General features: G+C 37.5%; 1 long non-coding RNA gene across 2 annotated transcripts; it reads right to left on the bottom strand.

Moving 5' to 3' along the window:
* Positions 1 to 15,235: 15,235 nt before the first annotated feature.
* LOC115606525 lies at positions 15,236 to 70,372 on the bottom strand. 2 transcript variants are annotated; one of them, XR_004389899.1, is made up of 6 exons: positions 70,090 to 70,372; positions 69,265 to 69,413; positions 68,719 to 68,751; positions 40,631 to 40,776; positions 19,314 to 19,418; positions 15,236 to 15,421 (listed from the first exon to the last, which is right to left on the bottom strand). It is a non-coding gene; the product is annotated as an uncharacterized LOC115606525 (long non-coding RNA). The 2 variants fall into 2 exon arrangements; XR_004389898.1 differs by lacking the exon at positions 15,236 to 15,421 and adding an exon at positions 17,274 to 17,662.
* Positions 70,373 to 72,089: the final 1,717 nt, after the last annotated feature.

Genomic DNA, 72,089 nt, shown 5'->3' with positions numbered 1-72,089 from the left:
GAGTGGAAATCCTTTAGAAACCTCTAGAGGTTTCCATAAACACTGTTAATGTAGTACATTGATGAGATAGAAGTGTTTCCTAATGTCTCACGATAGCCACAGATACCCTGATCAGCGATAGCAGACTGTTCAAACTTCAGGGGTCTCTACCAATTCATTACAAACACACAATATATTTGCATTTAAAAATTAAAACATAATTTACATTACTAAATAATAATAAAAAGAACCAATTGCCTGAATTATTACCATAAAGCTTAATGCCAGTCAAAAATATTATATAGTATTGCCTAGACAGAGGATGCATTTTTCTTTCTGGTTTGTTGGTGGTTTTTTTTCCACTCTTCAACTACATATATGTAAGCTTTATTGTCACATTGACTAACCACACAGGTACTATTATTTGTTCTGTGACTTTATGAGTCCATTCATGTGAGTCCATTCATGTGAGTCCACAGTACAATTGTGTATAATTTAGCATATTGACTTTCTACCAAAAACAACAAAAAAACCCCACACCTTTTTTTCTTACATGTATTAAAATTTGTGGCTTTTCATACTGCTAGAACTTCTAGATTTCAACCAAAGCGTTTTAGAGATCTATGTCTGGTGCTTTATGACACTGCTGCTCTGCTGTTTGCCCTGTTTCTCTGTGTTCCAGAGTTTTCAGCACCCCAGACTTCAATCAACTGTATTGTATTATGTGCTTTCATCAGCATTTGCCGAGTCTGTAAAATATGGCTACTGAAAAGAAGAGCTGTTCCACATTTTGTCATTGGAGTTAAAGAGGCAGAAATTTCCACACAGGATCAGGGTGAACATGAACATGGAAGAGTCACATCCTAAACTGCCTCTATTAAGCCTATCACATCTTGCTTCCCAGTTACACTGGTATGCAACATGAACATAGAAGGGAAAGAAGAATTACAGTCAAAGCATAATTGTGTTTGTTGTTTGTGGTGTGTTTGTGTGTTGGCATTTTTTTTAATAATGTCAGTATTCCAATGGTTTCCACTATTTGCTTTGTCTAATTTGAGCAAATGGACACTGATTCCTCTGTGGTTTCAGCTTCTTAGGGCAACTGCAAAAACCTAGGCACAGCAGGCTCACTGAAGAATGACATTTTAGCTTAAATGCCCAATTTTCTGCATTCCAGTGATTTTAAACAAATCCTTTTTATATGGCTCTTAAAGACTGTTATTCTGGACTCTATCAACATGAATATTGACTTTAATAGTTGAATAAAAATATTCCTATGGACTGCTAAAACATTACTTTTAGATGTTATTTTAATGTTTTCTTTCTATATGTGTTGGGTTAGGCACTAAGTAATGAATATATATGGCATTAAGTAATGAATATAAATAGCAATGCTTGGTGAAGAATACAGAATTGTTTAGCGAGCAGTCTGAAAATTTTCATACATTATCATCTTAAAAATATATTGCAGGAAAAAGGAATAAGCAAAAGGATAATGTACATGTAGTTTGTAAATGCATAAAACATTATTAAATGACAATTGCTGATTTATGACTTGTCATTGGCTATATGGTTCATAACGCATATCTGAATTCTCTTTAAAAATGTATGTCATGGTGAATATGCATGTAGAAGTTCAAAGGACTTTTCAACTATTTTAAATTGCATAATACTGTATTTATTTAGCCTCACTTATTCAGTAATATATTTACAGAATTTAAATGTATAGATCTCTAATCTCCAAAATCTCACAAGGCTCCAGGTAGGAATATGCCCCTGAAAATGCTTATAAATATCCTCATTGTTTCAATTAAATGTACCCAAGAAATATGATTTTAAGGGAGTCCTGAACATCTTTATTTTTTTCATTTTTTTACAAATAAATAAAAGTAATGCGTGTGAAAGGGGTGGATAAGTAATTCTTGAGATTGGTGCTCTCTTGAGTTACACAGCAAGTAAAGCATAGAAAAGGACATGTAATATCACAGGTAAAATGTACACAAAAGCTAAAATTAGTGAACCATCAAAAAGCCCTCAAACGTGTCTTCCTCTATATTGCAGGTGTGATGGTTGCAATTCATTTTAGTTCACATCGTACATTTGAAATCTGTTGTCTAGAGCTGAGAACCGCTATAAATGCCTTTTGTAGCTAATTAAGAGAAATATGTGGGGTTCTTTTAGGAAATCAGTCATAACTTTTTTACAAGACACATTGAGATGGCATAAGCCTTTTCTACTCATATTTTATTTCTCCATCTTCACCACGAAGGCTGCCTGTGGGAATTAACAAGAAGAAACAGTTTTCACAAAAGCCTGGTCAAGAATCTTGCTCTTTTTACCCATTTTTGATCTTCTTTGAATATATTAGAAATCACAGAACAAAAAAGTGTTACAAAACTGAGACCTCAAAATACATGTTGCATTTAGGAGGTGGAATTCTCCAACAGATCATAGCAGTATAGGTCCAGATCAAATTTAGAAGCAACTACAGAGGAAAATTTGCCCCAGAAGTTCTGTTGTTATTTATCTCATGTTAGTGAACTAGGCTGCAAACTCATTCGTAGCATTTGGCCATAATGTTCAAAAGTTTGTCTACTATAAATAGTACAAGAATAGATATTCTGGAACATGATGAGTACAGAAAAAGGGAATATGTATCATAATTAGAAAAGAATTTTCAGAGCCATGTCCAAACACTGGGAGTAAATACTCCCTTGAAAATGCAGAACAGCCTAGGTGTCACTTTTCAAGCTATTATCAAAATATTATCAAGTTTCAGCAGAACTTTTTGACCTACCAGAAGACTGGAATACAATCTTTCACAAGACATGGCCAAGAGATATCATTCTTGTAGGAGAAGCAGTTCCCATCTGATTAGAATGAGCTGTTAACAACAAAATACACAGGAAAACCATTTTGGAGTCCACATATAGGTAATCAGAGTAGCCAGAACACCAGTAATAGCAGCCAATTTATATTACTAGAATTGAGCATTCAGAAAGTTTCATGTTCGCAAATAGCCCAGACTATCAGGAAACAAACGATGCAACTAGACACTGATGTTATTCTCTGCATTCTATAGAGCACAAAATTCACTTCTCATTACAGTATCCTTGAACACTAAAAACAGGAAAGGAAAGCAAAACATACATATAGTAACTTCAATAAAAAATTCAAAGGACAAAGTGAGACAAGTGGTCAAATAGGTACCTCGAGTAAAATGTATACCCGTTCATATTTTAGACATACTTTATATAATCTCTGATACAAATGTTCTCTGATATTTTTGTCCATCCAAACACACTCATTTCAACAGAAGTATAGAACTTATTAAATTTGCTTTATAATTCTAAGAATGCATTTCCACTCTTTGTAACATGAATGTAGATGTGGATTGATTCTCTGTGAAGCCATAGCATACCTCTGGAGTGAACTTATGTATGAGATTTGCATCAGACTTAAAGAACTATACCATACAAATATAATTTTGTTTGTTACGTACACCTTTACATGTAGATATTTCTCCATACAACTTGGAATTGCTTATTTTATATTTAAAAAAAGCTTCTTTTGTATTTAAAAAATGATTTTGAGTTCCGAGTAGTCCTAAACAGGTATCAGCTTCAATTGAATCTCTTTTTTCTACTAATTTTGATTTTCAAAATTGCCAATTTTGATGTTAACAAAGGAAGTATTTTTATTAGTTTGTTTTATTTAATCTTATTTAGACTGAGAAATATATTACTCTATTAGTAGATTGCTCTGCAAATATACATGTGCATTCATAGAAAGTGACAGCTGTTTCTGATAATTTACCAATTTGAAGAATATTCCTTTACTCACTAAATTGTATCTCACAGCTGAACGAAATATTGCAAAATACTTTTCCAGACTTGACCTCCAGGGATGAAGGTATGACTTGTATGACTTTTTAACAGTTATATATTATAAGAGAGAAAAAATAAAAATACATTTTTTTAATATTTCTTTTCTTTCTTTTTCTTATGAAATGTCACTTAAAAAAAAGTTGGCCTTAGGGACCCAGGACCTAAGGTAAACATTTTTCTTAAAGCACCACAAGCAAGACAAAGATTCTCAGATGATGCAAATGCAGCACACAGTTGCAAAATATTTATTTTAAAAGAAGTTTCAAAAATGCTGAGAATTGAACTAAGCTGAGACAATAGGCAGGCAAGAATAATACAACCTATTGCCTTGGTACAATACAAATTTGGTGTTAACCACAACAGTATTATAATATTTATATTTTAGCTGATAAGAATTTTTGCAACAGAGTCTTGTCATATGAAGATAAAAGGCTTATCTCCCACTAATTTCAGTGAGACAAGTTCTCCCAACTTGCCACATCTGACAAGTTCATTATAACAACACATAACATTCATAGGCTAAAGAGTTAAATTAAATGAGTGAAAATTTTGAATTAATTGAAGATATTGCTTTGCTGAAAGTAATTATTGTCTCAGAATGGCAAACGTGAGAGGTGGACATAGAAATAGCATTTGATTCCTCATTGTCTTCCTCTTTCAAGGTGGTGTGCTTCTTTAACATCGTACATATTGGCAGTCCTCGGCCGGTGAGATTACATAATGTTTTCTAAAAAAATTAATGCTAGAAAGAAACCTTTCAGTGGAGAAAAATTCCCACCAAAATGAGGACACAAAAGTCAAGCATTTTTCTATTTAAATAAAATGACAAAATGTGTCATTATTAAGAATAATACCTAGTAATAATATTCTACATTTGTATGCAGAGAGATTGTATTTCAGGATCTGTGGTGTTACGGAATGATGATTATTTATTCTAGTTTATATTTAGGAATGTTACAAACAGAAACAATGTCCATATTTTTTCTACCATATTGGCTGTGAAAGGCATGGGGAAGGAAAAAAAGGTAGGACAAATGAGAAAGATGTAATTTTCTGATCTGGCTACTCTACATCATCATAATAGTTCAGAACATACCGTTTGTACACTAATGCTATTTAAAGCACAGTCTCGGAACTTATTTCATCAATAATCATGTAGACCTTCAGCTAGCTTTGAAATATGGAATGTGCAGAGGTAATCTGTTTTTTATCTCCATTCTTGCAGTTGGTAGAAGAATACAATAAAGCAAAGTAATGGCTTCTATGTTTCATTAACAGAGCTTGTGTCCATCATAATGTTTCACTGTTCGATTATCTTTGTGAATGTCTTATTTTACTACTGATGCTGTTTTATTTTCTGTATGTATGTGCCAAGTCACTACACTTTAGAGCATTGTCTCCCAGTTCATTAATAAGTCTGAAGTCTTATAAAATAATAAAAGAAATGTACAGAATCAAACCTTTATAATATATTTGCTTTCATTTTTGCTAGAGGGTGTTCTCATTCTAGAGAGCCTTTTTGATTTAAAAGAAAGTAATAGTAGTGAATTGCTATGGAAACCTTTTCGTACTTGTATTTTTTTCCTACTGGAAATATTTCATCACCAATTATGTGGCATTTTCTGTGGCTTAGGTCTTCACAGGCATGTATTGCTTTTACCTTTACTTCTTGTTTTGACAATTATACTGTTGTAATATCTTTCTCCTAAAATAATAACTTTCTTGCTGCACAAAATTCGTTATTTTTGCACCTAAATAAATTCAAAGCAGAAAAAAAATAATATTTCATCTTTTTAATCTGTGTAAGTTCTTTTCAAATATTATATAACTTATTTTCAATATAAGAAGAATAATGATTAAATATAATTATTGTTCCACTGGCAAAAAAATAAAATAAAGTAATATTTTCCATTTCACTTACATTTTTTAAGGACTGAAAGCTCTTACCAGCAAGCCCCCTTTCGAGCTTTGTTCTTCTCCCTGGCTTGAAATGACTATAAATAACTATCATAAATTGTGCCAACAAACTGCTGAAGGAATTCAAACTGCAAAAGTAAGGATACTTTGCTGTGCCGCTGTGCCCATTACTTCACATATAGCACAAGCTCTCATATTCTTATAGCGTGCATGGGTGCACGTATGCATGTCTGTAACATTCTCGGCTGCACTGTAAAACATCTTTGGTTACTGTACATGATGGGGCACGTACAAGATTCTGACTTCTTGAAATAAATGTATATTAAAGTGAATTAAGGTTCAGAAGGAGACAATAGAAAAAGATGAAATATATAGGGAGTTGATGAACCAAGTCATAATAAAAGTAAACTTCAGATATTCTGAGACTAAATACAAATTTATGAGGGATTTTTTCCTATAATAGCATAAACTATTTTTAAAAGACGCATATGTGTATTTAGATGAATATATGTTAATTATGCAGAAATTGATGTATACATAGTTATGCTCAAAATATTCTTATATATCAAGGCATATCTATATATAAATGCAAATAGAATATGAATCATCAGATAAATATTTATTACACATATAAAACCTATTCTAGAAATGTTAGCTGAAAAATTGAATTAAATTCTGCACTATATTTGTGACTGAAATATATAACAAATATTCCAGAAACCTCAGTGTCATTCAAGATTCTACTAGGTTTCCTACCTCTAAAGTGCTGTGCAGTCATGTGTGGAAATAACTGAAGCAGTTCATACAGCAGAAACATTATAGCTGGGTTAATGCTGACCTTTGCCTCACATAAGTGTTCCTGCCAAAATATAAAATGGGAAAGTCTGAAATATTACCGTTACAAGAATTTCATTGGTACCCTTCTGGCACAAGTTTGCATCCTGTCAATGAAATGCTCATTAGTCCTACTTCAGATAAATACAATGAATTATCTCGAATCTTCAGTTTAAACTAACGTTACTGAAGTTGATCTTGTTGGACCAGGTAAAAGAACAGTCAGATGAAACAGTTTCAGCAGAGCTTTTGGGATGGCAAAAAAGCAGCAGAGACAAACAGGTCTTTGGTAGTAGCAGCCTCAAAAGTTAGTTGTCTGCTAAGTGAATGCCTTTTTATAACTGTTAGTCTTTTCTGATGAGGCAAATTTTATTTATCTACCTGAGATAACCCAACAGCAAGTACATACCTAAGTTGTTTTTGAGAAAACCCTCTCATGTAATGCTTTTAAAGCTGTCCTGATCTGCCTATTTAATGGCTAGATCCATGGCTGTTTTAACCAAACCAGGACTTCAGAAACCATTCTATTCTCCTTCCTCTTGCTAAATACCCCTTTTGCATTTAGTTTGTGTCCCAATAGCCTCTTTTTGTGGGCACTCTACTGTTCTTCCATGAGCAGCTGGATTTCCTCTTTTTATCTTAAAGTATCACTCCTAATCAGTGTCAAAATGTTTTTAAAACAATGTTGTGATGAGATCACAGTATCATAAAAACACTTTTCCCGCATAATTTGAGAAATCATTTTGAACTCTCTTAAGCTTTGGCTTAACCTAGGACTCTAAGGAGGTATTTTGCTGTAAAGCAGATTCAGAACCAAAGTGATTCTGCAAATGTTGACACACAGAACTTCAAGCACCAAAATTTATGAAACTGTAGGTTTGAGTAGCAACTGAAAAGCAGCTGTGGAGATTTTAGGAAGAGCAGTGCCTACATAGCTTTTGAGACCCAGATCAGAGACTTTAAAATGCCAAGCTGAGAAAGTACTTTAAAAAATGGCATTTACAAACCTTCAACTTGTAACTGCAGAATTAGTTCACATGTGGACCAGTCCAAGTGAAAGAATTGGCCAGATTAAAAAGCATAAGTGTAAGGATAAATAATTTGTCTCTATGAGTAGAATAGAATTGTGCCAATATTAGGAGAAACACCAAGTTGGATGGGGCTTTGGGCAACCTGGTCTAGTGGAAAGTGTCCCTGCCCAAAGAAGGGGAGTTGGAACTAAATGATCTCTAAGGTTCCTTCCAACCCAAACCATTCTATGATTCTATGATACTATGAAACTGTTTAGGAAATACGAATTCAATACTTTTTTTTTTTAATTCATAAATACATTTTTATCTTAAATACCTAAATTTTTAAAGTTTTGTGAAATAATGTACTTTTTCCAGTCTGACTTTTGATTTTGTAATATATTTCTGGATACAAAAATTATATTTTGAAGTAAAATCTGAATTTTTTTTTTAAATGTTGAAATATTTTGACATTTCTCTTAAATTCATTGTTTTCTAAAAAATTAATTAGCAGGTTTTGAAAGAAAATTTTTATTTCTACAATAAGATTATACAATAAAATGTTATATTCTTGTTTTTTTGGAATAGATTTTTTAAAGCACTTGGAGAATTGCTACAAGTAGAAAACGTGGGATTACTGAAAGGGTACTTTGTACCCATGGGCACTTTTACATAAAGTTGTAACATTGTACCTAATGATATGTTGCTGAATCTTAAAATGAGAATAAATTTTGTAAACATAAATCTAGCAGGCTCATTTTAGAGCTCTGAATTTATTACCTTTATTGCTGCCTAAAGACAGAATGCATCACTTGCAATGGAAGCCAGCAGTGGCATTTATCTTCCATCATTTCTAGGCTTGGTATCAGTTTTTATACTAATGTATGTACTACCTGCCTTGGAACTAAAAAAAGATTAATGCATAATGGCAAAAAGGTGCAGCACATGCTAAAAATAACATTTTTAGTGGAGATATTCTATGTTTAGGTATAAGAAATTCAATACTTCATATTGTCTCTTTCATCACAGACCAGCAGTTGGAATATGGGACATCACATTCTCATATTGCTTTGTTTACACTGTTTTATGTACAGTAATGATGAATAGAAATTAATGGGCTCTTTTAAGTAATGTGAGATCACCCTCCACAGGAAATACTGTAGAATGCAGAATTCCTTGATATCCTGCAAGTTCCTGTAATGCCTCCATGCACTGCTATACTTTTCCAAATATTGCACAGCATTCTTTACCTCTGATCCTGTTCAGTTGCTTCATGTTTACCAATTTTGTGAAAGCAAACAACCCTTTCAAAACAACACTAGCCTTTCTATTCCCAAATCTCTCAAAAGACACGCATTTAAAAATAGATAGAAAACTGTGACACAGGATTTTTCCATACCTCACGTTTTTTGGAAGGTGATTGGTCATAGACCTCATCAATTCACCATTCCCTGATGTAAGCCTTGTGGAGGATAAACTTGTTTGGAAAAGCAGTTACTGCTCTATTTCCTTTCCTTTCCTTTCCTTTCCTTTCCTTTCCTTTCCTTTCCTTTCCTTTCCTTTCCTTTCCTTTCCTTTCCTTTCCTTTCCTTTCCTTTCCTTTCCTTTCCTTTCTTTTCCTTTCCTTTCCTTCTTTTCCTTTTTTTCCCTTTCTTTTCCTTTTTCTTTAATATATATCTACATGCTTTGCCTCTTTGTCTTTAAATTATTTTATTTAAAGGTTCAGTAATATATATTTTCTAAATTCATAGGGTGATCCACAATAGTATATATTTTTCTCTTGTGTAAGCTTAGATAGAAGGTAATTAAAAAACATACATTACCATTGTTAAATAGAAGTCCCAGGAATAAGGCATCTGTGTCTGTTATAGCTTCAGAAAGAAATACCTTTAATCTGGGTAGTACTGAAGCTGCTTATTCTCCCCTGATGCTAGCTGTTTGGCATCATCATGGAATATTTTATATATGACACAGCCTGTTGATGTCATAAAAACCTTTAGGTTTGGTAAGATGTGAAGGATAGGTAAAAGTACAAATTAAAAGCAAGATCAAAGAAAACACATATGTCCTTTTAGATAAATGGCTGTAATTAGGAATCTGTAAGTTATAGCACAGAGGTAAGCAAAAATTCTCTACAGATGATAATCCTCTACAGAAGAGAGGTTAATCCCTAGACAACCAATCCACAGGGCATAGTTACTGCCACTTTGCTTTGGTGATTTGGCAGCATCTCCGTTTCTCCATTCTTTGTCCCTGCTCAGCACGACTCTATCATTTGCTAACCTAACTTTTTATCTTCCTTCACACTCATTGATCCACCATTTTTCCTAAGTCTATTTTTAGTGTTATTTCTCCCTTTCATTCTTTCTGTTCACTTGAGAACCCTTCTGAACTTATTATCCTCTTAGAAGGATGTCCCATACATCTGAAAAACAATGACAAACACTGGCCCTTTTTCCAGTTCTTTTCTAGAGCTCTCCCTCTAGACAGTGGCTTCTAGCAGTAGCTGTGTATGTGGCTCTTCCACAATTAAACAACTGCAGCATCTTTCCAAGATGAGTAACACTCTGGCATTTCAAATTATTTTGTTCCAGGCAGACAATGATATTTAGAAGTAGCTATTTGTCAGCCCAGTTCCTGTTCTTAAACACGACCCATGATGAGATTTCAGCAAGGCATCTGTGACTGCTTGGTAAAGACAGTGGTACCACATGTGTACCATCATAATTTCTATGGGTTTTCCCTGTTCTCTACCCTGCAGGGACAGTGAGCAGGAGACCCTCATTCATACAGAAATATACAGCACAAATATCAGAGCACTGATTCTCAAACCTGACTTGTTCAGATACCGGTATCCTGCAGACACCAATGTTGTATGCAGGAGATGGGAAGCAGCAGCTGAAGGCTTTGCATCAGGCCCTGAGCCAACCTGGAGGGAGGCAGGATGCCAGCTCCAACTTCCCCTCTCACCTGGAGGCTACACAAAGCCGCTGTCGGCTTCAGAGCTCCTGCTGCTCCTTAGCAGGCAAAGAAGCAGCAGTTCTCCACAGCCTCCAAAGAAAACATAATAAAATAGACATTTGGCAGGTGTGAGATGGACAGATGTTACTGCTTTCTGACATGCCTTTTGGCACTAGCAGTGTATACACTGTGCTTTGAGACTCCTCCTAATACACATTCAAATGAATATAACTTATTACTGTTGAGATTTTATTCTTTCCTTTGAACTATCAGGGCATTAATCATCTCTTGATTCAATCCTATAGTTTATCCTAGAATCATAGAAAGTTTTGGGTTGGAAAGGACCTTAAGATCATCTAGTTCCAACACTCCTGCCCTGGACAGGGACACCTTCCACTAGATCAGGTTGCTCAGTAAAATAGTGTTATTGTTTGAATTTCATAGAGGTATGTATTTTGGAGGGGGAGAAGTATATATGTCTTCTATAACATAATAAACATTTTTTAATCTTCAAAAGTGTTCATAAATTGTATTAAATGAAACATTTTTTAGAACAATTTATTTATTTTTATCTTTTGATATTACAAATATTTTCAAAAGCTTTGGATTGCTGTTCTGCATTAAAGTAAGAAAACCTTAAAAATTAAAACTATAATCAAAAAACCTTATAAACAATAAATATATTTTATTCATATCAAAGATCAATTTTTATAGCTATTATAACCGTATACATTATTTTATATTTTGGGTGTTTTTTATCCTCAACATTTTCTCTCTGGTAAAGAGAAAAAAAAGAAAAATCACAAAATCTTTAAGAAAACATTGAAATTCAAAATTATGTATGGGGTGACTTATAAAGAACAAAGTGAAAGCTAGAGATAGCTGACAACTTGTAGATGAAATTTATTTAACCCGTCAATTCAGGCAAAGTTTTCATTGTTGAATTTTACTAAGAGCAAGAGAATAAGGGAAAGCAGTGAATAAATTTAAAGTTAGTTGACTAGATGATGCACTGAAATACCTACCTAGGGCTCAGAAAAATTACTATCGACCTGGTCTTCGCACTGCAAATACAAGCATAAACATTCTTTTCCGTAATAATAAGACAAGCTCAAAAGATTCCACAGACATGAGAAACTCACCAATTACTGTTATCTACCAAAACTAATCTTGTTATTTACATTTTGGAATTCACTTTTTCTATCATTTCCAAGTGTGTTGTTTCTTCTCATACCTCTGAAATGATCTTTACCCCTTCAAATATGGATGGCTCAAGAAACTGTTAACTTCTTCATTTCCCTTGTAACCAAACTTGCATTCTCTTTGATATTTTCCAGTCAAAAAAACACCAGTATGCATTACAACGTTTCAGTGGAAAAACTGTAGAAACTTGAAGCAAAGCAAACTTTCTGAAATAAATGACAACTGCTTATTTATGCTGGTCTTTTTAAAAGCATTTTAAATTCTATTCAGGGAACAGGTGAAAAATAGTTTACTATAAGATTATATTTGCAGTGTCTTAGCTTCCAGTCTAAAATTACACTCCCTAATCAGTAAATGAAATTCATCGTGTTTATATTTTGTGGTGTAATTATAGCTGAAGTGTGGAAGAGTCCACACTTCAGATTTTTCAGCCCAAGAATGAATTTCACAGTATCTGAATCTTTCAAATCAAACTATTCACACAGAGCTTTACAAAAATATTGAAAAGAACTAGCATATATCTATGGAGCTGTCTTACTTTCTAAGCAGAGTTTATATGTATATCGCAATAACAACAGAAACCTTGATTCTACATAAGTCAAGCCAAAACTGCTTGTAAAACTGCTTTTTAGTGTTTACCTCCTACTCCCTGAAGATAATAAGACTGCTTTCTAAAAGAAGGATTTCATCAGGGTCCCATGTGATTCTTTTTCATCTCATCTCTACTGCGGCATGTTCAATACAGCAGAGAATTTTCAAGCAAATCGGAAATTGCATAAGTCCAGAAAAAAAGATAATAGAAATAATTCCCTTCTTCACTTTTATAAGCCCCTTAACAATATCTGTGTCACTCTCCAATGACTATACTAACTATAAAGTAAAAAGAGAAAATAATATTGTATAAATAAGATATGGAAAAAGATTGAAACTGAAGTGGCCAATTTATCCACAACGTAACATCAAGGGCAAATATACCACAAGTCATATGCATTACTCAACTTTGATACAAAACTGAAAAATACCATTAATGTATGTTACTTTACGGAAGTTCACTCCTATAAACTGTAGCAAAGATTTGTAGTAAAGTAGCAGTGATCTGATATGAAAAGTGCACTGATCATGGTTCAATCTCTGGGTGCAACTTCAGCCAACAGCAAGAAAACACTTAAATAGGATTTGCTGTTTCTCTGAGGACAAACGGGTTTTATCTTAGTAAAAGATTTCTATTTTTATTTCTGTTTCACTCTAAGAGAAAAGACATTCTGCTGGAGTATGTTTCCATTATGATTCTTTCCACTCATTCCCAACATAACAAATTTAACTACCTGCCTCCATGTCAGATATGTCAGCTGCAGATTCTACATAACAACCTGAGGGCGACAGGAAGGGTTTCATGCTCAGTTCCAGATAGCAATGAGGCAGACTCTTTAAGATGGGGATGTCAGGAAGACTGTTCACTTAGCACCAAAGAAGGCAAATGCTTCAGATTGCTATTTTTCAGGTTTTTCAATATGTATCAGACCCCATCCATGTAGAGTTCACATTCATGAAGCATCTTGAAAAGCTGTAAAGTGTGCCCTGATCCAGAGAATGACCTTGGTTTATTTATAAGTCCATGACTGAAACATTCTCCTATATTTTGCAGTTAGTGAAAACTAACAGAGCTTTGGATAGTAGCTGTGCAAATAAAAGATTTAAAAAAAAAAAAAAAAAGAAATAATCATATCATCACCATAACTATGCAAGAGAATCAATCGTTTAAGATGCAAATTTCCAACTTGAGTGCTCGGAGAACCACTTGGTCTCCATAAGGAGTTGCTATCTCCTGTTGTAACTGAATGTGTTTGCCATCTTAGGGTTCAATTATGGCTATCGTCTTGAAACTGGAGTGATCCCTGAAGAAAGTTAAAATGATAGATACTGTAGAACATTAGATTGTAAAGGGACTTTATTGTTCATTGAGACCATTCCCTTGCTAGTGCTACTGCAGATAACCACATCACATATTCCATTGATCAAGCTCCATTTTGTAAGAAGTTACTTTTAAGTTACTTTTATGGGGTTTGTGTTTCCTCTTCCTTCTCCCTCTACTGCTGTGACTCATCCTTCTATCCTTTTCCCTCCTTTTACTGCAAAACCCAAATTCTCCAAAAGGACATCATGTTTTGATCTTGAACACTTCAAACCAGAATTTCCAACAAATTATTGCTTAGTATAATCTTATGTTCTTTAAGTAATATTTTTTTTTTTTTTTTTTTTAAGAGAGAGAAAGGGAGGAAGGTAGGAAGGCAAAAATACTCAAAATTCAGGTGAAAAATTTAAAATATACAAACACAGTTATATAATGAACAAGCTATTTTGGAAGTGTATCCCAAGAATGTTCAATATGCAAGGCATATTGTAATATGAAAACATGCAACTTTTTGGTATCTAAAAAAACAAGTATTTATATAATCTGATTAATTAAGAGTCCATGGAGATTGCTTTTTCAAGAATAGCAAACTACTAAAACCCAAATAATTTTCATACCTGTCTGAATTATATGTTAACATGCCTGTCTCAATATATGAAATTAAATATGGCAGAATAATCCACCATATCAGTCATTTTCATGGATTATTTCAGGTAACTTTAGCAAGTTCATTCCACTGTTTTCGAGATGGTTAATTTCAAGTGCGCTTCCAGTTAAATTTTTGTGGCACATATGGAGAATCACAAAATTCAGATGATTTTATGAACATTTGTTTTGCAAATGCCAAACACATTGTGTTTGTTGTCATGGTTTTCTTCCCCTGATATTGTCTTCTAAATGTCTAAATATATTGTGTAAAACCAGGCTGTATTATACTAATCTTCTCAAGAGTACTAACTGTGAAAAGAAATCCTTGCTTTAGAGTGTAACCTATTCTACTTGTTAAAACATGTCTTCTGTAGTCAGCATCTATCACATAGTTCTATCCATGATTTTTATGTGTACATTTCATAGAATTCTAACAAAACTAAAGAAACAAACCCAATTTCTTATATCTTTATTTCAATGGAGAACAAATGGTATCATACACATGTACCATCCAGATGAATGAGTTATTTTGAATCCTGCTACACACTCATTTCTGTTGACGCTTCATGATGCTTTATGTAGAGACCTAAGCACCTTTCCCACTGTGGTGGATATCACCTCCAAAAAAGAAAAAGGCAAATAGCATAACCATGGACCTCAATATCTGCTAATTATGCTAGACCTGTTGTTTGGCATTAGACTTCTTTGAAATAACTTACCAGTACTGCAAAACAAAAATAAAAACATAAGAAAGTTTCAGCCATATGTTGTAGTGTAACAGTTTATGCAACAGTTCAAAAAATGGAGAGACATAAATAACAAGGTATACGAATTAAAATAATGGTATAAGCTACAGAAATAAATTGTGGTCATGCTTGTTCTTGATACTCGTGAATCTAAGCCACTCAGTTTATTCCCTCAACTCAGGTAAGAAGGTTATTTGAGTGATTAAGCTCCCCTCCATGTTGATTTGTTTTTCCCAAGTATAGTCAGATAAAATATGTGTACAATCCTGAGTTACATGCTATACCTTTTGCTTTGGGGCACTGCAGCATGCTATGAAGTTCATCCTAGTGGAGAAAAAAGCATAAATTAATTGTAATTGAAAGAAGAACTTCAGAGAGACATATTCCTTTTTGTGTATACTTCTTTAATAAGTCAGCAAAGCAAGTTTGAAATGGATCGGATTGTCAATGTCAATTGACTTTAGAAAAAAATGGAGTCACACACAAAAAAAAATTGTGAGTCAGCTTGAATTCTGAGTGAGACCAAGAAATGAAATAGAAAAAAAAAAAAAATCCACTGCATGTGCCTGGATGAAGCACAAATGGAAAATGTTATTAATCTGTGGCCTTCTTAAACTTGGTTGAAAAGCTGAACAAAAATAACAGAGAATATAAGTCTGTGTATAAAGTGCATATAAAGAAAGAAATCTCAATGAAGTCAAGTAAGCTACCTTATAATACAGTAGCATTTTAATTTATAGATGTATTTTTTGTTTAAACAATCTTTATTTGTAGCTACATAAAGCCACATCATAGTAGTGTTACTTAGTTTATATGGAGTTTATAAATTGTGAAGGATGTATCATGGGATTTCCTCTTAGATCATGTTGAAGGCTAAGACTAACTGTGAGAACATCCACTGGTCCCCAGGCCACATGGTGCATAAAGGCTGATCTCCATAGTGAAGGCTAGACTCCACTAGGTTATGCAGGTTACCACCATGTTGTGTAAAACTTTGTGAAAGCCTCTTTCAAACTCCTTGTTGTGTCTCTCTGAGCTTTAAACCTATTTTTTACTGTACATGCATTTCCAATACTGTAATGAGTAATTAATAGCAAGCTATCACTTGAAGGAAAAGGGGACACAACTATTTTATAATAAGCACAAGATCTCCATGGATGAGCATGAATGACTATGGAGAGTTAAAAGAGCCAAATGTTTGTGATTAAACAACAGTTGATGCAAATTTCATTGCTTCTAAAGATGTAGTGTGAGTATATGGTCTTATAACTATAATGGAAAGTCAAATAGTCCTACCTTCTTCTTTGTATAGCACTAGTCAGTAATGTAGGTGCACCCTATGTGGGCACATTTAAAATTTGAACTATATTTTGAAAGACAATGTGGGGTTTAGTATATAGTGAGGAACGATATAGACAGTTTATTTTCACCCTTATATCCACTCAGGGCTAAGGAATGAACGTTTTTTGTTCTTGTAGAAAATGCCTGCTAAAAAAAATCAAACTGCATTATATCATTTCACATTTCTCCATATGTAAGTAAATTTAAAAAAAAAAAGTATTTTAATGTAATTAATACTAGCAAATTTTTAGCAAAATAGAGGACAAAGGTATTCTTCACAGAAAGATACCCATTCATAAATATTTAATAAAGCTCATATTTTCACAATCTGGCAGACAATTCACTGGTTGCTGCACTACTTTTTCTATGCCCTGAATCCAAAGCAGTATTGGGAAGCCTAATTCCATCAAGGACTTGCCAAATTTAGGAATCTGGCTTGACAGAACACAGGCTGGATTATCCAGTCTCAGTCTAGGGCTGTCAGGGCTTCAAGCCATATTGCTATATGCTTGTCTGACCAGTAACCATATCCCTTTCCCCCTTTATCTTTCTTTTGCAAACAGATGGTGTTGGTGCCTGACTGTGTCCTAAAATAGTTTTTAACTTTGCAACCAATTCTACAGTCTCTCCACACTCAAATGCATTTCATTTTAGCCCTTTGCTCTCTATTTCAACACATATTCGGTGTACCCCTAATAGTTAGCTTACAATGCATTCCTTTTTGTATTCTATTAACTTTGTTTTGTTTGGGTACATATAGTCTGAAAAATCCTAAATGAACACAGCCTTATAAATAAAGGAGAAAAAAATGTCAGCTAGAGATTATGTTCCTGTGTGGAATAAAAAGGAAAGCTATAATAAACTTGCTATAGAAGCAGAGTCTGATGCTCAGTTATGAGCCCCTGAACTATATTGCCCCATATAAAAACATGAGATAGATAGTGACAAAAGCAAAGCACTTTAGCCGTCTTGATATTCAATGAATGTGCTAACTGCTTTTGTGGAGTTGCGGTGTTCTTCAATGTGTTACCTTTATCACACAGAGACCTGCATAAAAATGAAATGTCATACTCCAATACACTTCTAGTCAGTCATACAGTTTATTTTCTTGTCCTCTGATAGAGTTCACAAATTTAATAACTGTCCTTTATCCTTGTGTCAATTCTCTTTCAGTTTTCTATTCAGCTTTCCTTCTTTCATGACTTGCAGGAATGCTTCATCTTCCTATAGCAATCATAATAGAAAGACAGAGAAAGGGTGATATCAGCTGCCATTTAGAAGTGTATGAGGGGTGATCAGACCTCTTCAGTGGTTAGAAAAAAAATGTTCATTGCTATTCTGCTGCATACAGTTTAACCTGTTTAGACATTTGGTGCCTAAATTAATTGGATAGTTTAAATGGAAATGTTTATTAAGACTGTGTTTCACATATTGTGTGGAAAAAATACAATTTATCCTTAATCGAAAATAATAGGGTTATTTGGAAGAAACTGCTGATAAGAACACAATTAATTTTCATCTGATTAAAAAGTATAATGATGAATTTTTGCCTTTTTGTTTTAGTTTCTGTGACTACAATTAAGAATGACTCTTATCATGCGGGTCACCACATGATTGCTAAATGACAACTACAGTATCATTAATACTTGTATCTACTCCTTCTGGTATGTTCACAAGTAAAAATGAACTGAACTCCCATTTTCTCTGAATTGAAAGTACTGAAAAAAAATTGCTAGAACCACCTGTTACTATGTCAGATCAGATATGTGCTTCTGTGGAGATACATCGACCACCAGTAATAAAGTCCTGATCCTTTGAAGTGCTGAATAAGGTTTATATGTGAAACAGTAACTAGCTCCTGTACAGCTGTAAAATCTCACCTCAGATTATTGCTAGGCAACAACATATTTTTGTACATGTAATATTAATATGGGCTCAATCCAAAGCCATTTTAAATTAATTTAGATCTTTCTACTGATTTTCATGGGCCTTGAAAACAGAGAAATCTTGTATCTCTATGCACTTTGCAAGAAGGGCACTTGATGGAAGCACAGAAGCATAGGACATGTTGAAGTACTATTTGGCTAAATTAAAAAAGAAAATAAAAACACAATTGAAAGGGAGGCAGAACTGTGAAGAGATGAGCAGAAGGGAATAAGGGAACGAACTGAATTATCAGCTCTAACGAGATAAGGGATTGTTGAGGCTGTTGAAAAAGGATACCAACTTTTTGTAGTTGAGGTAGAATGTAACATGAAAATTTAAGCAAAACCAGAGCTGAGCTTACAGTATAGGAGACAAACGAGAAAATACATACAACCTGGAGAGAGAAGGAATGTGCAGTACAGGGAATACCTTTATTTCAGCCTTGAGTTAAACATGTTGCATGCTGTTGAGCTGATCAGTGGTCAGTGACCACTACAGGAAGAAAAGATGGGACCTGGGAATTTTAAATGTAATCTGATCATCTAAACAGTAGCATTCTTTTCTGTCAAGTCAGGCATTGTTTTAAATCTCTGGTCCAGAAAAGGATACTGTAGAGATTTGGTAGCAATTGCTCAGATTTTGAAATTTCAGAACAACATTTTTTTGATAACACATCTATTTCTTCTCAACTTGTAATAATTTGGATTACTGTAGCAGTATAATAAAATCAATCGTTGAGAAAATCAGTTATATTCTGTACTCAATGTGGTACATTCTGAACATAAAAAATGACCAGAATTTTATAAGAGCTTTTTTCCCAAAAGCTAATTATTCTTGGAGGATTTTTCTGTCCAAGTAAACATTACTTCATAAGAGACTGGTTGTCATTAGAATTACTTTTGTATCATTTCCCATTCCTAGCATATGTTCACAGAAAGACAGTTCTTACTGTTATTCTGGTAGCCATTCAAATCCCAAGACTGTATACATTAGGTGCCACTTCACTGCTTTAACCAGCTGGATTTTTGTGTTCATTTTTGTTCTCATTAGAGACCTAAAATAAAAAGAGGAGCATCATGATATTCTAAAATTACTCAGAATGAAATCATTTTCATTACAGATTTCACAAGTTACATGGCACAATTATTTTGAGGAAAGGAAAATAGAAACCCACAGTACTCTACTGTAGAAGAAAGGACTATTTCTAGCTAAGGTGTTCCATATAGTTTTCAGAAGAGTTCTCTTTGATTCATAACTCTGTTAAAAGTTTCCTGTGTGACCTTAGTCAAGCTGTTTAATTTCTCTGTGCTCTCCTCTTAATGTAAAATGTTGTCTTTCTCACAGCATCATTTTTCATCAACAAGAAACTGGCAGAATTCATCCTAACTGTGCAAATTCCCACCTCAGTGCAAGTGCCAACATGCCTGGCTAAAATAATAGCATTAAACTGAGGGGAAAATAAATTAGAAGACATGGTGTTTCTGGCATTTCCACTGCTAGCAAACATGCTATCACTTTCCCTCATAATTACTTCAGGTTGTACATTGCTGACATTTACTACAAGAAACAAAACAGCACTAAAACACAAATATGAAGAAAGATACAAATCTAAAATAACTAGGATACTTTGGATCACAATTTTTACTAAAAATATTGCTACATTTCTTGAACTGTTGTTTGTGTAAAAGATACATACAATTATTCCATTAGGTTAGCAAACTACTGTTCTTATTAATCAAAGCAAAAGTAACTTATGAAAGTTACAAGATTCATTTATTTTCTTCTAGTTTATAATGTGATGTGAAGCCTATGAGAAATCAATCAAAATGTTGCACTAGATCCTAGCGGCTTCTTGATCAGGACTGTATGGCACAATAGTGAAAAGAGAAATGCCCTTACAGTGTACTGAGTGGATAAAGTAGCTGTAGTCAATGTCATAAGTATGTTTTCCTACATGAGTAGAAGTTGTCTGAGTTACAAAAACATTTACATTTTAAAGCTTTGTACCCAAATGTACATACACTTGATTATTACATGTGTTATATTTTCTTCTTCTTCCACTGTCGCTGGGAAACAGCAAGCACATTGTTGCATGCTCAGGAGAGAGCCTTCTTGTGTGTGGTTCATGTGCCCATAACCTGTGGACCCTGGAATCCACAAAGAGTCTCCTTGTGCTGCCACATGCTCAATGCAGATGGCATCTTCAGAGAATACATTGGCAGACACACACAAACCCATATTTAGCATCTCCAAACAACATTTTTTCAGTAGTTTGTAAGTCAGCCAATGGCAGGTGTCTTTCATGCAGACAACAAAACAGCTCTCTGACCTCATGTTGATCCTCTCTTTTATTTCTCTAGCTCGCCAACTCCAAGCGTTTGCTTAAAGTATGAAAACATTAGTTTTCTTCATTCAAACTATAAGATTTTTTTCATAAAGATGAACAATTTTTTTTTCACATTTCTAAAGAATAGTTGGTCTGTTTTAGCTGAAATTTAAAAGTTATGTTCAATGTTCAGCCAAAAAATGTCTCTTTCAATCCCACCAGCAGCATAAGAATAGGGAGGATAAGCACACTGTAAATTTAACTTGCAAATGTAAATTCAAATGTAAATTTTTAAGAACACTTAAACAGCTTTAATATGGATTGTCACTATTACATCCTAGTTCTTTCCGAATAAGTTTCCAAAACTTTTAAAGGCAAGTGAATGCTGTCCCCAGTTTATGCAGACTAAAGATCTGGCTCAAGCCACTTTAAAGTGATCCGTGATAAAATTTGAAAGCAATATGTGATGTTTCATAAAATGAATGGCTCAACTGTCCTACTAATCATTCTTTGATTTATGAACTTTCTTTTCAAAGCCAAAATTCATACCTGTATGCGGTTTATAAATTTTATTAAATATACATTTTAGTCACTCGAACATTTTACAGACAAATGAATACACTTAAATTCATACATCCTCAATTATATATTTGCCAATAACTGTTTCATACAGCCATCTATATGAAGGCTTCTTATTTAGATAACAGTCACCAGTGAAGAGTAAACAAACATTCTAACACTAAACAACACTGTAATTCCAAATTAATTTTCCAGTTACTCAGCTGTTGCATTCCAGGATTTTAATTATCTCAGTTCAGATTCACTTTAATCTATAGTGAATATTTTTATTTCTGAGAAAAAAAGTAAGTATCTCCTTATGTCTTTACTAGAATTGTCAATTTGAAAGAATTACTGGAGATGAGGAATGTGGAGACAAAGAGTCAGGACTCAAATGTAATATTGTGATGAAATGCATTTTTATCCCCTTCCTCTCTGCTTATCAAAATGTTAGTATATTTATGCTTGTGAAGAAATACCTCTTTATTACGCCGATCTACGTGCTAAAAAAATCAGAATTTAACATATTAGCTTCAAAATACGAATTTGTACCTTACTTTGAGCATATGTTGTATTTCCTATTTACACTAGAGATTCTTGTGATAATAACTTCTCATAATTTAGATGTCAAATGCCCCTGCAGATTTTTTTAAATATGGAAGTTCAAAACTAGAAGATGTACATTTTTAATCAGATAAAGTTAATCATATTTACGTACATATTTGGGTGAAATGTGTGTGTGAAATCAAGTGCTCAGCAACATCAAATTATAAATCTCTCACCAACGTGGTCAGTGATTTCAATTGTTAACATAACAGCTATTAGAAAGATTATTGCAGTTGGAAAAAGGAATGAAAAATAAATATGCCATCTTGCATCTACAGTACAAAGAAATAAATTTTCAAACATTGTCATTGATTTTCTATGCGAGTTTGGACAAGTTAGCTAATAGAATTTTTCTTTTCAAAGATATGGAAATAGGAAGTTGAAATGGACAGTAAAATGTCTTTTCACAGGAAAGATACTGAAAATAATCCTCATCTGGAAAATAGTTGGATTAGAGTAATGGACATTTGTCAGTGGAATAAAAGGCAAAACATCCCCCAGAACATATTACAATTTAGGTCATGTTTCAAATAAATAGTTATGTATCTATGTCATTATATATACCTTACTGTTCTCAGGCTATGTGCATGCGATAAAGAGTGGGACTATCTAGAAGCTGCTGAGCTAGCTTCCTAAAAGCAGTAATAGAATGAGCATTAGCGCAGTTGAACATATATACCCTGCTTTTTAACCGACTTTATTCAGCAGGCTGTAATTCATGTAGTCTTGCAGTCTGCCCTGCTAGACCACTAGTGGCAATCAGACCAGGGGTGGCCCCCAGCAATCAAGAACCTGGCTTCCCTCTCTTGTCTTACGAGTCAACGCATGTCCTGGGGCCCAAATACGATAGCTATTTCTCTGGTTTCTCTACAAGACCATCGCATCCTGTACAAGTGTATCACCCAAATTATGTATTTTTCATCTAAAGTGGAATACATTGCTGAACATTTTAACATTTCTACAAAGCTGAGAAAAATGAAAGATACAGCTGAGATAGTCATTATTGTATCTCAGAATGATTATACTAGCCAAAGATGGAAAAGACTTATCACATCAGCTGTTTCACCTTCCTTCATTACAGCACATTCTTAGAGAAAATATACCAGTCTTGACTCAAGATCAGATACTTTCCATCTCCTAGATGCCATTCAAAGACCTAAAAGAACTGAAGTGAAAAAAGCTACTGAAAGGGAAGCTCTCTAGTTCATGGTTCAGACAGAAGTGAATGTGAGGTGTACAGTCTTGCTGCAGGTTTGAACTTGCAAAGCTTTCTCCTTAGTTGAAAGGCAAGAGCACTCTCTTTCAGGAATAGTCAGCCTGTTACATTTCCTCATAATCACATAATAAATTTCTCTCAGCCCTGCAAGTCTTTTAGAAAAGTGCATGATGGTATCCACTCAGAAATTACTGGATAGTCTCGGAAAGAATTACATTCCTGCAGCATAAAAGAATCTCCACAATACAGGTCAAGATAGAAGACATTAAGTTCATTTACAGATGCCATTGAAGAAAAATATAGCCAGACTTAAACAGAATAATACAAAGAGAGCAGAAATAAAATATAAATCCATTTCATGTACATTAAATAAAAATGTACCAGATTATATGTAGGATGCTGCAGAGATATGCTGATGTAGTGCACTATATTATCAATGTAAAACAAATAGCTAATACTATAAAACTGAAGAAATAACGCTTCATTTAAAATTCTCTGAGAAGAATATTTTAGTGTGGTAATTTACAAACAGGCAGTCATGATGGCACATATTCAAATACACACCAGGTTTCATAATGGATGAAAATCCCCCTGCTAAATATACACTCAGAAAACTAACTCCATCCCGTCTGACATGTGCAAAGCCTGAGAACCTGGCTTTGTGTGGTAATGACTCCATACACATTTGATAGGATGCAACCAATCAATTTGCTTCACATATATTGATGCCAGGTAATTAACTACATACAATTATTCACTGACAGAGGCAGATGTTGATGATTATACTTTAACGTGCAGTTTTACACTCCTATGCCCCACACCAGGACAGAGAAAATGATTTTCAAAAAATTGAGTTGAAATGATCACACTTTTTTCAAAAAAACAGAGCAATATAAGATGTAAATATGTTTGCTGTGTGTAACATGGGAAAAGGAGCAGATGTAATAGCTCTGCACCTCATACAGTAGAGGATGTCAGTGACAGCGTTCTTTAATGGAGGTTTCAGTTTTGTTCTTAGAAGCTATTAGGCTTAGAAAGGAAGATTAAGCTGACACAAAATAATTATAACTATTGTCGGTTTATTTCCCGCAACATTTCATTTTATATTTACATGTCTAGGATTTAGCTTTGAAGCTCTTCAGCTCTCTCTTATTGGAGGATAAGATAAGGGAAAAAACAGAAGTGAAGCAATAGGCTGAAATTAAGCACACAATGTTATGAATGATTCCACAAAGTCACTCTGGTAACCTGTTGACAGATTCCTGGCTGTCATGCAAGTTGCCTCCCAGTAGGTATTCCAGAACTTTACATGTGGGCCAAAGAATACTGACTGATTATTCAAATGTCTTGCATTTCTGGACAAGACTATATGACTGGTCATCCTCTGTATATGTTTTGTCCCCTTAATATCTGGTTTAGATAAAAAAAATTTTCCTACCATCAAAGTCTCCAAACATATAGCTTTGAAGCAGCGCATGTGGATGTTTTTCTTCAACTTAGTGGCAACTGAAAATCATCTTTTTCTTCTCAATAGCATGTTCACTTGGAAGCTATCTGACAGTCCTCATTGAAAAATGAATAAGAATATCTAATTAAATTTACAGGATGGTTAAGATAAAGTGTACAGTAGTACTTATAATAATTACGCCATGCATTCCAAAGTAGCTCTAGTTATTCACAGTTTAATAGACTTTAATGACAGAAAATACCATTAAATCTGTCTCGCTACATTACATTTTATCCCACTATGTCTACATTGAACTCACTGACAAAAGTTTGACTAAATCATCATATCTTTTTGAATAAACTGTATCTTCTAATAAGGCAACCAGGTTTAACCAGGAACCTGGCAAGAGAGGAAGAAGCTGACACCTCTCTTGGTTGTTTACTCCAGCAGTTAGTCATTGTCTCTTTTTTAAAAAAAACACAGGTATGACTAATATGCTTTTAATTTCCCTGGTTTCAGTTTCCAGTAACTGGTTCTTGTTTTGCATTTCTTTGCAAAGTTGAATACCTATTTACTAGGCAGTTACTCGTATGGCTCTGGTTATACAGTGTAATTAAGTCACTTCACAATATTCTTCGTAAAAATAAACAGGTTGATTATATAAGTCACAGGCATAAGATATGCTTCCACTTTTGCTTGAGAAGCTTTTGTACTCCTTTCCTTGTTTTGTTTTGGGTTTTTTTTAATATCTTCCAAGCACTGTGTACATCAAAAGTTTTTGCACTGTTCCTGTGTGTCCTATGTCAAGTTAAAAATTTTGCTTCCACTCACTCACTGCTCCCCCATTTTTTAATTTTCATGGCATATCAAAATTATGTCAAAATTTCAGAACAATATTGAAATTTAGTCTTCTTGAAGGAGTGTATAATGCCAAGAATGGATGAAACTGTGATTCCAAAAAAATGGAGGTTGAAGGTTGAGAGGGAAGTCTAAAACTCCATGTAACATACTACGTAAACAGGAGTATGTGCTATGTCAGCTGTAGCAAAATTGTCCTTAACCAATTTGGAAAACATTTTGCTAGCAATCACAAGACAAACACCAGCTATGCAGCACATTGCACAGTGATATACAGAGAAGAAAACTTGTGACTGAATAGACAACAAAACACATCTTTTATGACAAGTACCATGGGATGCATAGGTATCAGTAGGAAAGGTCCCTACTGGTTCCCTGTGCTTTTGATTAGGCCTTTTATACATACACAGAACAAATAAGACCTCTGTTTTGGAGGTCTTGACTAAAATTCTCAATGTCTTTAGCAGCTGGGTGAAACTCATTTTTCTCAGTGTGATAAATGAACACTACTATTAAAAAAGAGAAAGATCATTTGAGGCCATTTCCAGCATCACAAGAAAGCATTGGCTTCACATAGGCATTCCTCTGATTTAAACTTTTTAAAGAAGAGATGCTTCTTTTTTTAATGGTAATTGTCTTGCTTGAAAAATTAATATTTTCCTCTCAAAGTGAATTCTATTAAAACAGTAGCCTCCTTGGAGGTTAAATGTGAAGCACACACAAAATACAGCTGCACTTATTAATTGATACAATGTATATGGATAATGAGATGCTACACTACAAGAAAAAAAATATGAGAAAAATGCTTTTGGAATTGTCTGCATGGAGAGAAGCAAAGAAGGGCAGCAGTTCTACTAATGTCAGCATATATACTTGCTCAGTTCATGAGAGGCTATGCCATTTTGCATAAGCCATTATCAAAGGTACACCTTCATGTATAATTATTCGTGAGCACTCACACAGCAATATGCCTTCTTGTATCCTGTCATCTCTATTTTGTTCACATTTAGACTTGTCTGTAAATGATTCTCATTTAATGACATCAAACTGTTTTGCCACTGTTATGCATAAATCTCATCAATATCTGAGGAATCATCAGCAGACTGTTAAATGGACTGTACTAGCTTCTTTGCTTTCAATATATTAAAAAAAAAAAAAGGCACGCATAAATAGCAGAAGGTGTGACATAGAATCATAGAATCATAGAATGGTTAGGCTTGGAGAGGACCTTAAGATCAGCTAGTTCCAACTCCCATGCCACAGGCAGGGACACCTCACACTAGACCATGTCACCCAAAACTCTGTCCAACCTGGCTTTGAACACTGCCAGGGATGAACATTCATCACTTCTTTGGGCAACCTGTTCCAGTGCTTCACCACTGTAAAGAACTTCTCCCTCACAGTAAAGAACTTCTTCCTTATATCTAACCTGAACTTCCCTTGTTTAAGTTTAAATCCATGATCTCTTGTCCTGTCACTACAGTCCCTAGCGAAGACTCCCTCTCCAATATCCTTGTAGGTCCTCTCAGGTATTGGAAGGCTGCTATGAGGTCTCCACGTAGCACATCCAGTATAATCTGAAGTTTTGTCATATTGTAAATATTCTGCTGAGAAACTGATGGGAGGGCAAACCCAGACCTTGATTAATGAGTCTGTTTCATCTAGGTTACCAAAACAGGTCCTCTTACTTAACCTTATAGAAGGAACAACTAAAGTTCTTATCATCTAATTGCACTGTGGCAAACTAAGTCAACTGAGCAGGTAGCTTCAGACCAGATCTGATTAAACAGAAGTGCTCATTAAAATTATCTGTGTTCAAAACTCTTTCTTGCAAGATCAGCACAAAGGACCAGGATAAAATCAAGGAGAATGCTTTTACCTTTTAACTCTCCCTTCCTAGGATCTTGAACAAAGCTGACTGATGCATACATCACAAATAATGGGACTAAAGTGAGAATTCAGCTGATTTCAGCTTGGTATGAGACCTAGACAGAAAGGAGGGAACATTTATGCGTTTTCAATTAGGGGCACTGTTCTACTACTTACTTCCTTTTTTTAAAAACAACCTAAACTGCGAATAAATTCACTACTGTAATATATAATACTAATCGGTGCATTGGTTTTAGACACTTAGAATTGTATATTATTTACACCCGTTTTCTTTCTCTGTTTTCCAGCTCAAGCAGAACCACTTATTGGTATTTTCTCATGCTGACTTTGGTTGAACTGTTTATTTCATCTGATGAGAGAAAACAAATGACAAAACAGTGAAGAAGCTTTTTTGATAAGCTAATGTCCACTCATCCTTGGCAATTATTTATTTTCATAACATGTTCTGTTGTAAGGTATTCAGATAAAATTATGACCTACAGTTAGACCTTTTCTGAGTAGGAGTAATCCACTGACCTTATCCAGCTTCTAAAAGTTAAAAGCGTGCCTCATCATATCCCTCCTTACCCTTTTCTTTGTTAAATTAAATAATTGCCTTGCTTTCATCTTTCTTCATAACTTATGTTGGTTTTCTTTTCTGGACTCTCTTAACAGTTCCAGTGCACCATGATAAGGCAATAAAATATCTGAATATTTAATAGAATGGAAAGTTTATTTTATGTGACTTGAGGATTAAAATGCTGTTTATGTCTATTACAAGAGAGTATTTTTGCCTTCTTCACACCAGCATGGTACTCTTGACTCATGTTTGCGCTGTAAGTTTCAATAACCCGAAGAATTTGTTCTGAAGAAATTAGGAAGTTTCTAAAATGAACCAGAAATTTCTGCAGAAGAATCATTGTCTACTGTGTGCACTTTTATGGCATTATGTTACTCCAACTAACATCTAGATGTTCACTCAATTTAATTTGATTTTATTTATTTTGATACGATTTAATTTGACCTTCATTTTGCCTCACAATGAATATTTCCACATCTACCTATAATAATTTAAAAATTTCCAGGAAACATAACTCTGTAACTTTTAGTAGATATGAAGTGCTTTCCAATATAAAAGAATCAACTTTAAATAAACACAATTATACAAGATCTAATTTTACTTGATAATACTGTTTCTAAATTATAAAATCACTGGTACAAAGAAAAGAAGGAAAAGGAGGAAGAGAATGAGGAGGTATTCTTATTGTTTCTGATTTTTGCAACTCTATTTTTGCTTCTTTTCTGTATTTACAGATCACTAAATAGAGTTTTTTTGTTTGAATGTTAGCTCAATGTGGCAACATATGTATAAATTATGCACAGCCATCTCATGAATGTAGCATCCACAGGTGAGGACTGCTGACAGTTGTTGAGCCTATCATGATCTCCTGCGTGTCTGACTCAATTTTACTCGGAGTTGAAAAACTAATTTTATTTTTTTTTAGTATTTCAACAGTGTTATGGCCTTCATCCTTCATTGCACATACATTTAGCCTTCCTTCTGAAACTATAAATCTTGTGGAAAGGTCATGATGGTAAACTAAACAATATGTTAGTCCCACTTCACATATTTTCTTTCATAGCTTTTATTATACATGCAGTTACTGCTATTTTAATGTGTTGGTTTGGATGCTCCTTTAAAAAAAAAAAAAAAAGCTAAAACATGCTAATTTCACCAAGTAAATACTTATCCTTCCATTTAGACATAGAATCATAGAATCATAGAATCGTAAGGGTTGGAAAGAACCTTAAGATCATCTAGTTCCAACCCCCCTGCCATGGGCAGGGATGTCACTATACATGTAAGAATGTAATTTTAAAAGATGTTTCAATTTGAAATTTGACTTTTTTTAGCTCTAGACATTTGTAGTTGCACTATATGCAGTGATTTCAACTAAATACCGCCAAGTTAATGTCAACAAATTATATGTTAATTGCACTATGTTGTGCTGTATAAATGGAAAATAAAAAAGATATTTTTCTTCAGATGTCAGCCTAGCTATGAGTTCAGCAGTGAAGTTTTTCCTTTCCTTAAAAGCACCATGGATGTGGTAACTGGGCTCACTTGTTATAGAGTTAGATGACATATCATATTCGGACATCATCTGAAGCATTATTTGCATGGTTGGTTACTTGTTTTCTTCTCTTGGCTTCACTCTGCCAGAAGGTTTAAGCAGACTATTCTAGGTGCTTGTAAAGTTGGATTTGTGTTACTATAGAAGATGGAGCAGTGGATGGCAGACAGCCAGACAACAACATGAAAGTGGATGTGTCTGATATGATGCACAGTAGTACTTGAAAAAATACACCTCTATACTTGTATTCCCCATTGCTGCTGCTGAGAGCCACTCTACTGTGATTTGCAATATTGCCACCATTTAGGAGAATAGAAGTTATTTTCAATGCTATTATGAAGTGAAAGTAAAAAGACTAACTGCTAACTTGTTCATCTTTGAAGCCCTTTGCATATGTTGGTACTAGTGTAATAACTACTGTTTACATATACAGGCAATTCATTTCGGGAGAGAATTCACAACCCAAAACATAACACCCCACATTCTCACATTAAAAAAAATTAATTAAAGAAAACAAAAGACAGACTAAGAACTCAGGTGATGAGAGTATATTTTTTTTCTTTAGCCTGATTCAATACTTCGGAACCAGGTGGCTCATCTCATCATTTCATGATTTGTTTTTCGTGGCTTTTTTCACTACCTATCTGCTGCCACAGCAACAATTTTTCATGTTGATGTTGCATGAAAATGGGTAATACATTCATACGTGTGTTAATTTTAAGTTTGTAATTAATCTTCAATTTGCTTGCTTCTGATCATACCAGAGTATGCTCCCTTTTCTTTTTCTGAATGATAAGTAGAAAATTACAAACTGTTTTGCATTTCCATAAGTATTGATAGAGCTATAGCTACAGAAGTCACTGATCAGTTTGAGTAACATAAGTGGCATTTGATGTACTTTTATAAAAATTTAGGTGTAGAATATAATCCCTCAGGACTCATAACATCAAACCAAACAAAACTATTGTATAAAAAGATATGCTAAAACCTGAACACTGAAATATTTATTTATAAAGTAGTTGGTGTCAATACTCCTTGGTTCATAAGAATATTCTGCATGACATTCCTATGCACTGGACCATTTTTCACTCATATCTCTTCCTGTTTTGTACGAAAAGTCTGGAACTGATAAATTTTCAACATAGAAAAACATCTAAGATCCTCGGTTTTGTGGGTTTCAAGACAAATGTTTCTCCTAGATTATTTCAAATGACTGGCTTACCAGCAGACTGCTTGGCCTGTTTGCATCTGAGTACTAGCTGCTTTTTCTTAATCCTAACTGGCTGAGACTTTGTGACTAGATTAGCACTATGGTTTGTGCTAATAGCGAATATTACAGTGCATAACTCCAGTGCACAAGTCCTTTTATGGTTCTAACAATAAGTATCTCAATGAGCTTTGAATGTGACTTCGGTGCTTTATTCTTCATCTGCTATATTTTGACATGGAGATGAAAAGTTTCTTAGGAACTACTGTCAATAAAAATCATTAACAAAAAAATTAAAATAAAAAATAAAAAAATATATTAAGTATGATCCAAATGTCTAAAGTCAGGCATTGGACCACAAAGGTCTTTTTTGATCTAAACACTTCTGGTGATATTTTGAAAAAAGTATGTAAGTAGCTTCGGAGAAATTGAGTTTTGAACACATATTGTCTAAAATGTGTAAGCCCTTTCAAAAATTCCACCCTTAATCCTTAATTTCTATATGTTTCTCTTTTTTCTATCACTATCGTTCTTTACTGGAGAGAACACTATGTGAGTCCTCTAATGTAGCAAAGGCTGGTGGCATGACATTTCTGTTTTGGCCTTTCTTTAATAATGTTTCATGCTGACCCTCTTGTGTAAAGACAGCACCAGAAAGCACAGCTTTGACAGCAGTGTTTACATGAATGTTTGATAAGCACCTGTCAGCCCTTAGCACTCTACAAGACTGTGTAACACAAAAGACAGCCAGGGAACCCTGGAGCTTTTGCCACCTGAAAACATAATCTGTGTGTTTTCTGCATTTCAAATGAGCACAGAGATTGTTCTTTTGCAACTCAAAATGTAATTTATCTCTTATTTACTATAAGAATATATTAATTGGAAAGATGGTTGTTACTTTTTATAAAATGCAGCTTTGAGGAGCAAGGTCAAGATGTCTTTTATTGCATACTTATCTTACTAAATTGTCTTTCATCCCACTGGATAAAAAAGCAGACAGATAAAATTGAATAGTTGACAAGACCATTGACTACATCAAGATGAGTAGTGAGCAATTACATGTAAACATTTTGACAATTTCTGATTAAATTTTTCATTTCAACTGTGTTCTCAAATCTTTTAGTTTGTTTTCTGTAGAAATTTCAAGAAGCAAAGCTTTGTTTTTACTTGTGTTAGAAAAGTTACCAGTTAAGCTGACTTCTGGTCAGAGTACATGAATACTACTCCCAGGTTTATAAGAAAACAGCTCTGTGACCTTGAATTGGATGAGTCTATTTTTACAGTCTTTTACTCATGTTGCACTGGCCCAAACATGAGTAAGTTTAGATATAATTTACTTTTGAATCCAGAAGGTGCATAACCATATATTTTTTTGTCATGGACATGAACATAATATTCACTGCCACTCACAATCCACTGCTACAAATATGGATTCTGGTTTGGAAACAATATGTAACAAGCCAGCAGAAGAAGGTCACATCTGTTTATTATGAAGTATACCAATAATGTACATGTGCAGGGCTTAGTAGTGAACTTAATACAGATCCAAAACTGACAAGATAGTTAGCAAAAAAAATCATTTATATCTAAGATCTTTAAAGAGAAAACAAAGTAAAAAAGTACTCAGTTGCCAGGCTGCCAAGGGTATCAGACTTGTGTTTTGATGCTGCTAGAAATTAGGACTGGCTTTTGCAACATTTTTAAAAGCCCAAACATCCAAGATCTCAAGGCTGCAGTTCTCTTGTATAGCAGTTGTCATGCTCCTTCACTTGTCGTGCATGGAACTCTGTCCACCACAAGGAATAACAAGCTCAGCTTTCCAAGGTCCTTATTACAGCTCTCCGCCCTGCTCTGACCATCTCTTTCATTTCCTTGACTGCTTGAGCCAATGCTATACATTCCCTTTGACTTCTCAGTGCATCCTGTTTCCTCCATATATGTAAATCATAGAATCATAGAATCACAGAATCATACAATGGTTTGGGTTGGAAGAGACCTTAAAGATCATCTATTTCCAACCCCCCTGCCATGGGCAGGGACACCTTCCACCAGACCAGGTAGCTCAAAACCCCATTCAATCTGGCCATTCAACCATTCCTTCCAGGGATGGAGCATCTACAGCTTCTCTGGGCACCCTATGCCAGTGCCTCACCACCCTCACAGTAAAGGATTTTTTTCTGATACCTAATCTAAGTCTACCTTTCAGTTTAAAGCCATTACACTTTTTCTATCACTACATGTCCTTATAATAAAGCCGCTCACCAGTTTTCTTGTAGGCCCCTTTAGGTAGTGGAAGGCTGTTAGGAAGTCTCCCAGGAGCCTTCTCTTCTCCAGGATGAGCAACCCCAAATCTCTCAGCCTTTCTTCATAGAAGAGGTACTCCAGCCCTCTGTTCATCCTCATGGCCCTCCTCTGGACTTGCTCGAAAATTGACTACAACTCTGAGTGTGACCATCCTGCCAATTCCTTATCCACCAAGTAGTTCATCCATCAAATCCATGTCTCTCCAATTCAGAGACAAAGATGTCATGCAGGACAGTGTCAAGTGAAGATTGAATATTCATGAGGAAAAAGATGTGGTTTGTGTCTTAATGTCAGGTGTATTGCCAATGGTTTTTTTGTTGGTTTTTTTTTTTTGAGCAAAATAATAAAATCCATTTATTTGTGGGCACTGTTTAAATATAGAAGTATGTAAATGCATGACTTAGTATAAATTACTTATCCAGCTCTACGCTCTTTATTCATTTTTGTAAGTCAACATATATCCGTTGCTTGTTCATTCTGTAGAAAAATTGGAAATGGAGTTTTATGGGATCATGCACATGAAGAACATTGTATTTTTGATTAATCCTGTTCTTACAATATAAATATAATAAATTCAGTATCATCTATGGTGTAACTCAACTTATTTCAATCTGGAGAACAGAAAACAGAGTAGTCGCACTGAATGAAATCATACAGAGGAAGATTGAATCATTTCGCATCACTTGAGTGAACATTCGGACTGTGCTGCTGGATAAAACAAGATTCCATGGAAATTAGATTAAGTAAGACCCTGTTTTACTATGAGAGATGTTTCTGTGCTTGTCTTTGTGACAATTCATTCTCATATTCCACAGTTTTCAAGGGCCAAGACAGAGGGACAGTTTAATTTCTTGGGCTTTTTGTAAAGTACTTCAGGAAGTAACATTGACTCTGAATTTCTTTAAACTTTGTTGACTGAAAACAGAATTCCTTATGTTAGCAAGTATTAAGACAAACAGTGTGAGACAGCACCTCCTTTCTCCCACATACATGGCAAGGGAAGCTCAGCTAAGATCCATACAAGCCAACAAAGGGGATAGCAAGGGTCAGGCAAATCATGCCTGACCATTTTGGTGGCCTTTTATGGTGGGGCAACAGAACTGATGGATAGCGGCAAAGCAGTTGATATTGTCTACCTGGACTTGTGCAAAGTGTTTGATACTGTCCCATATGACATCCTTGTCTCCAAACTGGAAAGACATCAATTTGATGGATGGACCACTCAGTGGATAAAGAACTGGCTGGATGGTCGCACGCAGAGAGTTGTGTTCAATGACTCAGTGTCCAGTTGGAGACCAGTAACAAGTGGTATCCCTCAGGGGTCGGTGTTGGGACCGATCCTGTTCAACATCTTTGTCAGTGACATGGACAGTGGGATGCAGTGCTCCTCTCTTAGCCAATGACACTAAGCTGTGTGGTTCGGTTGATACACTGGAGGGAAGGGATGCCATCCAGAGGGACCTTGACATGCTTGTGAGGTGGGCCAACACCAACCTCATGAAGTTTAACCAAGCCAAGTGCAAGGTCCTGCACCTGGGTTGGGGCAATCCCAGGCACAGCTACAGGTTGGGTGGAGAAGAGATTCAGAGCAGCCCTGCAGAGAAGGACTTGAGGGTGTAAGTTAAAGAGAAACTGAACATGAGCCGACAGCGTGCACTCGCAGTCCAGAAAGCCAACCATATCCTGGGCTGCATCAAAAGAAGCGTGACCAGCAGGTCGAAGGAGGTGGTCCTGCCTCTACTCTGCTCTCATGAGACCTCACTTGGAGTACTGTGTACAGTTCTGGTGTCCTCAACATAAAAAGGACATGGAGCTGTTGGAGCAAGTCCAGAGGAAGGCCACGACAATGATAAGGGGGCTGGAGCACCTCCCGTATGAAGACAGGCTGAGAGAGTTGGGGCTGTTCAGCCTGGAGAAGAGAAGGCTGTGTGGAGACCTCACAGCAGCCTTCCGGTATCTGAAGGGGGCCTGCAGGGATGCTGGAGAGGGACTCTTCATTAGGGACTGTAGTGGTAGGACAAAGGGTAATGGGTTTAGATTTAAACAGGTGAAGTTCAGGTTAGATATAAGGAAGAAGTTCTTTACTGTGAGGGTGGTGAGGCACTGGAACAGGTTGCCCAAGGAAGTGATGAATGCTCCATCCCTGGCAGTGTTCAAAGCCAGGCTGGACAGAGCCTTGGGTGACATGGTCTAGTGTGTGGTCTTCCTGCCCATGGCAGGGGGGTTGAAACTAGACGATCTTGAGGTCCTTTCCAACCTAACCATTCTATGATTCTAAAAGAGACTTTAGTCAGCATGAAATGGTAAGCAACGTAGCATTTGCAGAAGCATACATATCTAACTCCAGACTGCAGAAAAGTTCCAGATGCTCTAGTAGATGCACCACTTCACCTATTTTTAAGCCTTTACTCTTTCAGAAATAAAAGATGACAACTGCTCCTCTGTGTTAATTGTAGGTAGTTAAGGTCTGGCGGCCAGAAGATATCGCGATGTACGGAAAGAGAGAGCCCCTCCCTGGATACTCTCACAAGCCCCATAGCATGGAGAGGGGAATTGTGGGGCGAGGCTCGGCAATACCATAAAAGGTAAAAATTGTTAACCTGCCTTCTGATTGGGTCAGCACAGGTACTTCCGTGTGGCCGAAAGGCATATAATGCCTCCTGTTGTTTAATAAAACGCTATTTGGTCATCCTCCATATTGGTGTCTGTGATCTTCTAGCCCTAAGCCAGGGGTTGGCTTAGTTCTGCAAGTCTTGGCTGAAGCAATGCAGCAACATTAATGAATAAATTCTAGCAAATTGTTTTGTTCTTTTTATTAAATAAGAGCAAAACAAGTTAACAGCTTTGCCAAGTAATAGTTGGCTCATTCACACCATCCCATCTCTATGTGCTCTGTGTGTGATTAATTTAATCATTCAAATATGGATGGAAATACATTTGTGTCAGTTAGAGAAGAAACTTCTGAAATAAAAAAGAGAGAGAGAATGAAAAAGTTAGGTAATACTATTGAAAATTTAAAAATTCTACTCAGTGCTTCAAGTGCCATTGATTAGCCTGCCTAGCAAGCAGTCCCTTAGTGTTCCTAGTTTTAAGCCAAGTAGCTTTTTCTTTCAGACCTGGGCTTTCTATGCTCAATTCTGTTCTCAATTACACTGGTGTGTATTAGGGGTAACTCTGCTGTCTTCAAAGGAATTCACACCAGTGTAACTGAGATTAAAATTTGCCCCTCAGAATTATATAAAAAAAAAGGGGTTGAAATGTTATAGGGATTTCTATATACTGTGTGAATCAATTCTAAATAAAACATGCTTTTAAGACAGTGTTAGTTCCTTATACTATTAGAAACAGTTCTTTATTTTCTTTAAAACCTATTTTAAGTTGATCACAGATTTTTAAATTGGCACATGTGCTTGTCAAAATATGCTGCTCTAAAATTAATTTTCTTTGAGGAATGTTTCCCTGAATATTGCAATCAATTAAAAACATGTTAATTTACACTCCCCGAGGCTAGATATCTATATTTAATCTTTTCAATACTTTCTAACACTAACAGCAATTTTCCTCTGCACATTGGAGTAAATACAGGGAAAAGTGGGAGCAGATTTCAAATAGTCTGTAATGCTTTTTCTTAAACAAACAATGAGAAAATTGCTAATTAATATTTTCCATTTTTGTGCACAAGCTGTGAAATTGCACTGCTGACTGAAACTAATGAATCACAGAAACTCTCAATCTTGAGAGGATTGAAATACACTAAAATTTAGTACTTGTAAATCTCAATGACATAATTTTCACAAACAATGAACTCATCACAGTCACAAATATCCAGATATGCATTCATGCTATAAATTGCAGGTGCAAAAATGCAAGTGCAAATTTTTCTGGTAGACTTGAATATGGAGCCTTTCAGTAAAACTGTGTTTTATACATGCAAACGTACAACTGAAGCATGTCTCTTAATTGAATATTAGTTTGAATACACATATAGGACCTTGTTTTCAACTGCTTGTTGCTTTGCCAGATTTGTTTTAGTAGAAATTTATCTCATGACCAAACTCAGTGGATTTTGGGAATACCATATTTACAGTCTAATCTGTAATAAATCTGAGCATATTTACATAGGGGTAAGAAAGACTTTCCTTGCAACTTGCATTTATTTCTGGCGAAGAATGACATAACTGCGTTTAGGTTAGAATCATGCAGCCATTGGAACATAATAATCTGTTAAAAACTCTCTCGTGCAGTTCTGGCTCTGGGTCAAATACAACTCTCCCAAACAATTGCCGCGCACAGTTGAGAGTTACAGCAGGCCAACTATTAGGCAGTTTGGATGACGTCACCCTTGTTGGAGGGGGAAAGACTGCAATAACATGGATGTGGGATGCTCTGTTCCAGCTGGCCTCAGTGCTCAGAATGGTCCAGGGAATGTTCAATTCATGAGTATAGATGTAGTCTATGGTGCCAACAGGAGGAATTGAAAACAGCTGTCCTATGCTCTCCATGCCCAAATTGCCAACCATGGGTAGTACAGTGGCAAGAAATTGTCAAAGAATCAGGAAAGCCTGAGACAGATGCTTCATTCTTGGTGTTGCTTGAAGGGGTAAATAACAGGATTTAGTTCTGGAATATTTTTGGGTGAAGAATGGGAGCAATGCTTAAGACAGTAATTTTTGATATGTAGGCAATCAAATTTTAAATTTCTGATAGAGCTACTTAACAACTATGCCAAGAGATTATCTGCAAACTGCTTTCAGTTTATCCTGTTGATGTTGTTCCACTTTGTTCAAAAGACAAAATCGTTAACTGGGGCAGGAGAAAGAAGGGCCTGGAGTGGTGCCAGCAGCAGACTGCTGAGCACTCTGTTGTCCTTGTGTTAGGTATTACAATGACCTAACAAAAAAGGTACAGTCTAGTCTTAAATAAGGCTTAATTTCATGTAATTTCAATAGTGTCTCTACAATAAATAACACATCCCTCCCTACAGATAATTTAGGGGACAAAACTAAGTTTGAAAGGTTTGTATACATGATTCTATTAATTTTTGGTATTACTATTTTTTGTATGTTCATTTGTACTCTTCAAAGTGCAACTACATAATTTCTTTCATGTTCTCCACACAAAGGACTTTCTTCAGCTCTTTCTAACATGCAAATGGTAATATATTTACCTGTGAGCGTGTGTTTTATTTTATAAAGTTAGAACTTTAAAATCATTCTTCTTGACTTGACTTGAGCTTCTGCAAGGTAAGCAAGAGACAGCACTGATGTTATAGAAGATGTAGTTCTCAGTAGTTGTGAAAACCTGTTCTTGAATTTTGGAGGCCAACAAAAAAAGGAAGAGTCAGCACTGCATACTACTCCTAAGCATTAACCTGTATGTCTATTCTAACTGTAAATCCATCAGATGTAAATCAAATTTAAAATAATATATAGAGATTCTAAAAAACAACTCTGATGCTTTCTTGTCCTCTTCATTATTTTCAACTTCATTTTACATCTGTACCAGATGGCTACAAAAAAAAAAAAAAAAAAGAACAGCCATATTCACTGAATCCTTACTGGTGTGAAACTACTCACATTTATAACAATTACAATGTTAGTCATACTGTAACAGGAAACACCTGTCCCACAATTCATTTTTGTCTTTCTGCCTCCTGGCTTGCAAGATACAGATTTTGTCAGTCTTTTCCTATGCCATGAATAGTATTTGACTAATGATAAAAGTCAGCAGGCTGAGCCTCAATGAGGCTGAACTCAGAACTCACACAGCAATTGCTTGCTTTTGCAGCCCAAATAGTATTTACAACTGTTCTATCTTAAGCCAGTGAGTGAATAATACATCTTGCAGAGAAACTCTCTTATCCACTTACAAAACAATTCTTTCTGATCTTTCAATTAAAAACTCTGATGAAACACAAACCTTTAAACAAGGTTTGCAAACCTTGTTTAAAATTTAACAAGTGTGAAATAAGTACGTAGTATTGTTTCTACTTCCAAATACCATAGCACTGCTGATGTAAAGACAGTGATGTTTCCCACACAGAAAATGGGAAAATGGGGAATCTCACTCTGCAGTAACAGTCTTTAGACTGATGGCTGGAACAAAAACTGGAAAAGTTAAAATCTGTCAAAGTTAAACTGGAACAGAAATTTTAGGACAAGGATTTCCCACACAACATCCTTGTCTCTAACTTGGAGAGACATCAATTTGATAGATGGACCATTCAGTGGATAAAGAACTGGGTGGATGGCCACACGCAAAAAGTTGTGGTCAACGACTTAATGTCCAGTTGGAGACCAGTAACGAGTGGCATCCCTCAGAGATTGGTGTTGGGACCGATCCTGTTCAACATCTTTGTCAGTGACATGGACAGTGGAATTGAGGAGCCCTCAGCAAGTTTGCCAACGACACCAAGCTGTGTGGTTCAGTTGATACACTGGAGGGAAGGGATGTCATCCGGAGGGACCTTGACATGCTTGTGAGGTGGGCCAACACCAACCTCATGAAGTTTAACCAAGTCAAGTGCAAGGTCCTGCACCTGGGTTGGGGCGATCCCAGGCACAGCTACAAGTTGGGCGGGGAAGAGATTCAGAGCAGCCCTGCGGAAGAAGGCCTTGAGGGTGTTGGTTAATGAGAAGCTTAAGATGAGCTGGCTTCAGTGTGCGCTTGCAGCCCAGAAAGCCAAGCGTATCCTGGGCAAATCCTTTACAAATTAGTAAAATCTGCATATATAACTATCACAATAAGAATTTTACATGTTTTAATATATTTAACACACATTTGCATAAGAATCTTCAAGAAAAATCTGGCTGAACTTTGAAAATAGCTTTTAATAGAATCTTACAAAACGTGAATAAGAAAGAGGTCAAGGGTGATCTTTCTTCAGAATGTTTGCCAGATTTTAGAAAACCTCTCCAACATCTTGATGCCTCTCTCACACAGACTATGACATGCTGTCACTTCACTAGGTTTTGTATCTGAAAAGAAATTTTCACAAAAAAAAATTCATTTATGGATTTGTTAGAAGAGCAGCCTTTCAAATGAGTGGTAAAGCTCAGAAGTGACAGATTCAATGGTTTGGGGTTGGGGGTTTGGTTTTTTTTTCTTTTCCCATAAGAGCTACCATCTTTTTTTTCACTTTTTTATATATTTCTTGTACACTTTTTTTTACTATCATGTAGTGTGCTGAAGCAGAATAGGTGTTACGTTTTGCTCTAGAAGTAGGTGTATGAATAAATAAGTGAATTAATTCTATACAGTGCTGCTTAAGATTCCTGAAGGGACTTTCATTCTCCAAGATACTATATTGTAGAAGCATATTCCTGAACTCACTCCTTTCCGGCAATACATGACTTTATGACATCTGGGGAGAATAATCTTGCATTATGAGTCCATAAAATGGCTAATGAGAATAACAGAGACACAGCTATGCAGGTAAAGTAGGACTGAACATGTGTACTTGGAAAGAGAGAAGTGATATGTCTTCCTATCCCTGCAAAGCTTCAGTTCGACAGTAGTCAAAAATCCACATTCTAAAGGGATGTGCTATTTCAAGTTATGCTGCTCATGGGCCATCCTTTTTATATTTATCCATATAGACCTGCAGACAGGCAGTAAATATAATTCAATTTAAGATACTGTAGCAGCAGACACACTTTTCAAGAATGACTCTTGCGTTTTGTTAGGTAGCCTTGACCAATCCAAACCTGTAAAAGGGCTCAAGATAACTTTGGTACTTACTGTGAAGTGAGCTGGTTAAAAAGATGAAAAGCAGATTTTCCTGTGCAATATCAACACATACAAGCTTTTGGCAATTAATTTCTCGGTTCTTTTCCATTGTGCAGCTTATTAGAAGTAGCATAAAGCAGGAAATCAGGATGTAGATCCTGGGGAAAGTGTGATATTTAAAAAAAAAAAAAAATCAGCAACAAAAAAAACCTTGTATCTGTTTTTTCTTTCTTTTAAGCACACTTTTACCAGTGATTTAGAGCTGAGTGCAGGTTCACTATGTAGTAATACAATAATGAGAGTACTCATGTTTCCTTCCTTGTTAAAAATGCTGTCTTATACGTCCTAAGTGTGACAAACCCTCTTAGCATCACTTTGCAGTTCTCAAAACATTAGAATTCACAGTGTCATATTTGATAAGCAGTGCAACATGAAAATTAACCCATTGATTGCTATTAAAATTATGATTCTTAACCACAGAGGCTGATATTGAGGTAAAGGGAATAAAAAATGTCCAAAAGGATTATAAAATGAACCTCATTTAAACCTTCAAATAAGTGCTACTGACCTTCACTGGAGCTGAAAAAATTTCAAACTATTAGATTATAATGTTTTTGAAATGAGCCTCCCATGTCCATATTTAAAATCAGGCTTTTCAGGCAGAAGCAGAGATGTCCCACTAACTTTGTTCAACTTTCTGAGCCTGAGAGGTGAATTCTATTTGACTGATTTCAAATGGACTGTCCTCTTCATACCAGCTAATAATGCTCAATTTTGAAAGTGATTTCTACCTCCTAAGTTCTGTGTGAACCATCTGCAAGTCTTACCAGCCGCCTTACGAGCGTTCTTTGATATGTTTTACCTGACTGTAGAGATCTCAAATTGGTTTTCTATTACTGAATCCTGTTTTTAGAGGCAGGGAAATTAAGTGGCTAAACATTGAAACTCACGCAGTTCAGATTCACTGTGCAGACAGTAGCTAGGCCACAGCAAAGCTAGGTTACTATAACATTCGATATAAAACTGTGGCAGAGCCAGAGGTGTTTTCAAATGTTTCATTAGAATAACATCAGCATTTTCTGAATTAATTTTCTTACTTTTTATTAAGATTCCTAGTATAAAGGCCCTAAAGATCAGTCATGCCCTGGGAACATTGTGAAAATTCATGGAAAGACTGTCCATCTATCTGCATCACTGTAGCAGCTGACACTATTTATAAGCTCAGACTCAAATTATTTGTGTTAGTGCCATAAAATTCTGCTTTTTAATCACCTGGAGGCTGTTTTAGTTCAGCTATTGGGCACTGCTCATACTCAGGAAACCAAAGGATAAATGATACTCACAGTGGCAGACCACCTGGTAGGGGGCAACAAGCAGCCCTTAGTTATGTTAACAGTTGCAGGACAGTCCCTGTTAATTGCTTAGTGGTACAACAGACTTGTTTTTCCAAGGAGCCATAGGAATTTCTAATTCGTCTTGCTCACCCCATCTACCATCCCCCAGTTTTGGGTGACAGCAGAGGTAGAGATTTCCTTAGAATACAAGACTTTAAAATAAAATGAAACACAACCCATATGTCATGTTGTAAAAAATGCAAAATATGCTGGATGTGTAAAAGCGGCACACCAGGCCATATGCTTCAGACAGAACAGCTTGCATATGTCTAGGCCTCTACACTGACTCCAGGATCTGAAAACAGTGGCTAGTCAACTCCACGCTTTCCCACTTGTTAAAACTTGTTTTGCTAAAGTCAGGTTTACATCTGAAGCCAAGGGGAAAAAAAAAAAAAAAAAAATGGAAGGAAAAAAAACCCCAGTCTGTCTTTATCAAAAACTTGAGGCTGATGATTAGCTGCTTATTTTCTGTGCTGCTTTGATCAGTCATGCTGTGACCAAGTGAAGTGGAACTGCAAGATTTTCCAGGACAGTAGTTGAAATCCAGACGTTCAGTCCACAGTCAGAAATAGAGGTCCAGTGTTTAACACCAGGAGAGTTCAGTGACGTGCTTTGTGCAGAAAGTGACACTCCGCCTGTTTTTGTCATCATCCTAAACACTTTCCTGGCACATCCTAAAAGGCTAAGCATGTTAACTCTTTTACTCAGACCTAATTCCCACAACATTAGTGTTCACACAACAAAACCTGCATGAACACTACATTAAAAGTCTGTTTCAGTCTGGCAAATGCCAGGAAATTCTGGAGTCATTAACCTTCCTTATTGTGCACAGTATTATGGAGGTCTTTGAGCAGGATACTTCACATACAGTATCCTATGTGGTATAAGAGCTAAAATATGCACAATTAAGCAGGCTAATATTCAGCTTTAACCTCTATGATTTGAAGATAACATATTAGCAGAGCAGTTGAAAGTTCCTTTTTATATATGAACAGTGCAAATGGCAGGGGGGTTGGAATTAGATAATCTTAAGGTCCTTTCCAACCCTAACTATTCTATGATTCGATGTTTGCACATTTAGGCTGCAAAATAGGCTTTTGACGAAAACATGTAAATTCAGAATACACCTAACCTTGATATTGTAAATCATTGAAAAGAGACAAAGAATTTAACCAGCAAGTTTTTCACTTGTGTGTGTCGCAGACCCCACATAAAATCAAGTGACCATTTTCAACACTGTGCAAACCAGCTTCTGAAATGCTATGAGAATTTTTGCAGAATTATTTCCCTCAACTAAGGACTTTCAAGTCAAGATGCATTTTCTACAGGACATCAGACTGTATGATATTACGGCATCTTCTGGCTTTAAAGCCTTATGAATCTGCTATTACTGAAGTGAAATCCCAAACTCCCAACTTATGGTTGCAAACTTCAGTTTTGCATTTTATCTTTACTTCACTTGAGTGAAGGTTGCTTCTTTCCCAGAAAGAATAAAGCAAACATGGTTTTGCTCAGTTTAGTATTTTTTTCCTTAAAATTTATGGCTTGATCACAAGTCCTTTTCCCACTGTAGCTGTGTCAGTGAAAGATTTCTTCATGCCAGCCTCTTGTCACTATGTCCACTGGGACGTTTCCAATTTATCTACTAAGGTGCTTTGTAAATGGTCCCTTATTTGTTGCTGTCAAAATGAATAGTGTTAGAAAAACCCTGCTCATTAGACTAACTTTGTAGTTTCAGACTGAAGTGGGGCAAAGGGTATGCATACAAACAGGTCATATCTAGCAGATCTGAGGGAGAACTACTGCCTTATGAGGAGCGGAGATGTGCAGTTGCAGTCTGGGTGGCTAAGGCAGGAAACCCCTCCAGCAGACCTGCTGAATCCCTTCAAGAGGACATATGATCAGTCTTTTCCTCTGTAAAATCCGTATGGTGCTTTCATATCACCATAAAAGTTTGAAAGTATTCAGAGTGGAGCTAATCTTAACTATCAGGGAGTAAGCACATAAATCAGTAGACTCTGTCCAGAAAAGGATCTCTATCTATGTCCTCAGACCCTGTCTGCTGTGCAACAGTCAGCCTTAAACACGTTTTATGTATAGCTTTGAAATAAAGACATTAAACAAAATAATAATCTATACAGTCATAAGAATCCTGCCAGGAGAGTTAACAAAATATCTTTTCTGTTTATACAGTGATGGTCTAATAATCTCTTGTTTATCTAGATGTGTGTTTAGTTACTAGTTATTGCTTTTATTTTCCCTGGAAATGGACAGACATATAGAAAAGTGGATTTTTATACTAGACATCAAGTATTAGATTTATTTTCACCTCTTTAAGGTAAATCAGAGCTTTTTTCCTTGTGTTTTCGTGGGTAGTATGCATTCTGTTTGAACAAATAAATGAATTAACATTATTAATGTAGCTAGCTGATTTGATTTTCAAAGAAATTTTCCTTGTAATTGCAGATGGAATTCAAACAAGTTTGTCAAACCTATCTAAAAAGACACTAAATCTATCAATCATTGTTACTAATGTAAGTCTAGAAGTTTCTTCAAATAATACTAATTGTTATTAATTTAAAATTCCATATGGATATCACAACATGTGAATTTTAAAAGGGCTTACAGTGGGGTAACTCAGTACCTACTGAAAGTAACAGATACAGCATACAATTTACATATGTGCCTATATATTCTAATGCTGTCAATAGAGTTATGTGTCACTCTTAGGACATAAGTATGGTTTTTCCAGGTTGTTTTACTTTATATTAAACAAAATAAGAAAAAGTTCACCTTGTTTTGTTACTAACTTCCTTAAAATACATTAATATTTATAGATAGCTACACTGTTTTGTCAGTCAAAAATAGTGATGTATTAGTTTTGACAAGTATATTTTATGCATCATTCATTATATTCAAGGGTTCCAAAAATTATACTGTTTAACCTTTTGGTATAGAGATATGAACATCCAATTGCCATTTGTTTTTTAAATCTCCAAAGTTGTTCTGAGAAAACAGATTAAACATCTTCTATATGTTATGCTGGAAACAGCATTTCAGCTTTGTTCTCAGGAAGGAGCACTCCTTGATATAGAACTCAGGTATTTCTGTATTTTCCTACACCTACATTCCCCGAACAATGACCTTTTTTTATTACATTGCTAGTTACTGGTTTATTATTTAATTTTCTCACAGGTTTCTGTTAACAGTCTATGAAGATTTGCTTTCCAAGAGTTATATCTTTGGAAGGGAGCTGAAATTTAATTCATTGAAATTAAATTCAAATGTTGGGAAACGAAAAAGAAAAACATGACATGAGAAAGTCAGTGGCCCTAGCTAAACTTGCATACCCTAAGTTTCAAGAAAAATAAACTGAAGCATGCAGTGCAATTATGCTGAATACAGCTATTCGTGCTTTGTCCAGGGAAAACCAGGTATCATAAGTGATTTCTGAACTGAACATGCCAGTTAAAATGAAGTTTAGGAGGTGTTCTGTTCTTGCTGCGGATGCTGAGACATTTATAGCATTGGTTTAAATAGATACAGTGGTTGCCATCCCAAATTCTTCATCCCACTTCTCTGCCATAAATTTACACTCCCACAGCTGGGATGTCTGAGCAGGCTGTGAAAAGCATGGCTGCTGATAAACCATCATAGTTTACAGACTATTAACACAAACCAGCTCTAACTCTAATATGCTTTACATTAATATGCCTGGCAGGAGACAGGAAGGCAGACTACAGTGATGGAAACTGTTTCAGCTGTCCCAAATTAATTCATTCTATATGGGTCAAAGCCTTTAATGTCTGCAAACTATCCAGTCTTACTCTCCACCTCAGGTGGAGTCATGGAAAGATACAGAGTCATAAACTAACATTTCTGAAAATACATATATAAGGAAAGCCTTAACAAACTTTTAGTTACTTTTGAGAGGAAAGATCATAGTTTTGTAGAAAAGTTAGTTACAGATTAACTTTTTCACTGCATCTAATTATAAAAGTATACCTAGTGTTTGAAAATGTCTCTCATATCCAAGTCAATAATATTTCCTTTCTAAGATTATTTTTCTCTTCATGGGTAGCTAGATCTTTTATCTTCCTCAAATTTGATCTTCTGACTGTCATTTCCTTTGCCACCACGAGGTATAACTAGTGCTAGTTAGCACCATAATTCCTTGACACTAAAACAAAGTTTAAGTCTGGTCAAGAGGTATATTTATTTTAGCAGATGTTTCCTGTGTATTTCCATGCATAATATTCAAAGAGAGCCCATGTAATTTTTTGAGACCTTTAAAACATGGATTTGAGCTTCTGAAACCTGGAAAGTTTGGGAACTACTTCATTTGCACACTCCTCCTTTTCTCATTTGATTCTGAACAGGATTCAGAGGATTCTGTAGTAGGCATTGCAACCTTGTTGATTCTTGGTATATTTCTGAGCATCAGACTACAACTGTTCTACCTGTACAATTCCTGAAAGTAACCAAGACCATTCTCCTCCCTCTTGTTTATATTTCTATATGTGTATGCTTACATGTCTGTATGTGACATGCTGTAAGAGAAAGAGCAAAAGAAGTGTAAGAGAAGAAAACATTTACTAAGAATTGGTACTATCATTTCTAAAGAAATCTTTGTAATGTGCCTCCTTATGGCTTGCTTTGGGGATTCTTTTCTTGGTGGTGGTGCTGGTTATGGTTTTTTTTTATTATTCATAAAAATAAAAAAGCTTTCAACAGAAGAGTAAAACATGCTGAAGATATTGTCTCATGTCTGAGCTTTACCAGCATACTCCAAGTATAGAGGAATTAATAACCACTACACTGTTCCTCCACCATTCATGAAATGAAATAGAACTAGGAGCATTTTTCTTTCAAACAAGATCTCCTACATAGAGCTAAAATTGGATACAACATATATCCCAAAAAGTCTAAATAAAGCAAGCATTTGTTCAAAATCTTTGTCAAGAAAATGAGTTGTAAAACTGTCCATTTTAATTAACAGCAGTGATATAACTGGAGTTGTGAGTTCATTCTTAAAACCACAGAGAGTTCAGCGCAGGAATGGCAGGGGACTACTTTCGACTTTGCTATGTGAAACCTGGAACAATCTATATCTTCTGTAGCTCACACAGCTGGGAAGTTCAAGGACTAAAGTTTCACAAAGTTCCTCCACGTTCCTTACATGTTTTATATAGTAAAGTGTGAAGTAAGGAAAATGGGTGCAGCAGGAATTGGCTTTGATGAAACACAACAAAATCTAGCCCTGCTGCACTTACTAAGAGACTGGAGACTAGACCCTACATCAGTTATTTACTCTTAGCCTGGTATAATGTAATCCAGAGAAACAGCTTTCAGAGCAAAATTGCTGTAAAGAAACTTATGCAAGAAGATACTGTACGTCTGTGAAATGTCTTCACCTAGCACAAAACTGGCAAAGGTAGGATGTCCTGATGTTTCATGTGAGTGGACATCACATTAGAAACTGCTGCCAGGGCACACACAGTTCTAAGAGCAATGAAGGGGCAATAACTCAGAGCCTTTAGGAAAAAGTAGTATGTACAGGTTGCTTGCATCCAGGGATCAAATGGCTCAAGTCAGGATACCTGTCATTGTAGTGAGATACAACTGGTTTCAATTTAAAATAACATGTTTGAAACAGAAAAAAAGAAGAAAAATGAAGGCAAAATTTGTCTTCCTGAGTTAAAAAAAAAAAAAAGAAAAGGTTATTTTTCATATTAACTCTTTGTCACAGAGAAAGACAAACAGTGCACATTTGTTTGCTCAATCAGTTGATTTGGCCTTTATGCCAATAAACTGAATGAAAGATAATATTATTTACAAAGTGGGAAATATCTGTCAGAAGAGGGGACTGGAAGATATTTAACTATATCAAGCATTGTAATGAAAAAACAATGTTGAAGGTTAAAAAAACCAACAAACAAAAAACCAAAACCCCACAAGAAAACCAATTTACTTTTTTTAATTAAAAACAAGAAAAAAAAAATCCCCCACTGTTAGATAAAATAGATACATACAGAAAGTTCATCTAAATCTCATTGAAGCACTTTGGAGAATTTCTCTTTCAAATTCATTCATATAGATGAAGGACTACAAGCAAATTAATGTGTTTAAAAATTATGCATTTATTAAAATAGGTGGTAAGATGCAGAAGGCAGTATACTTCTGTAACATTCATATTTGTTCTCAATTTTGATAAGAAAGTACTCAACTTGAATAGTCTGAAGAATATTGGGAGTATATATATTTTTAGAAGACATAGAGGATAGTCTTCTCAGAAGGATATATCTTTTAAATATTTGACATTTTGCACAGTCTAGTTAATCTGCAAGACAAAGAATGTCCTTATGAACCTTCAAGTTAAGGTATGTGTGTAGGTATAATTTATCAGTACTTAAGTTATCCAAGACTGGCAGCAGACTCTTAAATACAAAAGATTCTTTCCAGTCCTTTCTTGAGATTGTTGAGAGTATTTTAACAAGTAGACCCAGGAAGCCTCAGGATCCTTCTCCAGCCCACTACTGCATAAAATTTTACCAAATAAAGCCATAGTGAAATGATTCTTTAAAAGTAGTATCTCAACTTCTTCATGATATACAGGAAATAAAATAGACATTGGGAACATAGACACTGGAAAACACTAATACACTAGCATAGAAAGGGATAAATAATATTCTTCACAGTTTGATGAAGTATAGTCTAAATAAATCCTAGAAAGGCCTCTTTCACTGATTCACCATGGGTCAATTTTATTTGGGGAAAAAAAAAGGTACTTAATTTGTTCTGGTGTTCGAGAGAAGGAAAAACAAGTGCAGGAAATAAGAGATATGACTGAAGTAGCGGCTAGGAAATGATACGTGAAACAACCTTTTATATACAAGAAGAGCAATTTTGATTGTTTCAGGTAGAACAGGCTGGGGAAAAGGGGTTTGAAGGTTTGGGGGAGAGTTTTTAGGTTAAAAAATGTAAAACAGTTGATTTTTAATAAAGCTGAAATAACTGATTCCTGGATAAAATCCAGGAATAAAAGTAGTATCTGTCTGAATCAAGTGAAGATTGAGATCCATATTCATCTAAAGAAAACCCTTAATAACTAGCTGTATGCTGGATGTTTTCTTGCAGAAAGAGGTCTGCATGAAAGATGTCACTGGAACTTACAGTCTTCACGACAAGAAAGGTCACACAGAATCATAGAATCATAGAATAGTAAGGGTTGGAAAGGACCTTAAGATCGTCTAGTTCCAACACCCCTGACATGGGCAGGGACACCTTGCACTAAAACATGTCGCCCAAGGCTCTGCCCAGATTGGCCTTGAACACTGCCAGGGGTGGAGCATTCACAACTTCCTTGGGCAACCCATTCCAGTGCTTCACCACCCTCACTGTAAAGAACTTCTTCCTTATATCTAATCTAAACTTCACCTGTTTAAATCTAAACCCATTACCCTTTGTCCTTTCACTACAGTCCCTAAGGAAAAGTCCCTCCCCAGCATCCTTATAGACCTCCTTCAGATACCGGAAGTCTGCTGTCAGGTCTCCACACAGCCTTCTCTTCTCCAGGCTGAACAGCCCCAACTCTCTCAGCCTGCCTTCATACGGGAGGTGCTCCAGCCCTCTTATCATCCTCGTGGCCTTCCTCTGGACTTGCTCCAACAGCTCCATGTCCTTTTTATGTTGAGGACACCAGAACTGTACACAATACTCCAAGTGAGGTCTCATGAGAGCAGAGTAGAGGGGCAGGACCACCTCCTTCGACCTGCTGGTCACGCTTCTTTTGATGCAGCCCAGGATACGGCTGGCTTTCTGGGCTGCAAGCGCACGCTGTCAGCTCATGTTCAGTTTCTCTTCAACTTACACCCTCAAGTCCTTCTCTGCAGGGCTGCTCTGAATCTCTTCTCCACCCAACCTGTAGCTGTGCCTGGGATTGCCCCAACCCATGCTCTAAAGTAAATAAAAAATATTTGTAATATGATAATATGTAAAGGACTTTCAGGAGGACAATGTGGAATTTTTGGTCAGATAGCAACAAAGAGTGTTAGATTTTTTTTAGTATACATAGAAGGAAATAGGTGTGAAATAGAGGTAAATCCTTGAGTCAGTAATACAGAGTGAAGTGTTGAATTTCTGTATCAGGATAATTCAGAGATAAAATATTACAGGTGACAGAGGTAAAAGAATGGAAGCCTCGCAGAAAGATTGAAGAATGAAAGAGATCAAGCATAAAGTACACTTAAAGTGCTGCTAAAAAGAAAGAAGGGAAAATTAGAGGGAATGCAATGCCAAACTGAGATACGATTCCAAAATGCGTAGATGCTTTATGATGTCTGAGGTTGATGATAGCAGGTCGAGAAATACTACAGTTGGGTACTACTGTCTAGGAAGAGAACTTCAGAGACATTGTCAAGAGCAGAGAGGCTAGAAAAATATGGAAGAGGAACATAAAGAAATGGAAATGTAGCATCAGAAAAATAATTCAGTAGGTGGAAATTATGAGTTGTTAACAGGGTAAGATTTCTTTGTAGACATTGATACTGCTTTGACTGAATGGAAACTCGCTATTAATACTGAAGTATGAGACTGAATCATTTTGCAAGTAATATATAGTTCTCCTCTAGACGTACTAGCGAGTTAAACCATTTTAACTTTAAAACAGTTTAGGAGCAAGGATTTTAATTCTGTAAGATTCCATTTATGCTTTCTTTTATGGCCCTATATTGTTAAAGTGTAGGTTAAGGTAAGGATAATATACATCGGGTAGTATTGCTGAAGGTCGTTCCAAAAGCCTGCAGTGTTTGCTTTTTTTCCCCCTGAAATAGTTATATATATTTGGAAATCAACTCATGAAATCAAAAGGAGAAAGAGCACATAGGCAAGTACCATTGTACTTTAGCTTTGATCTGGTATATCTGAGTACTTCTGAAAATCTCAAAAAAGAAGGCTAGTCTCATGAGATTTCCCAAAAGAAAATCAAATTAGAAGGAGGTGAGTTAGGAAGATAGCAAATTCACACATGCAGGTATTTTGATGTCTATTCTAACTTAATTTGATTTCTAAGATGTGAAGGTAGTCGATGCTTTTTATAGATCTTTATAACTTTATAGAAAGTATCTTTTTTCATTGTAAAGCTGTCATGATCTGTTGCAGAATAAATAGAGTACATTTGGGGTTTCAATTTGCAATTCTGTCACTAGCTCACCATACAACTAGTAGAAGGTTTTGCAATCTGAATGGAAATACTCGCCTTCTTGTTGAATTAAGACAGTACTAACCTCCTATGTAAAGTGATTGCTAACAAAGAGTATTATGTAACATGTAGGTATGTTTATTTGGAGCACTGGATATTTATTTGTCAACTCTGATTGTTGCATGGGAAATTCTAGCTGAAAATACTATTGCTCTGAGTAATCTTCTATATTGTCATATTGAAATCAGCCACAGGAGCAAAATTATTTACTATTTCATAGAAACATTTCTACAGCATGTTTTACTCCTGATGGACATCACTAGGCTTCATCATGCTTATCTAACTTCTTTGCATGAGAAGGCATGTAATCGCAGCAGCCAGAACAGCATTCAGATAGTACTACCTCTCCACTCATATTCTTTTAGGTGTGCCAGGTATCTTTTTAAAGAAGCAAGAAGAGTCCAGCTTTCATTGATGCTGTTTGTCTGCTCATTTCTAGCCACGTGCATTTCACTTCTCACATTTCCTCTCTTTGTAACAAACACTTCCATATAGAAACAACTCTTACTATAGCTGTTATAAGGTCATTTAGCTTACTGTGTTATTTTTCTGAGTAAGCATTGCTCAATCACAATGAGGGTGACCTAATTTAAGCCCTCAGTGTTCATTTCTTAAAGTACTTGGCACAAACCTTCTGTTTTTATGGAGTTATTTGCAAAGGTCTTTATACAAAATACTGACGAAAATGAATGATAAAAATAAGGGATAAAATTAAAGCATATTTGTTGACGTCATCTACCTGGACTAGTGTAAAGCGTTCAACGCTGTCCCACATAACATGCTTGTCTCTAAACTGGAGAGATATAAATTTGATGGATGGACTATTCAGTGGATAAAGAACTGGGTGGATGGCCACACGCAAAAAGTTGTGGTCAACGACTTAATGTCCAGTTGGAGACCAGTAACGAGTGGCATCCCTCAGGGGTCGGTGTTGGGACCGATCCTGTTCAACATCTTTGTCAGTGACGTGGACAGTGGAATTGAGGAGCCCTCAGCAAGTTTGCCAACGACACCAAGCTGTGTGGTTCGGTTGATACACTGGAGGGAAGGGATGCCATCCAGAGGAACCTTGACACGTTTGTGAGGTGGGCCAACACCAACCTCATGAAGTTTAACCAAGCCAAGTGCAAGGTCCTGCACCTGGGTTGGGGCAATCCCAGGCACAGCTACAGGTTGGGTGGAGAAGAGATTCAGAGCAGCCCTGCAGAGAAGGACTTGGGGGTGTTGGTTGACGAGAAACTGAACATGAGCTGACAGCGTGCGCTTGCAGCCCAGAAAGCCAGCCGTATCCTGGGCTGCATCAAAAGAAGCGTGACCAGCAGGTCGAAGGAGGTGGTCCTGCCCCTCTACTCTGCTCTCATGAGACCTCACTTGGAGTATTGTGTACAGTTCTGGTGTCCTCAACATAAAAAGGACATGGAGCTGTTGGAGCAAGTCCAGAGGAAGGCCACGACAATGATAAGGGGGCTGGAGCACCTCCCGTATGAAGGCAGGCTGAGAGAGTTGGGGCTGTTCAGCCTGGAGAAGAGAAGGCTGTGTGGAGACCTGACAGCAGCCTTCCGGTATCTGAAGGAGGTCTATAAGGATGCTGGGGAGCGACTTTTCTTTAGGGACTGTAGTGGAAGTACAAGGGGTAATGGGTTTAGATTTAAACAGGTGAAGTTTAGATTAGATATAAGGAAGAAGTTCTTTACAGTGAGGGTGGTGAGGCACTGGAACAGGTTGCCCAAGGAAGTTGTGAATGCTCCACCCCTGGCAGTGTTCAAAGCCAGGCTGGATGGAGTCTTGGGTGACATGGTGTAGTGTGTGGTCTTCCTGCCCACGGCAGGGGGGTTGAAACTAGATGATCTTAAGGTCCTTTCTAACCCTAACTGTTTTATGATTCTATGATTCTATGATACTGCTCTATGTCAGTCGCATTAAAAAAATCTATGATATTTTCATATCTATTTTTGTTGGCTTTTTTCTACAAGTAAGCTAAGAGTTAAAAATGTTCTTCTGTTTACAACCTAAATTTCCAAATTCTGACTTGAATTAATGATTCATATACAAATCCATTGACAGTTTTTTCAGTTAGTGTAAGTAGTATTTTAAGTTTGAATCATGCTCTTGACTGTTTCAATTATAATTCAACACTAATGGGTGTGAAATATGCTTGTGTTATTGAATTCCAACTGAAGTATCTCTAGGAATGTTTTATATGCAAAGCAGAGATATTAATTTTATCATACTAACTTTGCCACATATGTATATATATGCACATATATGTATTAAAATAACATAACAGTCATGTTCAGAATCTCTACAATAGGAAGATGGTGCTTAAATATTTGCTTAAAACTTGTATTTCAATGGATATTAACATTTCAATATTTATATTGTCATAATGGTAGTTCTAAGCTGAATTGAATGTTGGTTGCAGGAAAATATTTCTGTTAGTGGATGCTCACTCAGTGAATTCACAAGTTTGATTTGTTTTGGTTTAGTTTTAAGGTAAAATGAAGAAATTACTTTCATTTCCTCCTTTAAACTCCAGAAGCAGTTCTAAATTGAAAGAATATCAGGGAGACAGCAAAGTGCTGAAGCTATAAGAAGATCACTTTGACTTTTGCAAATGCTGGATTATTTTCCTTTTTTTTTCTTACAGGTGGTAAAATTTTAAAATTTTACATGAAACCAAATCTATTGTTTATTGCATTCAACAATTTCATTGGATTTGACAAGATAAGAAAAACTGGACTTCAGTCGACAAATTCAGTTCTGGACACCAACAAGCTCACCTTCTGAGCCATGGCATACTTCTAAGTACAGAATAAGAAAAAGCTAAGCATGAATTCAGAGACAGCATAGATGGATGATCTCAAATGAGGATATGTTTCAAACGTCTCCTGCACAGACTTTGGCAATTTTCCATGAACTCTAGCAAGATGCCTCTCTGAAACTGGAGTTCAGAGCCTCTAAACTGCTTCCTACATTAACTTTTACCACAATCCTGAGATTTTTGTCAGGTAGCTAAAAAAAATTCTGACCCTGTGTCTTTTGTTTAGGTTCTTCTAGTCCTCCTTTAAAAACAACAGAATTTGCTATTCTGGTTGACTCATAGTTATTTGATGGAGAGTTTTTAAAATCTATTTGGTTTGATTGTTTGCTGTGGTTTCAAGTTTTGTTGCTAACTCTATATATTACTCACACTTTCAAGTGTCAATATTGAAGTTAACATCTGGCTAAATATTTCAAAATGCGGTAATGAGTGTCAATCATGATGTTCTTCTCAAGGACAATATAATGAGCATAATAGACCAAAACTTATCTAATAAATGTAGTTTAAATTACTAAATATATATATGAACAGAAGATAGAAATAAATGTCACTACACACATTGCATCAGAAATATTCTACTACTTGTAGCTGCACCTATCACAGAATCACAGTATGGTTAGGGTTGAAAGGGACCTTAAAGATCATCTAGTTTCAATTTCCCTGCCACGGGCAGGGACACCTTCCACTAGACTAGGTTGATCAAAACCCCATCTAATTTGGCCTTGAACACTGCCAGGGATGGGGCATCCCCAACTTCTGTGGGCAACCTGTTCCAGTGCCTCACCACCCTCACAGTAAAGGATTTCTTCCTAATACCTAATCTAAATCTAGCCTCTTTCAGTTTAAGGCCATTATCTTGTCCTGTCACTGCATGCCCTTATAAAAAGTTCCTCTCCAGCTTTCTTGTAGGCCCCTTTAAGTACTGGAAGGCAGCTGTAAGATCTCCTTGGAGCCTTCTCTTCTCCAGGATGAACAAGCCCTGCTCTTTCAGCCTCTCTTCATAGCAGAGGTATTCCAGCTCTCTGATCACCTTCATGACCCTCCCCTGGAGTCACTCCCACAGGTCCACATCCTTCTTATGTTGGGGGCCCCAGAGCTGAACGCAGTACTCCAGGTAAGGTGTCAAAAGACCGCAGTAAAGGGGGAAAATCACCTCCTGCAACCTAAAAGTAGCAAATATGAACTCTTCAAACCTGCAAATTTGCTGTATATGCATTCTGTTTTATGAAGATATGGAAAAATGTTGGCATCAGTACCATCTGTGTGTTATTTTGTTTGTCAGTAGTCACCAGCTGATTGTCAAATCAATTAATATTTTTTGAGCCAAGTGGTTCAGATAATTTTTAAATAGTTTAATCATGCACTCATCCAGTCCATGCTTCCTTCATGTAAGAGGGAGTAGAAATGACTATGTCAAAATCCCTTACAAAAGGACTTTTCAAGGTACATTATATTGACTGTTTTCTACTTTTCTTCAAAACCTGTCATTTTAACATTAAGGGCAATGAGGTTGGACAAGTTTGATCTAACTGGTAAATTCATATTTTTATGATCATTTCTTGTCTGTAGCATGTTTGGAAATTGTGAAAGTACACGTTATACAATTTTTCCTGAGATTGAAGCCCTGGATCTCTGGATCTTCCTTTTTGCATTTATGGAGTATGGGTATAATGTTAGCCTTTTTAATGTTAGCTTTAGCTGGCTAATGTTAGCCAGCCATTTAGGCTGGCTGACCCTTCTAGGATTTATATTAGGAAATTGTCACCAACAAAGCACAGAATCTTCTTAGCTTGCTTGCATTACACTGTGTTGACTTGGTAGATGTCTGGATCCCTCATGCAGATGAGGCTTTCCACAAACAAACAGCAGAAGTCCTCTGGCTGCCAGCCTTCATCCTCTGTATCTCATTGAGAAGATGGCTGGTAACAATCACCATGCCAGTGTTTTTTCCCCTCCTAACAATTATCCAGAGAGTTTTAACAGCCATGTCTTTGCTTTATACTGGAGCTCTATTAATCAAAAAGGTACTTACATAGAACACAAATAACTCTTAAATAGTGAAACCAGACTTTTTTAGTCCTTTCATCTCATCCTTAAGTAACAGCACATACACAATTGTCTACACAAGTCAGCATACGTGTTGGATTACTGTAACGTTGTATGCTTTATTGTGATATTCTAAGGTCAGTATTTTGTTTGGTTATGTGAAAGTTGTTTGAAAAATTAGTTATAGAATCATAGAATCATAGAATAGTAAGGGTTGGAAAGGACCTTAAGATCATCTAGTTCCAACACCCCTGACATGGGCAGGGACACCTTGCACTAAACCATGTGGTCCAAGGCTCTGTCCAACCTGGCCTTGAACACTGCCAGGGATGGAGCACCCACAACCTCCCTGGGCAACCCATTCCAGTGCTTCACCACCCTCACTGTAAAGAACTTCTTCCTTATATCTAATCTAAACTTCACCTGTTTAAGTTTGAACCCATTATCCCTTGTCCTACCACTACAGTCCCTAAGGAAAAGTCCCTCCTCAGCATCCTTATAGACCCCCTTCAGATACCGGAAGGCTGTTATGAGGTCTCCACACAGCCTTCTCTTCTCCAGGCTGAACAGCCCCAACTCTCTCAGCCTGTCTTCATATAGGAGGTGCTCCAGCCCTCTTATCATCCTCGTGGCCTTCCTCTGGACTTGCTCCAACAGCTCCATGTCCTTTTTATGTTGAGGACACCAGAACTGTACACAATACTCCAAGTGAGGTCTCATGAGAGCAGAGTAGAGGGGCAGGATCACCTCCTTCGACCTGCTGGTCACGCTTCTTTTGATGCAGCCCAGGATACGGCTGGCTTTCTGGGCTGCAAGCACACACTGCTGGCTCATGTTAAGCTTCTCGTCAACCAACACCCCCAAGTCCTTCTCTGCAGGGCTGCTCTGAATCTCTTCTCTGCCCAACCTGTAGCAGTGCCTGGGATTGCCCCGACTCAGGTGTAGGACCTTGCACTTGGCTTGGTTAAACTTCATAAGGTTGGCATCGGCCCACCTCACAAGCATGTCAAGGTCCCTCTGGATGGCATCCCTTCCCTCCAGTGTATCAATCGAACCACACAGCCTGGTATCATCAGCAAACTTGCTGAGGGCTCCTGAATTCCACTGTCCATGTCACTGACAAAGATGTTGAACAGGATCGGTCCCAACACCGATCCCTGAGGGACACCACTCGTTACAGGTTTCCAACTGGACAGCGAGCCATTTACCACAACTCTTTGTGTGTGGCCATCGAGCCAGTTTTTCATCCACCGAGTGGTCCATCTATCAAATTGATGTCTCTCCAATTTAGAGACAAGGATGTCATGCGGGACAGTGTCGAACGCTTTGCACAAGTCCAGGTAGACGACGTCAACTGCTCTGCCGCTGTCCATCAGTTCCGTGGCTCCATCATAGAAGGCCACCAAATTGGTCAGGCAGGATTTCCCCTTAGTGAAGCCATGTTGGCTGTCACCAACCACCTCGTTGTTTTTCATGTGCCTTAGCATGTTTTCCAGGAGAAACTGTTCCAAGATTTTGCCAGGCACAGAGGTGAGGCTGACTGGTTTGTAGTTTCCCAGGTCTTCCACCTTCCCCTTCTTGAAAATGGGGGTTATATTACCCTTCTTCCAGTCATTGGGAACTTCACCTGACTGCCAGGATTTTTCAAATATGATGGACAGTAGTTTAGCAACTTCATTCGCCAGCTCCTTCAGGACCCGTGGGTGGATTTCATCAGGTCCCATGGACTTGTGCACGTTCAGGTTCTTCAGATGGTCTCGAACCTGATCCTCTCGTATATGTATATTTATACATAAATGCCTAGAATAATAGCAAAAAACAATTGGCTTTTGATCCGTTTCATTTGTTTGGGGGGCTCCAGGTGGCACTGAATGGATGGGAGGTTAAACACTGAAAGGTGGAAATGTACTGGAGGGAATTAGCTGACAATTCGCTGAGAAAATTTTGACAAACTAGATTTAATTTTTTTCCTGAGGGTAAAGTGCAAGGCAATGGTTCAGAGGAAGAACTAATATAATTCTTAGGCATTTTCATGTCACCATGTTTACAGAGAGGTGGCATCTTTAAGTTTACTTATTAAAACCTTTAGGACTAAGACAACGGCAGAAAACTATTCTCACAAATAGAAAAATTTTCTGAGTTATCTGACAAAGCAACACCAAGAAATATTTCTTAGATATCTTGTTTGATATTATTTAAGTAGAAGTAGTGTTAGTGTACTCAATAACTACAAACCAGTAGCTTAATGTACTCTACTTGCATGGAACCATAGACTCACATAATAAATAATTCAGGCTGTGAGGGGCCTCAGGTCTTCTGCTCCAACCTCCAACTCAGAGCAGGTCAAAAGTGGGTCAGGTTGTTCAGGGCATTGTCCAGTTGATTTTTTAATATCTCTATCAACAGGCTTCTTGTTCAAATCTCTAACTTCTTTCGTCATATTTTTTTTCCCCTGATATCTGATTAGAACTTTACTAAAGGAGTTGTTGTGGTTTGAGCCCAGCCGGTAACTCAGAACCACACAGCCGCTCGCTCACTCCCCCCCCACTTCTTCCTCCCCCCGCTCCCGGAGGGATGGGGAGGAGAATGGGAAGAATGTAACTCCCACGGGTTGAGATAAGAGCAGTCCCGCAACTAAGGTATAATACAAAACCACTACTGCTACCACCAATGATAATAACGATTAGTGAAATAACAAGGGGAGGGGATACAATTGCTCACCACCCGCCGACCGATACCCAGCCCGACCCGAGCAGTGATCAGGCCTTCCGGGTAACTCCCCCCGGTTTATATACTGGGCATGACGTGCTGTGGTATGGAATACCCCTTTGGCTAGTTTGGGCCAGGTGTCCTGTCTCTGCTTCCGCCCGGCTTCCCCTCCTCCCTGGCAAAGCATGAGACTGAGAAAGTCCTTGGTTGGAATAAACATTACTTAGCAACAACTAAAAACATCAGTGTTATCAGCGTTGTTCCCAGGCCGAAAGTTAAAAAACACAGCACTGCACCAGCTACTAAGAAGGAGAAAAATGACTGCTATAGCTGAACCCAGGACAGTATCCACCCCTTATTCCATACCATTCATGTCATGCTCAGATCCCACATCTCTCAGCACACCGTCACCCCTGTCCCATATATATACACATATATATATACACCCACACCCACACACAGAGAAAGATATCATTCCCTAGTCCATGGACCAATCCCTGTAAAATTGCTGAACTCATCCAGTCCATGATGTCAGGCTCCATCTCTTGTAATAGTCTTTCAGGGCAGGAGGGACGGTATGTAGTGTTGGGTTGTTGCCTGCTGATGATACCGCCAAACTCGTCTGGTCACTGCTAAGCTCATCTGGTTTCCTCAAAATTCATTCTTTGTTGAGGTGATGATCGGAGGGAAGTCAGGGTCAATTGCTGGTGACCTGAAGATATCTAGCTGGTGGGCTATAAAAGTGTTATAGAGCAGGCAACAGCATACAATTGAGTTCATTGGCTGTTTTCCCCCAAAATCAAATCCCCTTGAGGTACACATCGGACTTCCCCATCTTCCCACATTACCCACCAAGTATATCCAGGTCCCTGAGCAAAAGCAACCCCACGAGTGGGTTTGCCTTTACCTGAAGCAGGAATAACCCAGACTGTCTTCCCCAACAAATTCTTTATGTGCACCACAGGAACTTTATCCCCCTCTACGGTACGTAAAAGTTCTGATTGGGCTGGGCCAGCCCTGTTGGCAGATCCCCTACTGTTAACCAACCAGGTGGCTTTTGGTAAATGTGTATCCCAGTGTTTGAAAGTCCCACCACCCATTGCTCTCAGTGTAGTTTTTAACAGCCCATTGTACCGTTCGATTTTCCCAGAGGCTGGTGCATGGTAGGGGATGTGATATACCCACTCAATGCCATGCTCTTTGGCCCAAGTGTCTATGAGGTTGTTCCGGAAATGAGTCCCATTGTCTGACTCAATTCTCTCTGGGGTGCCGTGTCGCCACAAGACTTGTTTCTCAAGGCCCAGGATAGTGTTCCGGGCAGTGGCGTGGGACACAGCATATGTTTCCAGCCAGCCGGTGGTTGCTTCCACCATGGTAAGCACATAGCGCTTGCCCTGGCGGGTTGGTGGGAGTGTGATATAGTCAATCTGCCAGGCCTCCCCATACTTGTACTTCAGCCATCGTCCTCCATACCAGAGAGGCTTTAACCGCTTGGCTTGCTTAATTGCAGCACATGTTTCACATTCGTGAATAACCTGGGCAATAGTGTCCATCGTTAAGTCCACCCCTCGATCACGAGCCCATCTATATGTTGCATCTCTGCCTTGATGGCCTGAGGTGTCATGGGCCCACTGGGCTAAAAATAATTCACCCTTATGTTGCCAATCCAAGTCCATTTGAGCCACTTTAATCTTAGCAGCTTTATCCACTTGCTGGTTGTTCTGGTGTTCCTCAGTGGCCCGACTCTTGGTTACATGAGCATCTACGTGGCGTACCTTCACCACCAGGTTCTGCACCCGAGCAGCGATATCTTGCCACAATGCAGCAGCCCAGATGGGTTTATTTCTGCGTTGCCAGTTGCTCTGCTTCCATTGCTGCAACCACCCCCACAGGGCGTTTGCCACCATCCATGAGTCAGTGTAGAGATAAAGCACTGGCCATTTTTCTCGTTCAGCAATGTCCAAGGCCAGCTGGATGGCTTTCACCTCTGCAAACTGACCCGATTCACCCTCTCCCTCAGCAGTTTCTGCAACTTGTCGCAGGGGACTCCACACAGCTGCCTTCCATCTCCGATGCTTTCCCACAATACGGCAGGACCCATCAGTAAACAAGGCATATTGCTTTTCACTCTCTGACAGTTCATTATATGGTGGGGCCTCTTCAGCACGCGTCACCTCCTCTTCTGGTGACATCCCAAAATCTTTGCCCTCTGGCCAGTCCATGATGACTTCTAGAATTCCTGGATGACTGGGATTTCCTATTCGAGCTCGTTGTGTAATTAGTGCGGCCCACTTACTCCATGTAGCATCCATTGCATGATGTGTAGAGGAGACCCTGCCTTTGAACATCCAGCCCAGCACAGGCAACCGGGGTGCCAGGAGAAGCTGCGCTTCAGTTCCAATCACTTCTGAGGCAGCTCGAACCCCTTCATAGGCTGCCAGTATCTCTTTTTCAGTGGGAGTATAGCTGGCCTCGGATCCTTTATATCCCCAACTCCAAAAGCCGAGGGGTCGAACTCGAGTCTCCCCTGGAGCTTTCTGCCAGAGGCTCCAGGTAGGACCATTCTCCCCAGCTGCGGTATAGAGCACATTTTTCACATCTGGCCCGGCCCGGACTGGTCCAAGGGCTACTGCATGAACTATTTCTCGTTTAATTTGTTCAAAGGCTTGTTGTTGCTCAGGGCCCCATTTGAAATCATTCTTCTTCTGGGTCACGTGGTAGAGAGGGCTTACAATCAGACTGTAATTTGGGATATGCATTCTCCAGAACCCCACAACGCCTAAGAAAGCTTGTGTTTCTTTCTTGTTAGTTGGTGGAGACATTGCTGTTATCTTGTTGATCACGTCTGTGGGGATCTGGCGGCATCCATCTTGCCATTTTATTCCCAAAAATTGAATCTCCTGTGCAGGTCCCTTGACCTTATTCCGTTTTACGGCAAAACCTGCCTTCACCAGGATTTGGATTATTTTCCTCCCTTTCTCAAAAACTTCTTCCGCTGTATCACCCCACACGATGATGTCATCAATGTATTGCAGGTGTTCTGGAGCTTGCCCCTGTTCCAGTGCAGTCTGGATCAATCCATGGCAGATGGTAGGGCTGTGTTTCCACCCCTGGGGCAGTCGGTTCCAAGTGTACTGGACGCCCCTCCAAGTGAAAGCAAACTGTGGCCTGCATTCTGCTGCCAAAGGGATTGAGAAAAATGCATTGGCAATGTCAATTGTGGCATACCACTTGGCTGCCTTTGACTCCAGTTCATACTGAAGTTCTAACATGTCCGGTACGGCAGCACTCAATGGTGGTGTGACTTCGTTCAGGCCACGATAGTCTACTGTTAATCTCCACTCTCCATTAGACTTTTGCACTGGCCATATGGGGCTATAAAAGGGTGAGCGGGTCCTGCTGATCACTCCTTGGCTCTCCAGTCTGCGGATCAGCTTATGGATGGGAATCAAGGAGTCTCGGTTGGTGCGATATTGCCGCCGGTGCACTGTTGTGGTCGCAATTGGCACTTGTTGTTCTTCGACCTTCAGCAACCCCACAACAGAAGGATCCTCTGAGAGACCGGGTAAGGTGGACAGCTGCTTAATTTCCTCTGTCTCCAAGGCAGCGATACCAAAAGCCCATCTATACCCTTTTGGGTCTTTGAAATACCCTCTCCTGAGATAGTCTATGCCAAGGATGCATGGAGCCCCTGGACCAGTTACAATGGGGTGCTTTTGCCACTTCCTCCCAGTCAGGCTGATTTCAGCTTCCAGCATAGTTAACGCTTGGGATCCTCCTGTCACTCCAGAAACAGAAATGGGTTTCACCCCTTGATACCTTGATGGCATCAGAGTACACTGTGCACCGGTATCTACTAGAGCCTTATACTTCTGTGGGACTGATGTGCCAGGCCATCTGATCCACACAGTCCAGTAAACCCGATTATCCCTCTCCTCCACCTGGCTGGAGGCAGGGCCCCTCTAATAGTGATCACAAAATTCTCCACTTCTGTCTTGTAGAAAGGGATTAGTATTCCTTATCACAGGGGCTGGAGTAAAATCAGCTCTTCCGCTCCATCTGGGAAACTGCTCGCCAGAGACTGGAGCAGCAGCTTTCCTGGGAGGATCATCCTTGACCATTGTTCTCCTCTTCAGTTCACGCACCCGTTGCTCCAGAGCTGAAGTAGGTTTTCCATCCCACTTTCTCATGTCTTCTCCATGATCCCGCAGGTAAAACCATAGGATGGCCCATGGCGTGTACCTCCTATATTTTCTTTCTCGAGCAGTAGGGCGCCTTCTGTTAATAGCGAGACACGGGTTGGTACGCGTGGGGAGCTGGATAGATCGGATAAATCGTCTCTCGATTGTTTGAACTCCTGGGACAGTTTTTCCACAGCTGAAATGATGGAAGGGGTGAGATTGTCTTCGAACTCTCGGAGTTGACGAATCAGGAAATCCACTGTTGGTGATATTCCGTCATTCCAGGTCATTGATGCCAATGTGTGGGCATATGATGATGGCGCACTCCGTGTAAGTTTCCGCCACATGGGTCGTGTACGTTCGACTTCATCTGGATCTACGGATGTGTTCCTGGAATCCGGCCTATGACAGATCATCTCTATAATGGCTGATTCCCTCAGGGACTGGATGCCTTTCTCTATCGTGGTCCAGTTGGCTGAGCGATTTGTAATATCGTCTTTGTAGGGAAACCTTTCCTTCACAGCTGCCAGGAGCCGCCTCCAAAGACTGAGGGCTCGCTTCTCTCTTGCAATCGCTTTGTCAATTCCTCCTTCCTTAGCAAGTGATCCCAGCTGCTTGGCTTCCCTACCTTCTAGTTCGTGACCGTCGGCCCCATTGTCCCAGCACCGGAGCAACCAGGTGACAATGTGCTCCCCTGGAAGACGGGTGAAATCTTTTCGCATATTCCGCAGTTCGGTTGAGGTCCGGGGTCGAGAAGTGACCTCTTCTTCTTCTTCCTCTTCCTCTGACCCACGTAGTAGTAACTCTTGTTCAGATGCTGTTGCATGTAGTAATGGCATTGGGTCTTCATCTTTCTTCGCTTCGCGGGTTGCTCTTTGTGCCTTTCGTCTGCTTTTGCTTACAGGGGCAACAGACATTGTCACAAACTGGACATTTGGTTTAGCTGCAGTGTTTGTCACTGTGGTTGGAGTGGCTGCAGTGTCTGCCACTAGGATTGGAGTGGTTGCAATGTCTATTGCTGGGGTTGGTGCAGCTGTTGTGCTTGGGAGTTGAGTAACACCAACAGCTGCATTGTCTGTTGCTGTCGGGGTTTGAATAGCTACTGTGCATGTCACTGGGGTTGGTGTAGCTGCGGTGCTTGGAGTAGCTATATTGTCTGTTGCTGTCGGGGTTTGAGTAGCTACTGTGCTTGTCACTGGGGTTGGTGTAACTGCTGTATTTGAAGTTGGAGTAGTTGCGTTGTCTGTTGTGGTCAGGGTTTGAGTAGCTGTTGTGCTTGTCACTGGGGTTGGTGTAACTGCTGTATTTGAAGTTGGAGTAGTTGTGTTGTCTGTTGTGGTCAGGGTTTGAGTAGCCGTTGTGCTTGTCACTGGGGTTGGTGTAACTGCTGTACTTGGAGTAGCTGTGTTGACTGTTGTGGTCAGGGTCTGAGTAGCTGCTGTGCTTGTAGTTGGCATAGCTGCATTGTCTGTTGCTTTGCCATCAGATCCAGAGACATTTTTTTCCCTTTGAAGGTGCTGGATAGTGTTGAGCAGGGCTCTGTAGGCATAGGCCAAGCCCCAGCACGTTGCCAAAATTTGTCCCTCTCTGGTATAACCAGGACGACAGCACACCTCGTTTAAGTGTTTTACTAGTTTTTCCGGATGTTGCACTTGTTCAGTGGTGAAGTTCCAAAGCACTGGAGGGGCCCACTGGCCTAGGTACTTGCCCATACTATCCCACACACCCTGCCACTCATAACTGTCCAGCCTCAGGGAAAATCTCCTGGTGGTCCTCCTATATCGTCGTCTAATCCTAGACCAGATTCGAACCTGATACTGCTGAATTTTTGAGATTAAACGAAATAGGATGTTCCTACGACGGGATGGCCGTGGGTAAAACACACTCCGTATGTTTGCCAACATGCTGATCCCCAGCACAATCAGCAGGCAGGTTTCAAGGGTACTCAAAGGCCATCTAAAACCTTCAGAACTCTCAACTGCTGTTGCAAATAGGCTGGTGGGGGAACGGGGGGTGAAAGAGAATGCTTCCTTCGTAAGTTTACCCCCCGAGGAGAAAAAAAAAGATATGCAATTGCTAAAATATTTCATTATATACCTCCCAATGTATAGTGGTGATGGCCACGCTGGAAGCACAAACCAGACCAGTTTCATGATCAATGAGTCTATTGTATTACAAGTCATTACCATGAAGTACAGTGAAACAAGAACCTTAGCCCAGGCCCCCCAGCCGATAAACACTAAAACAGCAAATAGTGGCTGTAAGTAAGGTACAACATGCTGAAACTCTGAGATCAAGCGCAACAAGTCTGAGAGCCAAATAATCACCATTGTGACGAGTAGTAACAATGAATGCTTATCACAAATATGATTAAACACACTCTGGTCAGATCTGTCGTTATCTCAACCTTTCGTGCCCCACGTTGGGCGCCAAAAAGAACTGTCGTGGTTTGAGCCCAGCCGGTAACTCAGAACCACACAGCCGCTCGCTCACTCCCCCCTCCCTTCTTCCTCCCCCCGCTCCCGGAGGGATGGGGAGGAGAATGGGAAGAATGTAACTCCCACGGGTTGAGATAAGAGCAGTCCCGCAACTAAGGTATAATACAAAACCACTACTGCTACCACCAATGATAATAACGATTAGTGAAATAACAAGGGGAGGGGATACAATTGCTCACCACCCGCCGACCGATACCCAGCCCGACCCGAGCAGTGATCAGGCCTTCCAGGTAACTCCCCCTGGTTTATATACTGGGCATGACATGCTGTGGTATGGAATACCCCTTTGGCTAGTTTGGGCCAGGTGTCCTGTCTCTGCTTCCGCCCGGCTTCCCCTCCTCCCTGGCAAAGCATGAGACTGAGAAAGTCCTTGGTTGGAATAAACATTACTTAGCAACAACTAAAAACATCAGTGTTATCAGCGTTGTTCCCAGGCCGAAAGTTAAAAAACACAGCACTGCACCAGCTACTAAGAAGGAGAAAAATGACTGCTACAGCTGAACCCAGGACAGGAGTTTACTTCCATAAATCTGGAACTTTATTAGTATAGCTTTATGTTCTTTTGAACTGAAAAGTCAAACCACTTGCCTGGGGTAGTACCATTGCGGTCTATATGACCAAGTCACTTTTATACTGCTACATATTGTCTCTAAGATTCACAGATGTCAGAATCATAGGGGGAAAAAATAAACACACACGCAGTTGTCTCACAGTTTGAAAGACTAATACACATGCGCAGATGATGTGAGTTTTCTCTGTTTATGGTCCAATTGAGCTCAACGAATATATTCATATAATACTGCATAGCTAACCTTACGCATACTGCTAGGGACAATGGGAAGGCATTTCACGTTATTGTATCACCAGCTGTAGACAAAGCCTTGTCATTTCTGTCTGTCACACATTTTCTTTGCCATTTTTGAAATCACACTTTAATTTAATCTCCATCTGGGGCAGAAGTGGGGGTGTTGTAATATTGAAAGAAAAACTGCTTTTTTTTTGTATTTTTAGCTTGATTGGATGATGAGAGCTCTGAAAATGCAATGACATAGGCTGGTCTTTTGTTGGTTATGGAGAAAGTTTGCAGATGCAATAGGCTGACCAACTGCACAGCAAAAAGAATCTTAGGCTGACAAGTACTACATTAGCACAGCTCATATGGGAAATGACATTTTTCTAACAGAGATAGATATGCCCTGCATTCTGCAGCCAAATAGGGATTCTTCAGATCTGTTCTTTGGTTTTTTGAATATGTATTCATCAATTTTATACATGTCATTAGCACATTTTGAGGAAAACAGGAGAAATGGTAAATCAAATTATGCCCCAACATAGAAATGTAAATTAAGAGTTTGGTTTTGTAAATGAAACTCAGTAGTTAAACAGCTCATACAAAAAGAATGGGAGATAATTGTTCAATGTTAATTATGCTCAGCTAGATTGCCCTTAGAACAGGCTAACAGTAAATATTTTATTTTTATTAAATATTCAGCAGCAACACTATAATATTATTGACCATTTGACCTTTTGATAATTTGCCAAATTTACATGTAGGAATGTACATTTTCCCGTCCCTTCGTCAGCATAGAAATGGAGGCAGGAAAACAATTTCTATTTAACATAGGCACTGTTATTTATCAGTAAAGTCAAGAATGGAATGACAGTGACTTCAAGATATAGTTGCTGACTGCAGGAGATATGAACTTCAGTTCTGTAAGGATTTGCTGGGTTCCTGCAATGAACCTGCTGGACTACTTAGTCGCTGTGTAAGCTCCACTGCGAGTGTCTTGGTTTCTTTTGTTGAACCTCTCACTTGTTCTACCAGAGAACAGTAACTGCACATTGAAGAACAAGCCTGCCTCCCTTGTAACATGTAAGATATGATTTGAATTTATGTGAAATTATGAGTTTAATAAAAATTAAAAGTGCTGTCTCAGAAAAGTAGTAATTGGAAAGTGGAATAACAACACAGAGAACTGAAAACTAACAAAAATTGTATTCTGAAATGTTTTCAAATACTTCCTTTAATTCATCTATACAAAGTATTCAAACTAAAATCTAACCACACAGTACTGTTTTACCAAAGCCAATTGTTGTTTAGAAGCTTACTTCAATCTTTGTATGAGTTCTAACACATCTAAAAATTTCAACTGGATCTCACGAGAAAGGTCTGAGCAAAAAGCTCTTTATATCATTCCTAACCAAAGAAAAAAGTAATTAAATAGCAATATTTGCAAAATATGTGAGATATTCAAAAGTCATACGGACATGATCTTGGGCAGCCTGCTGTAAGTGACCTGTCTTGTTTGGGTGCATTGGACAAGATGACCTCCAAAGGTGTCTTCCAACCTACACCATTCTGTGATTCTCTTACACTTTCCAGGATAAAATATCCAAATAACTGGTCTCTATTTTCTCCTATTCTAGGATTAAGCGCCTATGTCTAGTCGATTATTTGTGTCTGAAATGACAATGTTTTAAAACCTTTTCAATCTTCCCTAGCATGTTTATGATATGAGAGTGGTTTCAGCTTGAAGGAGTTTGACTCAATAATCCTTATGGGTCCCTTCCAATTTGAGGTACTCTATGATTCTATGCATGATTCTATGGATTCTATAATCCATGGATGCACACATATTTGTAAGGTGTAGTCAAACTTTTTTTTTTCAAGCTTCTGTCACTTTTAATACATCTCTAGAGATTCTAACAGTAGTTTCTAATAGTTTCTAACAATTTAGTTATCCTTTCATTCTCTGCAGACAAAAGTTTGCCACACCACACTTCAAATTTCCTTGGTATGCCTCTGAACCTGACAGTGCTAAAAATAACTGCGTAAAAAAATCCACATGAACAGACTAATACTAATTAACAGGACAATTCAAATCCAGAGACGTGAACTGCCTCTTCTAGAAACCTGATTCAAACTTCATGTCAAAGCTCGTGTTCATTTTTCTTTTAATTCTTTTTTTAAAATGAAGTATCTAGTCTATGTTAGGAGCCTAGTTGCCTTCATCATCAGTTAGTAGAGAAAGAAGGCAGATCAAGAACACTGACTTTAGAAGGAATTTTATTCTATTGACTGTCCAGGAAGTCTAGGATGATCAGGCCATTAATTTAAGCACTTTGGTGATGTGGAATGGATCTATATACATGAATCTGTGTTAACTGTCCGAAGTGATGGGGAGTACTCACCTGTAATGTCAGGAATCTGAGGAGAGTTCAGCCCTAAAAAAACACAAGCAAACATATAACAGCTATCACTCCGATCTTGTGTCACAAGGCAGCAATTACAACATTCTAATTAGAGACAGATAAAGTTTTGTAGCTTCGGTCTGAGGAATTGCAACCTCACATCTTTATTCTTATCAGAAAATATCATAATTTAAGGGTTAGGGCAATCTTCACTCCTTCTGAAGAAGCTCACTCATGTCCGATTGTGTCCTTTCATGTCCACTTGTCTCCAGAAAAGATATCTGAATTCTGTTTGTGTAAATTGTAAATATTTCATTCAGTGATAGTGTCTTGTTAAATGCATAAAAAAATCATGGTAGGAACACAAATTATTGTCCTCACTTAAATGAGGTGATTTGAAACATGATATGAACAAACATCTTACCCCTGTTGACATTTTACAGAATTAAGGTGTATGATCATATTCAGAAATAATACAGGAACCCAAAAAAGGTAACTCTGGTACATTTTAAAACCAAAAGCAACTTTCGTTTTAGCCACTACTACCTTTTTTCACCTTAATATTTCTCTTCTTGATAGCTGCAACTAGGAGGGTTTCAGAACATTTCTCCCAGTATGATGGTGTCCTTCTTTTGCTAGAGCTATTGGACCATAGCTAGCATTCAGTGACATATTTGGAAGCCTGGTAATGATATCTAGGAATCAATTCAATGACAACTATGAGAGCAGAATAATATTAGATATGACTATATTCCATATTAATTTATTTTGCTATTAAAGTTAAGCAATAAATAAAACTTTCTACTTTCAGATCACAAAGAGCTATATCAAAGAGTTTTGTCAATTGTCCTATTTTACAAAGGTAAAAACTGATAAGTAGAAACCAAAAAGGCCTGCTTTTTTGGTCCAAATATTTGTCTTTTGATAATGTCCATATTTGCTGTTTTTCTGGAGAGGAAGAAAACAGATGCCCAGGAATCACTCTCCTTTGAAGATTTTGCTTATGTGAGAGTCAGATTCTTTAACTCCTGAATATATAGACACTTAAAATAGACACAGGAAGGCAAAACAGAAGAACAACAGTGAGAAAGGAATTACAATGAATTCCATCAAAGTAATACAGAAATAGTGCAAACATTTCACTTTCACACTTTAGTCTCAGTCTGCAGCTTTACAATCAAAAGGAAGACCTTTTTATCAAATAAAAGAAAAATATCTTGAACAGAAAAACATTAAATGTAATGTTTACTTTATTAGAAAATAAATTACATCTATAAAATAGAGTTCTATTCAAGTATTGTCACTGTTCCTTCTAAGATAAATACCTTCCTAGTTTTTATTGCAAGAACTAGAAGGGAAAGTTTTACCAACCTAACAATTAATTCACAAATAATGTTTCCTGAGATGGTGATAGGATGTGCCCCTCTGGGCAGCCTAAATCTATTGATGAGATCAGTGACTCATGGAGCAGAAGTGGTTTGGCTCTATTTCATATTGGACAGGAATGCAATTATTCCCTCCTTTTCTTGTGTAGTCATCAAGATACTGTTGGCACAGAAGAAACAGAAATCTATTATTGTACTGCACTAACTACTCACAAATAATTTTATTGCTATATTTTTAATTTTTTTAATTAAATAATTTATAAACTCATGGGAATGGCTTATGTGTCTTGATAAATTGTAAGACTATTTCACAGATGCTCATTAATTTTTTAAATATTGTCTCATTAAATGTTATGAAGGATAAAGAAAATTAAATAATCACTACATTTTAATTTTAACAAACTTAATATCTACTGCTCTTGGCTTTATTTTCTCATGCCATGTTAAATCTTTTCTTCATAGTTAATCCAATGTGAATAGTACATGAAAAAGCAGTGTCTTAGCTAACTTTTGGGTAACTTAAATGTGTTTATATTTGATGAATAATGCCATACAGGTGCCATGTTTATGTAAGATATGAGATCCTTTTTTTATGCACTGGAATTTAAGGATGTTATTATTTTGTCAGCCAGGGAAGAGAGGTAAATGTCATGCATGGTTATTTCCAGATCTTGTCCTTATATCTCATTCTGTTTTCCAAAACAAGTAAAAATAACAAATCTCATAATAATTTTCATGAAATTTAACATAGCTTTAATCAGCCCAGAAGTGAAAACGGCTTCTCTTCCTTCCTTATTCTTCGGCTATATAACAGTTATGCATCTCCAACCTCCTGCAGTCTCCAGTGCTGTTACCCTCTCATAGCCTCTAAAAAGTGAATGAACAAAAAAATGAGAGCTAAAACATATAAAAGTTTAAAAAAAAGTTCAGTGAAATTTTTCTCAATAACTTAAAACAAAGGTTAGTCAGAGAAACAGAGATATGGTCTGGTTATATTTTTAAATTATTTAAATCAGAATTTGATTTCAATTTTTACTCTAACAGGTCCAGACAGTAATAGCCAAAACAGATTGCCAGCTTCACAATAAAGTACCATATAAGATATACAATCCTTATAAGTGTGATCAAAAGTAAATGACACATACATGCTATAAACTGCATTGTGGCATCTGATGACAGTTTGACTGCAAACTTACTAAAACTAGAAAATTCTAGAGTGTCTCTCATACCATTTTTTTCCATTACTACAGCTTTTTGATTGTGCTTTAATCTTTTACGTTTCATACTCAGCTGTCAAAAAAACAATACTGCACTCTTTTAGGAGTGTACTATTAGCTGGCATCATAAACATGAACAGTAGCACATGACTTGTTCATTTTCTTCCCAAGACAAGTGTGGTCAAACAGTAATTGATAAATAATGAACACTATTATTTCAATTTTCTGCAGGAATTTATGATCTGGTGTATGGGTAGAATTGCACAGAAAAGACAAAAGCATTAGCTATTACTAATCAAGCCCTAAACAGTCAGACTTTGATGCCCTGAATAATTGAATTCTAGTTATTGATTTACTTGTTGTTCTTATGCCAATAGTTATCTCTCCGCATTATGAATACCTTTTTTCAACATTTAGGGTTATTTTAAACTCAGCTTTTGTGGCAGTTCCACCCACCCTGATAAAAGGACCCTTGAGCCACAATATGTACCCACTGACTTTAGTCTGGCTTGGGTAACCACAAAATCTGCTGATTTTGGTTACAAAAGGGTTGCACAACTGGTCATGGCTAGACCCACACTTTGGTCAAAAGCCAAGAGCCATCAGACCCTATTTTCTGACCACAGATCAGATTTGTATTTACCACAGCATGAATATCAACATAACTATCAGTGGTGGAAGGCAATATGAAAAACACCCTTTTCTTGACTGATATTACATTTGTTATTTATGGAAATTTAAGACCAAGCAGAGCTAAAAAAATGTCCTC

Source organism: Strigops habroptila, chromosome 4 (assembly GCF_004027225.2).
Source record: "Strigops habroptila isolate Jane chromosome 4, bStrHab1.2.pri, whole genome shotgun sequence".
In the NCBI taxonomy this organism is placed as follows: Eukaryota; Metazoa; Chordata; class Aves; order Psittaciformes; family Psittacidae; genus Strigops; species Strigops habroptila.
Note: the sequence above shows the minus strand (reverse complement) of the source record. Positions and strands in the feature narration are given on the sequence as shown.